Here is a 72,089-nt window from a genome sequence, read left to right as displayed (position 1 = left end):
CATCCTGAATTTCCTCAAAATGTATTTTCTTAGATCTGCTAATTCGAATTACAGGAGCTTGATTGCACATTTCTAAATTTTAATGTAATTTCGGCTATATTCCAAGCGCAATTATATCCTCCTTACTGCACTTAAAGTGAAATAAACTTTACATTCAATAACGTCTTTTCGATAATTGCAGTTGCAAGTCTTCATATTTTTCCCACATTGTGATTTCAAACATTACATGGCAGAACAGGAACACACTTGCAGATGTCAGCACGCTGCTCCGTCGCCGCTGAAATCTGATGTACTTCATGTAGCATTGGCACATAAATCCAGTCCATAATCACGACATTTCGAAGAAACGACAAAAAATACCAAAATCTGTTCATTCCGGATCAAATTGAAAAGTTGTTCCAACGCGCATTCATTCACAAGATGACTCGGAATTTCAATTTTAAGTAGATCAAAACGCCATTTTCTTTTGAAAGTTATGTCTTGCGCTTGACTAAGTTCAGATTTATCTGGACGGAGTTATGTACTCATTAATGCTGTTGTTGTGTAATGATGAATCTGCGCTACCAAGGTCGTGCAGTATTTCTATCCGAAAAACTCGTTCATATTTTCCCATACAAACGCAGTAACCTATAAATACTGTGCAGTAAAGTAACATTATGGAGAGTGTCAAATTCGTACGTGAGTGATCATGAAGTTAAGTGCGACACGCTACTACTTGTTCTGTGTAAAATAAACAAAGAACAAAATGACGCAAGTTACTGAATGTGATAAGGCAAATACTTATTGTGAAAGAAAGCATTCGAAGCAAAGCGAATCGATAACATCCTTGTTATAACATATAAAGACTTAATACGAGTTAGCGTTACCCACGTGTGACCTGTGCATGCCAACTTTGTCATGGCAATGCCTTAATAAAGTAATGACGATTTCATTAATGATCGATAGATATTGTCATCTGGAACGATCATTAACTCTTTTCCTGTTTCAAATACATTCAGTATAATTTTTACATGTGCATTCATAGTTTTTTTAATGATATAATTTAAGCTTTAAATAGAATCTTTGCTCTATTTTGTGTCTTGAAGGCACCGACATTGCATTGTGGTTGCAAGGAAGGTCAAGTCAAAATTGGAAGAGAATTAAGAGGTTATTTATAAAAATTGTTACAGTGGGATAGACAGGCAAGAATATAAGGTATAATGTATAACTAGCATTAGCAACAAAAGACAAAACAACGCTAACGCAATTTCAGATTTATAAATCTATTAATAATAACAACAGTTAGTAATAATACATGAATATTAAATTCTAATATCAAATTCTACACAAATACCTTACACTGCAGCAGTATTGCACATAATGGCTGTTAAATAAATTTAACAGTACAATATAGTATGCAATTCTAAAATAACAGCCGCAAATAAGCACCGAACTATGTAAATATGTATAAATAGATACTCACTTTCCAACAAGAACACTTACACCACAACAAAATTGCACGAAACTGTTGTCAAAGTTTAAAGTACCATATAGAATGCAATCCATAACAGCAACAGCATATAAACTATAAAAACATACATACTGTAAGAACATGCATACATAAAATATTCACTTTTCAGAAAGAAACCGATGGAAACAACAAAATTTCACAATTGGTTGTCAAAGTTAACAACACAATTTAGGATGCCTTCGTAGAGTAACAGCACACATTTATTCATAACGTCCATGCCTTTGTTTTCCTAGAGTAGATCACAAGACATAAAAAGATGGATTGAAAAGAATGTTGAAACACTTTGTTACAGCACGTGATTAAATATGTGGCTATCAGAAACACTCATAAAAACAGACAATTTTATTGGACATTCAAGAAAAGAAAGCAATCAGATACAGATCTTAAATTCATGCTCGAAGACAAGCCCAATTATGGAATTGTACGTGTTATGCAAAGTTCAAACATTTTGATTTAATACTACACATAGATCTAAATTGTGTGATTTCAGTGTACTGTGTGTGAGTAGTGGGGGGGGGGCTGTTTACAAACATCGGAAATCCCACAAAAAGAACGTGAGTGTGATTACGGACGAAAATCCCTGGGGCTTTTTACGGAAAAGATTTATACGGAAAAAAGGTTGGGTCTGTATACGGATAAGGGAAAAGTTGGGCTTATATAAGATATATATATAGTAATGGAACAGGTAAGGCGACGTCACGGTACTGGACATTGGCTGACCACAATCGGGCGAAACAGTGGAAAGAAAGCTAGAACGCTTTGCTGGGCGGGAACGAACTTCCGCGCGGGACTGACCGTTCATACAAAAAAAAAAAGCCACAAGCTACGCCTGGCAGGGCTGGACATATAACTGGATATACATAGATATAGATAAGCAAACAAACAAACACAAACACAAATACACACAAATATGGCAAAATAATAAGCTATCATTTCGAGGCAATAGTGTGACTCTGATAAGGGCCTTCGTCTTTTTTCTTTTTCGTCTTTTAATTTCTTCTTTTCGTCCCCAACTTATTTTTTTCTGTTCTATAGTCTTCTTCTTCTCATTCTTTTCTTCCTCCTGTTTCTCCTTTTCCTTCTCCCCATCTTACTTCGTTTTCTCGTTTTCTTCTTTTTCAATTTTTCATTCCGTCCTCTCATTTGTATTCCATCTTCCTCTTTTTCCTCCTTTTCCTGTTTTATCAGTTCGTTTAATATGCCTTTTCACTATTTCAATTATTGATCTCCATACACAACCTATGAGGACTATATGCCCCAAATTGCATCGAGACCAACATTTCCTCCACCATACCTAGGGTATCTACCACCTCCTGCATTTTGATCACTTCATCCAAACGGTTGCTTGCTATTTTGTATTCAATGTTGAACGGCGCAAATGACGAACGCTATGCTTTATATACTTCTAGCACGGACCTGAAGGAAAACATCACAATAACTTTCCTTATTATCTTCTATCAACACAGAAGGGAAGACAATAACCCCAATATCTACTATCAACACGTTCTCTCAACTCTACAGGCAAACCACGAATGTTCTCTTGTAAAGTATCCATGACCATGTCAGTCAGTATTTATACCCATGTTGGGGGGGGGGGGTCACTTCTAACTATCCTTATTTCTTTAAAAAAACTTCTAGAGTGAGTAATTTCTGGCCACTGCCGTTCCAGGAAATGTTCAAGAATGTCAATAAAATCTTCAATATAAATAGTCTAAAGCGGAATAAACCGAAGAACGCAAACTTGATCAAGAGATATCTGACGAGTTTGTTGACTTTTGTCACTTTCCTCTTGTGAATTTCTTGACACAAATTTCCTCAGTTACATATTAAGATTTTGCTCTGGCAAGTCTCTGCCAAACTTCATTGTAAATCGTTTCTTGCAGTTCTATTGGTAATCCTTGAATATTAATTTTTTAATGGAATTTAAATGACTCGGTTTTGTCCAACGTTTGACTCCTAGCTAATCTGGTTTCTTAAACGATATGGTATGCTACTTCAATTACTAGGGTACCACTAAAGGTAGGTGGCGACAGTGCGGAGACCATAGAGCATGTTTCAGGTAAGCCGAATCTTTCTGTTCCCACTGGTGAAGTGACACCGCAACTGAAGCACTTGACTGTATCCCCTTCGCCTAAGTAGATAATTAAGGCCTTTCGGGGGGTAGATTCTCCCAAATATTTAGATTATTTTCCTCGGAAGGTTTGGAAATGACTTTCAAAGTCGCAGTATTCAGGCAAACGCACACGGATCGAATATTCTTCTTTCACATGTTAATTTAGATGAGGGTACGGTTCAATCCACAGGAGTGTGCTCAGGGCTGGACACCATCCGTCGGGTGGTTGACGCATGGTTTCATGTGGAGGATGACATTGCCATTGACAATGAAAACGAATAAAGTTGACACGCAATGTTAGGTATGGTAGTAGTGGTAGTAGACATAGCAAAGTTTCAATGATGTGGTACTGAATCGCTGCGGTCACTGCGTACGCCATCCCTGCAATCGCAAGGTATCGCGTCACACTCAACTTGAGAATCACCGAAATTGAATGATGTCTGTTCAAAAGTATTCATCTTTCTCGCTTGGTGTTTGTATTCACAATGAACTATCGGTCATGGACGATGTCCCTTTTTATATGCTGGATAATATCGGCATGTCCGTATGGCAAAGTGAAGTGTATGGTAAGTCGCATTCGCTTCTGGTACACGATTTAATACACTGTTTCTAAATGCCGACTGACGATTTGGTGTGTGGCTAAACGTAGTCTTGTGAGGTTGGTAGGTGGTCACTTTAAGATCTCGATCCTCTCCAGACTGCAAGGCTTCGTTCAAGACCCCAAACTTCACCTGACGCGATAATTGATAGACAATCCTTTCACTTTACACTCCGTGTGCACTTCTTGTTGGCCCCGGTGTTCGTAGCCGTAATGTTTGTGACCACCACTAGCAAAACATAAAATCTTGTCTTCAGGGTGCCCATCCATCCAGGCTCCTAAACGGTCTCTTTCGATGTCAGGGTGTAGGTGACACAGGCGTTCCATGTAGATGCAACTGTCCGTGTCAAATTACAGCATACGATCTCCTAATTGGTGTAACGCTTCATACAATTTTAAGTGAGCATGGGCTGACACGTAGGCCGCAATGACGACATTTCCAAAGTCGTCGACCTTTACAAAGTCCAGTTCTTCCTCGTAATTTACCAGGATCAAACCTTCACGAAGGACGTCTACGTAATTCATGCATTTGGTTTTGTCTTGAATCATCTGGAAGTAACGGGACGGTTCTTTAAAATACTCTGTCTTGGGTAAAAACGGTCGTTGTGCCATTTTTACTTCACAAACAACTGAACATCACTTTAGCAAATGATCGCCTTCCTTCGTTTATCTCTACGTGATATAAAGTGATGCATTCTTTCTACCAGTATTTCTCTTCCAATTTATCATGGTCTTCGGAAGTGTGTCAGCAGGAAGGATAGCCACTGGCTTCTTGTTTCAGTTTCAAAAAGGCATCCACGTAGTCTGCTAAAATGCCTTTTTAAGTCTCATCGCCTTAGTAGAATTTTTATGTCATGGGAGAGTGTTAAATTTCGTACACTTCTAACAATCGGTATCTCAGGTCCAGAGCTTTAAACAATTCCACGCTGACCCACGATCCCGTCAAGTCACGTTCTTCCTGGATGTGCTGACAAGGTTGGTCTTAGTTGCACGTTTCGGCACAAGTACGGCACAAGGGGTCCAGCAACTTATAACTTTCTACTATGAGTTTAAACTCAGGATTGTACTTGCGTTTCCACATTTCCACCACTTGGTATCTTTGCTGTTCTAACTTCAAGCACCGTTGACTAGTGGCCGGGTACAAGTCTTCCATCGTACGTTGTAAAAGCTGAGTTTTAGTGTCATGTTGAAGGTAGCAGATTGGACATCGGTGAAATAAGCACCCGATAATCTCGCACACGATCTAAGGGTTTTCTAAGTCCCAGCCATCCATCGAATGCGTTCCGATGGTCTTTTCGCCTCCTTCTTTTCGGACGTGTTGGATTCGTTTGTCTTCCTTGTCACACAAGTAATGTAGCCAGCGTAGGGCTTTAACCGAGTATTGACATTTGACAAAATTGGTTGGTTGAGGGCTTATGACAGCCAGGGTGTTTTCGTGCATGAATCATTCGCGGTACACCAAGGAGCACGCTTGTGAATGGTGCAGGCTTATTTCAAATGATCGATCCCTCCATGTTCCATGAACAGTTCTCGAAATCGTCCACTCAACGCCGTAAAATGTTCACGTCGGATCGACAATGCTTTAACAATTCTTCCTGAAAGTCGAATGGGTCGGATTCGTGAGAGTGATATCAAGCGTAGAAAGCTTCTCGTTGTTCGGTGCGCATGTTGTTGGGGTCGTAGTAGTGAGCATCAGGCAAATAGGGTTGACTGACTTCGGTATTAGAAAGGTGCGGAAAAATAGCCTTTGACAATTTCTGTCATTCCAAACGTTCTAGTCATTCGGCTCAATGGCATGACCAAGTAACGAATCGAGTCTATAAACTGCACTTGTCCCACTTGCATGGAAATGATTCTGGCTTCATTCAAAGTGAATTTAGTACGTTTCGTAGTTTGTTTGGTATAGCATCTCAAAATAAATTGCCCTTCGTACCCCGAGAAATTGTGAGCCGTCACCGTGGCGTAGCGATGACAATTTCCGTAACGTTCGATGTCCTATTTGACTCTTAGAACTGCATTGAGTTTGCTCCATTTCTAACGTTATTTCAGTTATTGTAATTTATAGCTAACCTGACCAGATTAGCTTATGGTAATGCCCTGCATCTATAATGTTTTGCCCTTCTACATCATGCAGCTGAAAAATCCATTAAACCGTTTTCAGCCAATTTTGGCATAGTGCAAAGTGCAAAACTGATACCAGTCTGTCATTAAATATGACCTCCTTTAATAAACACTATGAATCCCTGCCAAGAAACCTTTATAACAGAATTTCACCCGATCTGAAGGGAGCATGATATCATAATCCGAAATTCACGTTTTGTATATAACATGCTGATTTAACTTCAAATATGACTTCCAGTTCTAAAAATAGAAAAACCTTATAATGACTTCCGTAAAACCACAAAAGATAGTTTGATCAAATTTTGGCAAACAACATTCTAGCATGAAGGTCTTTAAAGTTTTTATAATAGCTAGTATTTGCCATTAAATATGGTCACTTAATAAAATCTCAGATTACTTCTCAAGAAAAGGCTTAACAAAGATTTATACAAATGATGCCAATCCACCATCACCTATAGCTATAATTACTCTATATATATATATATATATATATATATATATATATATATATATATATATATATATATATATATGAATGACAGAAAGTGTCCTGGTATAAAGGATTTTCTGTAGTTACCATTTTGTGCTAATATGTGCCATCAAATATGGGTGAAGAATAAAAAAATAAAAAAAAACGCAAAATATTTTATTTTCATAACTTATGTAATCAACATCGTTGGTTAAAATTTCTACGAGAAAGCATTTACTAATACAAATTTACTGCCCACTGGCTCCTTTGGGTTATTATGCAGATGTCAGCAGGGTGGATCATCAATCTCAGGTATACTTGAGCCTCTTGTTTTCGTATATTCTTCTTGAGTGGTACTATATGTTTATTCCACAGTCAATCACAGGAGCATACTTCTTGTGGTCTTGTTTTTACCTGATTGGTTTACATGTTTCATGGGTGCTTTTTCTCATACACAGCAGTACTGAAACTTAATCGGAGCCTTCATCTTGAGGCATACTTAATATCACCAATATTAGTCTGAATAAGTGAACTATTTATCAAGCCACATGTCATACCTTATGTCATTGCTTAGTTCAGTGCGAGTGCAAACAACATTGACCCTGATCTGTGATTTATGTAATCAGGGTTTATATGTTATTCGTTCTATTGATAATCCTAACAAACTAGACAGACCTAGAATTGCCAGTGTGTTATATGATGGCAGATCTGTGTTCATGCAAATTGCAGTTGTGCTTGATTACATATTGTACTTCCAAAGTCTTAGACATTTATTTGATTGTAAGCTTTCTTAGACTTTAAATTAAAGCTGTACCTTAATAAATTAAACGTAAACTATTTATAACACAACGAGAGTTTGCAGAAAGAGATAAACAGCTGAGCTTTTTTTTTTTTTTTACACAAAAGATCTGAGACTTGATTAGGGCCATATAGTTGTGTTGCTGTTGTGGGTTTTAACGCCATTTTTCAGCACATGATAGGTTATGCATGACCGCCAGTATTAATGGTGGAGGAAGAACCCGGGAAGAACCACCGACCTACGAGAAGCTATTGGCAAGCTTTCTCACATACCCACATTGGCCGAATTCTAGACTCGAAGCCACGCAGACAGAGGTGAGATGACAGTGATCCGTAACGGAGAGCCCCACTCGGGGCCCCTATATTTGTGTTATAGTGGAGGGGTGAATAGCCATGTTTACTCATGAATAGGCACAGACAGTGTGACAGATGTAGGGGTGGGCAAGGGGAAATTTTAAAGTGTTAACATTTCTCTCCATGCAAAAGATGAACAGTTTGTACCACCTATTTGCAGGTAAGTTTGTGTATAAACTATGACTTAATTCATCAAAACTTTGCAACGGGTATTGATTTTTCTTATGTTGATACATGCTGAATTCGACCTGCACAAATTATACATCAAATATCTGCAGAACGTGCATATTTTTGACTGGTGATAAAAATAGAATTTGAAACCAATGCATTGCAAGTGAGTTAAACTGGAGAGTCCTAGTGCATATAAATTGTAGTAAATTTATAAACATCAGCAGTAAATATAAGATAATCTTCATGGGGGAAAATATTTATGAAATTTGAATTGTGATAAATGTTGAAAATCTAAATCATTTTTAAATGTATTTCTTTTCAGAATATAGTGCTTATTTGTGAAGCCTTCAGCAACCCACAGCAACAGAAATTAGGCACATAAATTATGTTACCCAGTCATAATACCTTAGGAGAACTACTACTACCTCACAACAAATCCAGCCCTCCCAGATAACACTTACAGCTAAAGAAGATTAAAGGTATCTGCCCACCTAGGTGGCATTTGGTCAGAGTAATCTTCCCTTGGCATACGGATTGGCGGCAATATCTCAGTTAATACTTCTGGTTATGCCAAGTCACATGCTTTTGAGAGAGAGGCCTTGAAAAATGCTTTACCAAGTTTCTGAAAGTTCTACTCTTACAAGTTGGAGGATTCTTCACTTCAAAAAGATAAGTATACTCCATCTAGTATTTCCAACTTTTCTTTCTTTCTACGACAACAAAGTTCTGCCATTACACTTTCATCACTCTCCAGTCATAATACACTTAATAGTATTTACGTACTTGCGTGGGTAGCCTATGCGATCTCACAGTCATGGCTCTAGTTGTAGTGCGCAAGTCTGTCATGGGCTGTAGAAAACTCTTAACGTATGAACAATTTCCACTATGACTGGGTACATATAGGTAAGATTTATATTCCAACACATCTTAGCGTCCTTGTGCCAAGCTTCATTGAATTTACCTGTACAGGCCATCATGGAGCCTTCCTACAGGTAGCATTGTTAATTTATATATATATATATATATATATATATATATATATATATATATATATATATATATATATATATATATATATATTTCATCACCTTCATTAGGTCATCTGCTATGTGCAACCATAGGCCAAGTAAATATATTTGCATGGTATAGCTCTGCACCGATATTGAGTTTTAAAAAAAAAAGTTCATGGCTGAAATGTTTATGTGCTCTGGTCTATTTGTCTTACAGATTAGACCTTGGCAAAAGCATGTGTAAACTTTGCAAATGCTTCTAACTGGTCTTTTGATATTGTGTAATTTGAGGAAGTCTATCATATGACAAATTGTAATCAATATCGCGATCTCAAACTCTTTATACAAAATGAATATATCGACATAATTTCAATTTTGTTACTAAATGTCAAGGGGAGTGTGCACGTTTTTTTAATAAAAAAAAAATCTTAAAATTTATATTACATATGTTTAAAAAACAGCCAATAATATAAGTTGTAAAATGCTCTTTAAAGAGCCTCTCCTTTCTACGCATGCCACTAATGTATGGAATTTCTAAGGAAAATTGTAGACACTTACATTAATATGTAAGAATGAGACAAACATAAATACAGTAATATTTTTTATATACAAAAATGATTTAGACATTAATCATCAACACAATCTAATTTTGAGGGAATAAAAATAATACGAATTATGAAGGAATGTACACCTTGTTACTAAATAGTACTAATTAATATTCCAATTTTGTGGACGTTCAGGCTAAGACATGGTATCTAGTTACTATAGTGCACTGAAATCTACAAAAGTACACTCAAAGATGCTAAAATATAGTCCAATAAAGTTACTTATTTACATTATCTATTGACTGTAATAAACGTTTTAATGATTATGAAAAAAAAAATAATTAAATGCACATATCGTAACAAAACTTTACAGCTGCAAATCGGACTCTGTGCAATTAACAGTCTCGTTTTAAAATTTCTTCACATATTAGGCTCATATAAAAGGTTTCACATTTTGTTAAATTAAAACATATTTTCACTGATAAATTAGCATTGTTATGCATTTTAAATGTGTTTTGCGGTAGCTTTGTGGTGGTTTGCAGTAATTGCATGGACTCCGATGCTAATCCGACTCAAAAAGAGATTTGTTTACGTTTTCTTTACAATCTGATGTTCCAAATCAAATGCTGCAAATACTGGGTCACAAATTCATTACAGTAAATATGTGTATTTCTGCATCCAGTAATCTTCTTTTCACAATGTAATGTTTAGTTGTGATTTAGAATTTCAACGCAAACGCTGGCACTGTGACTTGTAGGCCAACTCAAACCGGTACTGTACACGGTATCAAAGAATGTTACATCTCACGCATTGGACATTTCGTGTTGACAAATGCTTTGTCTTTTGTAAAATGTTCTGTTTATTTGGATGGACGCTTATTCTTTGAGTCATAGGTGGCAAAAATGTATAATATACTTTTACTACAACAAATGAAACCTGTCAGAATGAACGAATTATTCAATCTCCTTTCTATCTAAATAATTTCTATACTGACTAAAACTATGTGAATAAAAGAATCTCAAATGGGTAATGATTTAATATTAAATTTATCAAATAATGTCCAGCCAAGGCTCGCAAAAGCTGGGCATTATTCAACTTTTCTGGGGGTGGGGTGGGGGTGGTCTCACCTGTTTGGTCTTTGCAGACCAGTTATGGAGGCCCTCCTGCCCCACATGTTAACGGATGCTATATTGTATGTGTTGTTATAAAGTAAGACTTGTTTTATTATACAGGTTTGGGAAAGTGTTATTAATTTTTCAATAAATTTTTATAATTTTTATTTGTTGATTATATTTTCATGCATTTTATTTTTTCCCTCAATTTTTTAATATTTTTTTTCATTTGCAACATTCATCAGTGCCTAACAGGTATTATTCTACCATTCTCGCTTCTTCTATTTGCCGTCTTCTTTTTCTCTTCTCCTTTCTCTGATTCTCGAGTTTCTGTGTTTGTTGTTGCTGTTACTGATTTTTGTATATATTTTCCCATATTTTGCTCGCCTCTTGCAGTGCTCTCTTGTTTCTTCCTTTCTCCAGCGTTAATTGTTGCTTCTTTGTTTTCTTTTACTGTTTGTTCTTCTATTGTTTTTATTTTTGGTTTGGTTAGTGGATTTACTAGTTGTGCTGGTTCTGGGATCGTTGTTGGTTGTACTAAGAGCGTTGGTTCTGTTTTCCCTGTTGTTGTTAGTTCTATTTGTGATATATGTTGAGTCTTGTTTATTTGCTCATTTTGATGCATTTCTTTTGTCTGTCTCAGTACCAGTTTTTTTCTGGTAATTTTGGTGATGTTGTTGTGCGTGTTGTTGTTGCTTTTGTCCCTGTTGTTGCTGTTGATTTTTCTGCCTATGTTTTGGAGTTTTTTTTCTTGCTGCTGAAGTTGCCTGTTTCAGTTACCATCCCTTTGTTGGTTCTGTTGTTATTTTGTTTTTGTTGTTGTTGGTTCTTTTCATGTGATTCTCTAATGTCTGTTTGTGTCTGTTGATTTGTTGGGCATTTAAAGGGTATATGTCCTGTCTTCTCACATCTGTTGCATTTGGGGTCATAGATACATTCTTTATACCATGTTTTTGCTAGGAGTCCATAAATGAAAAAAAGCTCTTTGTTTCTTTCAGCTCGTTTCATAAATTCAATATTAATCGTTACCGATTTGAGATTCTGTTACGCGTGTGCATCGAAACCAAGAAATATACTTTTCGTATTGACAACGCTATGGCAACTTTGTATATTATGAACACAGTAGATAACTGCCAGAGAAAGTATGCACCTGCCGTTACGACTACCCAGGGTTTTGTACGTTACTTGTGTAATTTCAATTGAAAGGGTCTCATCACACCTAGATTTATGCGTAGTTTTCCCCGTACGCATGAGAGAGAGAGAGAGAGAGAGAGAGAGAGAGAGAGAGAGAGATTGTTTCATATAACAATACGGTTGGTATATCAAATTGTTTTATACAAAGACTTTAAAAGCCATGCTATTTTAAATGTATCTAGTATAAATATACAATATATGCATGGTATATACAACGAGATGTATACCTGTTTTGCATGCTTTTATTTTATGCTGCAAATATTCGACGTACGGAGTCCCAATAGCGACGTCAAATTCTTTTTTTCTCTCGGATTTATAATATACTATACAGCATCCCAATCATCCACCACCCATGGTCTGTAAATATCAATGTTCAGATCTTGAAGCAAGTTAGTGCATAACCAAGCTTATATAATTACAATCCATGACATGGTGTCTGCAGACATATTTGATCAACATACAATACAATTGGCTATTATTTGTGCCATTAGGTGTTGAGGTGATGTCAGGAAAGCTGCGCTGTTTTCAATATCGAATACATATTAGTCTAGATAACAAAACTGTAAAACCAACATTCTGACAATGAATTCATTTCTTCTTATGTAACATATATTGCTATATAGGAGAATCTTACCAATTGCCGCCCTCCCAATAATATTTGTCTTTGGAATGCATCGGTTAGCTGCCTCTATAATTGTGTATGTTATGTTATCATAATACATGTCAATATTTGGGCTTTCTAAGTTATCTGGATTTACTCTAGCTAGTAATAATTGGAATTGGTCCCAGTCTGCCGGTTGGTACCTCCATTTAGGTAGGGTTTCGTTTGGAATGTGTTGATTTTTTTGTTTTGAATATTGATTGTGATGGGGAAATGGTCACTTCCTAACGTATCTTCTTGATCCACCCTCCAGTTTGTGATTTGAGCCAATTTTTGGGGTAGTGATGGTTAGGTCTATGGATGAGATACTGCCATCCTCAGGGTTTAATCTAGTGTTCGACCCGTCGTTTAAGATGACCAGATTGATTACGTCTGGTTTTACGGCCGTATTATTCAGTTTGTTCTGCAGTTTTTAAAGATTTCTCTGCAGTTCCATTCCTGATGGTTATTTTATTAATTTTTGTACTATCCATTTTTGACGTCGTCTTTATCTATTAGTCTTGTGGTCCGATCAGCTAGTATGGTGAAAATGGTTTTGAGTGTTCTCATTATGCTATTGAGATCTTGTATTAGCGTTCCGGTTGTTAGGTTCATTACTTCCTGTATTAATTCTGTGTTGGGTGTGTGTTAGGTCTGGAAATGTTTGGTGTAACAGTTTTGTTTATATATGGAGTGTTATCAGGGTGGTCTTGGTTTGTTACAATGTGGGTTTGTAGTTTCTGGGTTTTTTTTGTTTGTTTCCTAGTTCGAGGGTATATTTTGTGGTGCAATGTTTTCCCTTCTGATTCGGTGTGGAGAGTTTTGGTGCTCATTTATTGTTTCAGAGGTAGGTTTTGGTGTGTTGCGGTTGTTTTTACAAATAATGTTTTTGGCAGAATGGTAGGTGAGGTGTTTTTCGTTCATAAAGTCCACTATTTATTCCTCTTTTATTGCAAATCTGCATTCTGCCGATTCAGTTGACTGATTCATTGAATCCTTGCCTAACCAAACTACATCTTTGCACATCAGTATTCTGCTGAAGATTAACCCTATATAAAATCTGGTCGAAAATTGATCATGTAATCTGAATGTGGAAATACAATTCTTTCTATAAAACTTTAATTATATTTGGAGGTGGAATATAAAGTAAATACCCCAAGTTGATTGTAAATTATTGTGAAGTTCACTCACAGAAGAACTCTAGCATGATGAATGAGATTGTTTCATATAACAATACTGTTGGTATATCAAATTGTTTTATACAAAAGCTTTAAAAGTCATCTTATTTTTAATGTATGTAATATAAATATACAATATATGCATAGTAAATACAATGAGATGTTTGCATGTTTCGCACGCTTTTATTTTATGCTGTAAATATTCGACTACGGAGTCACAATAGCGACGTCAAATTCCTTTTTTCGGATTTATAATATACTATACAGCATCCCGATCATCCATCCACCACCCATGGTCTGTAAGTATCAATGTTCAGATCTTCAAACAAGCTAGTGCGGAGCCAAACTTATATAATTACAATCCATGACATCGTGTCTGCAGACATATTTGATCAACATAAAATAAAACTGGCTATTATTTGTGCCATCAGGTGTGGAGGTGATGCGAGGAAAGCTGCGCTGTTTTTAGTATCGAATAATTATTAGCTTAGATAACCAACATTATGACAATGAATTCATTTCATCTTATGTAACATATATTGCTATATAGGAGAATCTTACGAATCGCCGCCCTCCCAATAACCATACAATTAACCTCTGTCATCAGGGCCCATAGCATTGATTTGGGTTCAGTTTTTATTGTTAATGGCTATATTATTTGTCATTTCCCACATACTGATTTTCAACATAATGCAAGCTTAAGCATATTAGATTTTTTTTTGGTAAAACCTAATGTTAATCACACCATCGCAATTGCCGTGACGTTGCTTTTTATTGTCTGCATTTATACAAGTAAATTTTGGCATCCATTGCGCTTTCAAGGAGGCGCAATAGTAATATCAACAATTATGTACAGGGCCCGGTGTGGCCGAGTGGTCTAAAGCGCTCTTCATTACGGATCACTGCCATCTCACCTCTGTCTGAGTGGGTTCGAGTCTTGGATTCGGCTAATGTGGGTATGTGAGAAAGCTTGCCAGTAGCTTCTCGTGAGTTGGTGGTTCTTTCCGGGGTTTTCCCGGATTCTTCCTCCACCATTAATACTGGCCGCCATGTATAGCCTATCTTGTGCTGAAAAATGGCGTTAAACCCTACAACAACAACAATTATGTACAAACCTTTGTTCTTCGATACTTATCGATTTTCGAACAACCTTAAAACAGGCTGCAAAACACACCTTTTCCCACTAATATAATGTTAGTCGCTAGGGGCTGCTAAGGCAAGAATTGTTATTGTAGCGCTATTGTATCTCGGTAATTATGAGAATGTGATTGTACCCAGTGCGTTGCCATGGGACATAAATCGGATTAGCGACACTTAAATTCTGTGTTTCTACATAGATATTGTGCTCGTTTTTGGTTCTGTCCTGCAAAGTCGTTAATCTAAAATATATTGTTCATCTCAAATGACAATCAAAATAATGACTAAAGAAAACAAATTTATTTTTGTAATTCATCTGAACTATAGTATAAAAAATATATATTTGAAGATGAACCCCATTTCTGCTCACAATCGAGAAATCCGCCACAGATTTTGTTTTGTGTTTTGAGGCATTTGTTAATTTTATGAATATTTTCATATCATGCAAGTTGGATTTTCCTGAACAGAGTATTTTATTTTCATGTTCAATGTTAGCTATCTATTAAATATTACATTAAACATTATTGCTGTGTTCAGTTGATAATAATAATAATAATAATAATAATAATGATAATAATAATAATAATGGTAATCTTAATAATAATAATAATAATAATAACAACGGTAATCTTAATATTACTACTACTACTAATTCTTATTCTTATTATCATTCTACTACTATTACAATGAATATTTAAAGAAAATCTTGAGTTGCTTTGTCTAAGTTCAATTATGTTACAAATTTCAAATTTCGTTTGTCTAAATCGTGTTCGATCAGTCCTATTTTTTGTCAAGTTCAGAATCAGTAGTAAGAACATAAAGAGCCAAACCACTCTAAGAAAATTGAAGCAGACTGACTTTGTGTGTGTGTGTGTGTGTAACACTATCTCGTCTGTGGATGAGAACATTAACAATAAAAATTTAAAAATGTTTACGCTTTCAAAAGCAGTACACTCTCAAAAGCTTTATAGATCTCAACATTTGTTTAAAAATGATAAAAATTATGTAGCAAAAATTGTTTCCATGCCCGAAAACGTGCGTCTGTTAAAGGTTGTTGTTCTCTTAAGTGTGAATACATGCATAAATTTAGCAAATATTGAACTATTCAGATCTTAAAGCATAGACAAGAATATGTGGAAAAAAGTGAGAAACTACCAACACGTGTTAAAATGATTGTACATTTTTGGCATAGTTGAGATTTTCCACCCCACATATCCTATGAACGACTGGTATTTACCTGATTTTTAATTCAAAATTGAAAGAAAATCAATAAAAGTTATATTTTCTGAAATTACCTATTTTAAAAGGCAACTAACTGAAGCGAAACATTTCCATAACTTGGAGTTGTTTTATCATTTATCTACGATATTCTTCTTCAGGGATTTAATAATCTGTTAGAAAGCTATTTATGATCTCGCTTCCTTTCCATGCGCTGAAACAAATATTTACTATCATCCCGCCCTATATTCGGTATGTAGCAAATCGAAATATGTTTGAAGTTCACGATAATTTTTTAATTATGACTGAAATTCACTATCAATTAAACATTAGATGCCAGTATTTTAAGCACAAATTGTAATACAATAACTCCACACCATCCACTCTTTGATGACTGCTACTCTAAGTATAAAAGTTACCAATTCTATCTGATTTAATTTTTCAAGATAATTATTTTACAATTAAATTTAGTCTAACAGTTGTTACAGGTACCAGTAGATTTCTGGCCATGCAAACTATGGTAATGAAATGTTCCATCGTAACTTTTGACCAATGTTGGTCAATGCAACATCAGGAAAAAAGCTCGTCATCTTTTAAAAAAAAAACAGAATTTTACTGAAGTAAAAGAAAACTATTTAAAGAAGGGCATATTTCTTTGTACATGTGCATTCATTTTGAGCAATTGTTTTAAATGCAAAAGGCATAAAAGCCTCAAAATGCATTCTGTTTGAAACTGATCATGGTACGACTTGTGTAGGATTCTAATCGTTTGAAATTTGTATATGGTACTAATAGTGTAGAAGTCAGAGTCTTTTAGTAATATATAATGTGTAAAACACCTTAAGTTTTCATAGATTGTGAAACACTCAAACAGTGAAAGTTATTTTCAAAGACAAAACTAGTTTTTAATGAATTTAATTACAGAATTTGCAAAGCAGTTGTTGATAGATGATGCTAGTTGATGATTTGAGTGAAGAACCCGTCGTCCTTACAGAAGTTAAACCATGACAGTTTCTTAAATGTGATTCAGTTGACTGGTTCATTGAATCCTTGCCTAACCAAACTACATCTTTGCACATCAGTATTCTACTGAAGATTAACCCTGTATAAAATCTGGTCGTAAATTGATCATGTAATCTGAATGTGGAAATACAATTTTTTCTATAAAACTTTAATTATATTTGGAGGTGGAATATCAAGTAAATACCCCAAGTTGATTGTAAATTATTGTGAAGTTCACTCTCAGAATAACTCAGGGCATGATGAATAAGGGGTCACCAGTTCTGAAGGAAACCTAGCTTTCATATTTTTTTTGTCCATTCACCCTAACAAGCAGTCACTTCCTTCATTTACAGCTGACATCCACCATCATGATTTAAATATCAAGAAAACGAAATATATACTAGAAACTTCCCCCGCCCTATTAATGAAAACTGTCATTTCTAATTCAAAATTAAAAAGGGTCAAGAACATGGGAGCAAGGGATTCGCTAACATAATAATGTTAACATGCTGCATAAGAGGTTACCAGTTTTGAAGAGAAACAGTCTCTCATTCTATGTTGTCCATCTACGTGAGCAACCAGATACTTCCTTTCTGAACAGATAACATCCAGCATGAATAACTCAAACATTTACGCCCAAAAATGAAAACGTTTGTAATTCAAAGAACGTGCAGGTTGACGGGGTAGTGGATATAGGGTTCATCTAGAATCTCAAATTCATAAAGTAATGACAGGCTTCATCTAAAGGATGATAATGGTTAAATTTGGAATTGAATTAAAAAAACATCTGACAAAAATATGTTCAAAAATTTTCCAGACAGGCAGAAAACAAATCATATTCTAGCACTGAATAAACTAATTATTTCATACCATCTACAAGGTAATTAATGAAGAAAATTAAGAATCGTGAGTTCCAAGAAGGTATTTTGATTTGAGCCTCCTATACAAACATTCCATGTAATCTACATTCATTTTATCACCAACTTGATAATGAAAAACCAATTTTGAAATTGATGTAAGCTTATTACTTTGAACTTGTTGTATTACAATACAATTTGTTGACAGATGTCTGATATTATGTTAGAATCCATAGTAATCATAAGGATGTATAAAAAGATCGGAACCAGCTCCGAAGCTTGTCCAACATAACGGACGATAAAGTTTTATGATTGGTGTTGAGTTCATCATATAATAATTTGTGGTTATTTTTTAAATAATTTCATCTATAATCATTTACAAATCAAAGTCTAGAATGATAAAACAAGCATGCATAGGCTTTTGTCTGATTTAGAATTTATTTAAGTTAACATGCCGGGTTTTAATAATGTCACAATAAAGAAATCTAAATGAAATGCTTGTGGTTCATTAGAATATTAGTTACATTTAATTCGCAAAAAATATATCTTGTACATAATATACCTAGCAATTAATCAATTTTTAGCTTTTTTACTTGAATAAATACAACCATTAAACAATACGATGAAAAACAAAGAGTACGCCAAAAACTGAATTCTTGTAAACAAAACATGCGCTAAACAGTCATTACATAGATGTCATCACAGTTGTTGGACTAGGAAATAAAGAGAAGAAAGTAAACCAACAAAAAGCTATTAATATTCCGTCTGAATGTAGAAAAGGAAACCAAATAGAGGTAGACATGTTGTCGAACTCAAATCTGAAAAAAGATAAAGTTATTACTGAATCGGTTTCATGTGCAATGAGAAATGGTCAGTGAGAAATCAAAAGTCAACATGCCGTGACGTTTATAAGTAATAAAACAATGTAACAATTGACAAGATGACAAAGCTTATGAAACATGGAATAAATTTGCATAAGAATTCACCCCACTTTAAAGATTGATGAGAAAATATTCTTGAAAATAAATGAGATTCGACATCGATTAGCACTAAAAATTCTTCACTGATAACTCAGTGTTTGTAGGAAAACATCAGTTCCTACCATTTTATTTGAAATTAGCCTCATCCTCCTTTTTTAATACAAAAAGTTGACTAAGACATCATCATTATCATACAATCACTTTGTTTTATCATTTGACAATATATACTTCCGTATTTGTGTCAATCCTCGAGACGTTGTTGTCTGTGCAGAAAAATATAAGTAATTCCTACAAACTCAGGAGACATATGGGTTTGAAAAGAACATAAACTTGCCAAATATTAAGATAGGACTTCTGATAGTGGAGAAAAAACTTTAATGGAATATGGTAGATGAAGAACTGTGGCCATACCTGAATGTAGGGATTTAAGATGTAATTATATTCGTTGAATGTTGGCTTGTATGTTCATTTCATTCACAACGTAAAATAAATGATGAATTAAATAAAAGCTGGTATGCTTGAAACCAAATGTAAAGCGGTCTGGGGTGTTACTTCCTGTATGTATATTAAGGTTGTGTATGATTTGGATATTCCATTAACAGTATGTACGCTACTTTTATGTTTGATTTGGTGGTGTTTATCTGTACGTTAGTAATCCTTCTGTCCATCCTTTTCAGGTCAATACAATAATTAATCCTCCAGCAATGATTTACTGTTTTGATTCGAATTCGTATACTTTGGTCTTTAATCTTTTGACAAATACCTTGTTCACTTCACGATGCCTTAACTACCTGAGATGGACAAATGCAATTTGTGTGGCGTGTTTTGTATCTATATGTAAACGTCATGACTACATTTTATGCCATTGCAGCAGATATTTGCTTCTCGACACATTTCTTTTAAAAACTATTTGGTCTTTTTAAAAGCAAAGCCTTGTTAGCACCATAAGGAAACACCGTTAGAGGCAGCAAGATAAAAATGTGATATGCTTAATGTATTAACGTGCAAATTATCCGATTGGATTTTGAGGCCATTCGAGGTAAAAGTTTCATTTTTTGTACAGAATTTTGAACTTTTGAGACTGATCGTTTTATTCAGACAAACTTTGTTAGCATGATTAAGCAAACGCAACTTGAGACAAGTGAAAATGGAACCAAACGTTGTTCACTGGACATTTATGTCAACTTTAGTATATAAAGGGAGATAACTTATATCAACGTAAATTCTACCCTAGTTTGTATATCCCCCTTGGAGCCTGTTTTTCTTTCTGATTTTGGATACCTCACTTGGATATTATTCCTACTGATGTAGAAAGTCCTTTTGTAAGAAAATCAGTTTTTTCTTCTACTGAGGTAACATTTTAGATGTTAATATAAATTCTTTAGTGACATGAAAAGCAAAGGGAATATAGGAAACTATTAATAAGAATTTTACAACCGTGAAGAAACAATAATACATTTTAAAATCAACCGAAATATCATTCCCAAACATCTTCTTTGATCTAATCTTATGTTACTGTTAAATCCACCTGCCATGTTGTCATTGTTATAGATTATATTATATTTGTTGCTATCTTGTTTTAGTTTAAAAAATAAACTCAAACTCTAGACTCGATAATCATAAAAACGCATGCTGAGATTCTATTCTCTGGATGTCATTTTGATTAGTGGAAAATGGAAAGTACCAATGGTGCTTAAATCATTGAAACTAAAATAAAAGGTTTTAAGTTTCTTCTCTAAATAAGACTTTAATTAATACAAAACGAACCATTCCACAAAATTATCCATCTTTGCATGACCTGTTTTGGGATTCTTTCCCAAACGCTAAGGTCACTATTTTAGATGTTCCTGGTTATTTCCACTTGAACATCTAGAGTAAATCTTGGGGAAACGAATATAGTACATGACATCTGGAATGTTCAACCAACATTTTTCCAGTTGGCTCCCACTTGACAAGTGGTGTTCTCATCCTGACAACAACAAAATTATTCAATGTTCATGACGTTAGTTCAAGAACGTCTGGTCAAATCTAATATAATCCTTATTACAATATATGACTTTAAATAAAAACAGACAGGTCCAGTAAAACAAAATCGCACTGTTGAAGGCACCAACACTGCCCTCAGAACTAGAGGAATATATATATATATATATATATATATATATATATATATATATATATATATATATATATAAAATAATAATAATAATACTCTGAAATATAATCTCCAACGACGAATTTGTTCTGTTGGAGATCCATTTACTTACCTTTCTAACTTTTGGGGTCCGTTTATCAGTCCACCCTAGTCCGTTCATTTAGTTTCTCCTTGCGATCAGCCTGTGCTAAAAGTGTAAAAAGTTCATGATAATCTGTCAAGCTGAAATGCATTGCGATCTAATATTTCTTGTTTACTTCGGTTTAAGTCACATGTTATGGTTATGGACAATCCTCCATTAATGTTTTGCTATTTAAAAAGATAATCGGATACTCTTCTTAATATGGAGTCAGTTAATTTATTTAACGACAAACTATTAAAGGTGGCTGTTAAAATAAAAGAATTTGAAGAAACAGTCACAAAATATTCTTATCAATAAATGGTACACGAGCTACAGTCCGGGAAACGATTACACAAACACGATTAGGACTGTGACTCACGATACAATCTGAATTTCCATAAAGAACAGAAGTTAAACTTGGCAAATCTGGTCACGGGTAGCATTGCCCTGAATCAAGTCATCAGCCAAGGTGTCGTCCTCTATTTGGCCCAGTGCTCTGATTTTGTGGATTTCATATGCCACAAACTCGTTGACTAACTCTGCAACAACCAAAGTATATCAAATGTTGGCATAACAACCTTTGCTGAATAAATTTTTAACACTTTTAGATATGGAGAAATCTTTAATAAATTTACCTTGGCTAAGCATACGGAATTCAATCCAATGTCATTAATGTCTGATTTATTTTAATCTGAAAAAGTAGTACATACATTCTGTTAAACAGTAATTTCTGCTAAAAGCCCGCATATTATGATGAATGCGACCTATGATTAATGAATTATATTAATCTGCATTAAGCAGTCACCATTCATCGGAGTTACTTCTTACACTTGGAATTCTCGTGTACTTTTTCAGTTGGTAGCTGCTAAACACATTAGCCATTGAACTATTTACGATTGAGCGCCTCGGGGTTTGTGACCTCTCTGTCAGAAGCGCTAGCCAACTCTGTGCCCATCACCGAAGCTACAATGGTTTTGGTTGACTCATTTTTAGGATCAGATGTAGCTGTTTGATGAAATGCATTTATTGTTGTGAGGCCATGTGTTGTTCTAAAGGCTAACTGAAAACAAACATTAGCCTACCTAAAACTCTATGTGTCAGTCTACAAACAGTAGCATGTTGATAATTCAAACATCAGTTACTCTAATCATTGACATTAACGAAAGGCTCAGTTTGTCCTGATTTTAAGTGCATCTTAAAACAAACATAAACTATACTTTAAAAGATCACAACATTGACAAGCGAAAAATTCCAGATGGAGAAAGGAGCAGGAATAGGGTTTCGCGCAAAGTTGGGGTGCGAAGAAGTGTGCTAAGCACCTATTAAGGTTTAGCTTCAATTATCAGAGTGCCAATTACCTAGCTTTTTGATTATATGGACTACTGCCGCAAGATACATATTGTAATACCTAACTCAGTAAACCAAAAGACTTGGCACTATTAAGAACTACATTCCTTTTCCAATAGTAATACTAATAATGATAATGTAAAAACATGAAACAAGGTCAGAAAAACACGAGGCAGTTAACCATGCTGTAATACCTTAATCATATTGTGAAAGGAGTTTTGCATGCACAAACATGGTCCAATCAAAGTGTGAAGCTTATTTGATGTTAAACGTTGAGATGTGAGATAATTAACCTACGAGACGTTGGCATATTTGATCACGTCTTTTTGTATCTGTCACTGAAAACATCTACCACGTGTGAAAAACGTCTTCCATTCATGAACGTATGCCACCCATCCACCATTGTTTAGATCGGCATCTGCATCTCTTAAAAACGTGTAACCTGTGTTGTATACTAAATATGAGTATAAAACCTTGCTTGGATCATCGTAATGTCACGGTTTTGTCATGAGTATTCATGAATTCCTCAAGGAATTCATTTAAAGACATCAACAATTCTACAAGCCTTGGGACATCAACATTAGGTGGAAAGAAGTTCGCATAATAGCAGTGTATGTACCCGATTCATTTCCATTTTGGGCCATGCGTGTGTTGTGCTGAAATTTCTCATTGAGTAGTTTAGGAAATACATTATTTTACTTTCCATAATTTTGGAATATCAAAGCCCGAATAACAGTGTTAGTCCATAAATTAGTGACTTCAACCATCCGGTGGAGTTTTGTTACCGAAACAGCGGATATACAGGATAGTGATGGAATCGCGCTCTTCTTGTCTGACTTTCGTTGAACAATAAGTTAGAACTCATTATTGTAAGTTCTTAGTTATGTAGACTTTATTTTACCTTGATGTGCAAAATCATTTGCATTTGATAGGGTTTATTTCTAACCATATTACGACTCAATGCATCATGAGTATGTTGTACTCTCGTTTGATTCGCATCGAAATTCACTTGCCTGTTTCGTTGAGTTCTACGTAAGCATAGGTATGAATATAGAAATAAGATTAAAAGTAAAAACGCACACCAAGGACATTGGGAGGACAACTTAATCATGTTTCAATTTTGTGTTCAGAGGGATTTTTCCATGCAGTTTGAACAGTTGACTTGGTTACCGCCATGTCTAGCCCTGAGAAGGACAAACGCTTATTGGCTAACTAAGGTCACGTGACGTGAATAGGGGTCTGTAAATGTAAGTGCAGATAGTGCACTGGCAGATATCTGTCAGAGCGGCAAAGTATGAACATCTAAGTAGAAAAGAAATTTGGCCATGTATTCTAAAACCATGAATTATACATTTTTACATAACCGATACTAACTTTGGCACCTTAAAATTCCAAACCTAATCAAATTGTTATGAGAAATTTTAAATAGTATTTATTATATCATTGCTAATGTGTGTGTGATTAGGATTTTTAACGGAGCTTTAACAATTTTAAAGTCATTTCGCTACGATGTCTGCAGTGTGGCACTTATGGTGATGTCTGGCACTGGGGTATCGTGCTGCAGACATGTAGCATGATGTCCCACCCAGACACTAGGCCGACCAGTCCTAACACTAACCTCTTAATTCTGATCGCCTAACGAGGCATCTGTTAGTATCATTTTTGTGCGTCTTTGGTATGACTCCGCCGGGGTTCGAACCCACGACTTCCCGCTTCCGAAGTGGACGCTCTAACCACTAGGCCACCGGAGCGGTCTTTATTACTAGTGAGTTTAAATTGTTTATAATTATTATATAATTCTTTATAAAGCCTCCGCTATCTCCCACCACACTGCTCAAGTACACTAGTACTAAAAAAATTCATTGAGATCGGGCTACTATGTCAGAACGTGTTACAGCCAGCCGAATAAATTTAGCTGTTAATATACGCATAAATTTAACAATATAATTAATTTCATGATAATATGGTGTATTACAACGATGTCGTTTGGCATTTAGACACACAAGACTGTTCTATATTATCAGAAGTAGATATTGTTGTGACAAACACTGTTGATGTAAAGTCACTATGCGATATTGAAAGGCATGTTCTATCTCACCTTTATTATTTGTAAAAAGTATTTTGAAGTCTTGAACTCTGGTCATTTTGATATATAACACACGGGGTTGTTAGAACCTTTTGGTAGCGCACGGTGGGATGGTAAAAATATATTTGCCGTCCAGGATTTGAACCTAAAGTGACCAGCATAAATTTGGACCGCAAGTGTGTTGGACAGTGATACTTGTAAACTATTGTATATGCGTGTAAAATTTGAAACAAATGGCTGATTTTCCTGATCCTGAAGTTGTATTTAGAGCTGTCATAGATATGTCTGAGGCTGGTCAAGGTCCTGGCGACGGAACGGAAGATTCTCGTGAATAAATAGCTATAGAAAGAGAAGGGCATGAACATGTAATAAACAATATAAAACAAAACTTTAATGACGTTGAGAGATTTTATTTTCATTCACGTCCATCAATGCATCTGACACCTTATAGCGGGAGCGACGACTGAGATGAGTACATTTCCCAATTTGAGAACTGTGCAAGGCTCTGACGGTCGCGTGATCGTGACAACATTCTGGCCGTTTAGGGCAAGCCTTAGGGGTGCTGCACAAACTTTCTATCATATTCAGCTCTTGTTGGGAAACTTGGGCAGAGGTTCGGAAGCAACCGTCAACGAAACCATATGACTTTCAAGATTCGAAGAAATAAAACATCAACCTGGTGAGTCCATAGCCGTACTTTGGGACAGTTTTCGTCAGATGGCACTAAAGACTTATTCCAGCTTGGGCGCAGTTGCACAAGAAGCATTTGCACTGAACCAATTATGCAAAACAATTTCATTCGAAATGAAGTGTAGATACATGGATAGGGAATGTAAAACTGTTGCAGAAGCCGTTGATGTGATTGAAAGAAATGAAGTAGTAATTGGAGTTAGTAATACAAAAAAAGAGAAATGTTAGCGGTGTAGTTGGGCTATATGACCAGTCGTAAAAAACAAGTTCGAACAAAAATGGATGCGATGACCCTACTCTTGAAGATACCCTGAAACAAGTTATGCAAAAGTTATACAAAATTAAAAAGAACAATAACTCTAGGTGTCAGACGGAGCCTCAAACTCAACACTTTAAAAGCAAATCTTGCTTTACCTGCAATTCTCCAGTCACCGATTCCGTAAGTGCCCAATTTACCAAAGTGTAGAAGTCAGATGGAAGCTAGAAATTATACATACAAAGGTGCGAACACTCCATCAGCTCATTAGGCCAGAGGCTGATGGAAGGACAATGGACATTATGCAGCCTGAAGTATTCTAGGTGTCGAGGCAAAGTTTCTTGTTGACAATTACTCCACTTCTACTCTTTTGTCGCACTCTATGTTTTAAAAGATACCTTATGAAGTTCAGGCAGTAAATGATCAACATCTACAAGTTTATGGACAAGTTCTGCTGAATATTGTGTTTGTTAGTGTTCCATAAGCACAGACTGTGATAGTGTGTGACATTATGCCCAAAGGTATCCTTGGACATGATTTTATGCTTCACTTTGCCAGTAAAATTGACTACAATAGCTTGACCATTCATACAAATTATGCTGTTATACAATATTGGATTGGGGGAGAGGTTTCAGTGTCACGTTCAGTTGTTGCAAAATGTACCATTACTACACCTGTTAACTCCTACATGCGGATACCAGTCATGATACCAGGAATCCAACAAATTTTGAACATTGGACTTGCTGAATCAGACAGAGGGCTTTCGAAAAAGAACATTTATATATTGTTCAGGGTGTTATTGACATAAGAAAGGAATACAAAGTGTCTTTGATCGTCAACGAAAATGACAGGGATGTTAGTGTTAGCCTTGGAGCTAATCATTAAGTATCAGGATGTTTTCTTCAAATCAAGAGATGATCTAAGGAGCACTGACAGAGCGTGGCACTGCATCAATACCCTTCATGCCGCCCCTATTAGCCAACCACCAAGAAGACAACCAGTTGTGAAACGAGAAGTCGACGAGCAACAGATACAGACAATTCTGGAACAGAACATTATTGAGCCATCAAATAGCCCCATGGCTACTCCTGTAGTTTTGGTTACCAAGAAAGATGGATCCAAAGGCCTCTGCGTAAACTATAGAAAACTGAATGATGTAACTGTCAAAGATGCTTATCCATTTACCAAATATTGATGAATGCCTAGACGCCTTAAGTGGATCAAAATGGTTTCATTGTATGGATCTCAACTCAGGATTCTGGCAGATTGGCTTAGACCCATACTATAAAGCGAAAACAGCATTTGCAACAGGCCTTGGCCATAACAGTTTACTGTAATGCCATTTGGACTTGCTGGAAGCCCTTCAACATGTGAAATATTAATAGAAGATATATTATGGGCATTGCAGTGGAAGGAATACTTGATATACATGGACAACATTCTAGCACCAACGATTTTCTTTTCTCAGAGTTTAGACCTCTTTGAACACCTTTTCAAGAGACTGTTGGAGTCAAATCTGAAGCTGAATCCATCGAAATGTATCTTCTTCCAACTCAGTGCAAAAGTTTGGGCCATATCGTTTCGGAAGATGGCGTGCATACTGACCCAGGTATAATTTCAGCTGTTCAGGAGTGTCCTCAACCAAAGCATCTCAAGCAAGGTCGCAGCTTCTTAGGTTTATGCTCTTATTACAGACGGTTTATGAAGAAGTTTGATGATACTGCTAGACATCTGCATACGTTGTATGCAAAAAGTGTCAAGTTTGCTTTGACGGAAGAATGCCAGGCATCCTTTGATACATTGAAACTAGTCCTAACCACTATTCCAATTCATGGTTATCCATATACTGGGTTTCGCTTCATTTTAGATACTGATGCTAGTAAATGTGCAGTTGGATCTATATTTTCCCATGGGCAAGATGGACACGAAAGGTTGATAGCTGTCACGAGCAAAGCATTGAATAAGCATGAAGTTTCATACTGTGTGACCAGAAAGGAATTGCTTACTGTAGTCTCTGGTCTTCGTAACTATCATCATTATCTTCATGGGCAACATGTCCTCATACGCACGGATAATTCTGCAATCAGTTCGATACAAGATCTGAAATCTGCAACAGGGCAAGTTGCAAGATTGCTGCAAGAACTGGACGTTTACAATCTTCTTGTCACTCATAGATCTGGTAAGAAACACTCTAACGCTGATGTATTATCTGACAAAATCTCTGATGATGATTTTGAACTCTAAAATTAAAAAGATGATTCACCACTACTGTCTCAGATATCCGGTACTCCCTCCGACGTTGCTCAGGTCTCTCCGCACGAAAATAGCCAGGAGAAAAGTTTAGATGTGAATTATTTCTCTGTGCAAGAGAAAGATTTAGAATTCGTGAGGGTCATAACCCGATTTCAGAAGGCACATAAAGAGGTTGGTCTAAAACCTACTCAGCGTGTTATGTAGGATGGTCCAGCGACGAACTACATTAAGATCAGCTGCAGGATCCCAATATTGCCCCAATCATGGTTCCAGTTGAAAAAGGTTCTGGCAGACCTGAGTGGTCAAACATCAAGGGCAGTCCAGCAGAGCTGAAGACGTTGTGGCGCAGTTGGGATAGGCTACACCTGAATGATAGTATGCTGTACTGTAAATGGATAAGTGAAGATAGCAAGACCACCCAATATCAGCTTGTTGTTCCAACCAACACAAGGGCAGATGTACTCAGATACTTTCACAACGTTCCATCGGCTGGCCATCTGTATGCAGATAAGGCCCTTGAGAAAATCAAACAGCTTTTACTTGCCAAGTATGAGAATGGAGATACCGCTGCACAACCGGCCATAGCTGTGTGGCAAGGAAAACAACGAAGATATCACGTAGAACACCACTAGGCCAAAATTTAGCCGGAGAGACAATGGAGCGAGTAGCAATGGATATTTTAGGTCCATTACCTAAGAGTAAAAATGGATACCAGTATATTCTTGTCACGTGTGACCTGTTTTTTATAAAATGGACAGAGTCTTATTAATTGCAAGATCTGGAAGCTCAAACTATTACAAAGGCGTGTGTTAACTGCTATGTTAGTTGATTTGACACACCACTTCAGGTACACTCTGATGACAGGTACACTCTGATGAGGATACTAACTTCCAGTCAAAGATATTTATAAAAAGAATGTGTGATCTTCGTTACATCAAGAAGACAAAGCCCGTCTATTGCAGTATAGAGGAAAGAAGATACCAGTTTGGTTCTACCCACTGAAGTAGACATATGACATATTGAGTATCAGGAACCATGAGCGTGGCAAAATTATTTAAGTTTTCTCGACGGGTATTAAGAGGAAAAAATAGCAAATAGTGAGGGCAGCAAACGAAATTCCAAAAGTAGGAGACAATTACAGGCCGGGGATATTTTATCTCTTTGACTCTGAATAATCACCGCTGAAAGGTAGCGCTAGCAATGATTGTTCAGTTTGGGATAGGTCTGGCCAACCTGTGCACCAAATCACTGGATCCCTGTCCTCCCTGTTTGTAAAAAAGCACAACGAGAGGGACCTTCATGGTGAAGTGTCTAATTGCTTGAGTTAATGTTGTAATGAGGTCCTACAGATGGGATATGATGGGCTGCAATACAACTGAGCTGATGCAGAAAAAGAATATTATAACTCTTCGCATGGGAAAACACAGTTTTGATCGTTCTCCTATTCAAATTAGAAACTGTGGTGGGAAGAAGCAGCATCATTTTAATAACAATAATGTTTCGCGGCAGATAGAGAAGAATGCGGTTACCAGAGAAAAACAAACATATCTTTCTTGTTATATTACGTATACAACGGTTTCCTTTTTCCAAATAATGAGATCTGAAAATGCAGAGCATTGAACTGTTTTTTTAGCATATTGATGGACCTTGTCAGATAATAAAATGGTTTCAAAATTTTAGAATGTTCTCTAAAGCAGATGCAAAGTGTTGGGTGTGTCCAGCGGAATTCTCTAGGACGCGGGAATAGAAGAATTATCTCGCTACTGCCCCTCTCCCCCCTTTAAGGCTACGTGTTATCTGCGTCTAGTGCACAGATAAGGAAAAGTTGTTTCGCAGATAGTGGACTTGAAGCAGCATATCATGCAGTTACATCCTAAAGTTGCAGATGATGTACCTTCGGACTTCGTTGGGAAACGGAATGGTTTTTGGATGGCCATTCACCCAACAGACTACAACCAGATTGTTGGTGCTTCCCACAAGGAGAACAGCGCAGCTGTGCTGTTTAAGCTAGAGTAAGGATATTAACTTGGGTGGGAAAGTGCCCAAATACTTCGAGCAAACGGATTGAGTAGCAGAGTGGACGAGATGTTCTATAAAGCACTGGAACTTGGCGACCCCTTGGAGCCTCTTCTTTATCTATTCGGAAGGTACACAAACAAAATACATCTACCTTATCGGGACTAGTTAATCTCAAAATGGGCTTGTACCAGACACTCAAGATGATATCGATGGCATATCGATGGCATGATGGCGCCTCCCTACTCACCATCAAGGCCAGAAATTAAAAGGGAACTTGCTATCCATCATATCAAGATAGATACTCCAAATTCAGTGGTGGAAGTCGTTGATAAAATCAACCAACCACATTTTGTATAAGGTTGAAAGAGACGCATGTAACCTGGTGAGGAAGATGATGGCGGTTACTTCTCGTTCATTCCCAGAGGAAGGCGGGAGTCAGGAAACGTCAGAAGATATAAAGCATGAGATCATCGCTCTCCTTGGGGTCTCCAGGTGGAGTTTAAGTACCATATTGTGATTTACGCCACCAACCATTGGGCTAGGCTGTAAGAGGAAAAGGTCATCAGAACTATGTACAATATCAGCAAAGAAGACAAAGGCCCGAAAACCCTCTGAAGACCCTTCATCCGCTAATCCATCAGCTTATGTCTCTCCATGTCCCATGACACCTGTCACGGTACCAACTAGTCAAGTCCTGTTAGATGCTGCTGCCGCAGGACTTGCGATTTCAGCAACACCAGCTCCCTAGTCACCTGAACCAAGAAGCTGCACGCCTCTGCATGACGAAAATGTCTTAGAGCTGTCTATAAAATAGGTTAAACCAGTCATGCCAGGCAAACCCTATACAGCATCACCTCCACCTAGATTGGCATGCAAACCAAGGGCAGACAACCTATTGGAATGGGGCTGTTTGCCCTTATTCCCACCAGCCAGACGGGAGTGGCAGGAGGATACATTCACCCAGATACCAACTGGATCAAAGACGTTGCCTTGACCACCCAAGCATTGGAAGAGGATGAACCCCGATCTGAAGTTACTACAGTGAGAATACGCTTCCATGATTTTGGACAATTCCATTGACAAGCCATTATCATCATCTCTATATAGTGTCTTACTGGACAAATTTAATGTGTTGGCCCTCCCAGGTACGACGGTCTCAATATCGACTGAGGAACAACTTATTTACACGAAGGCAAGTTACTATGAGTATGAGACTTTAAGATCCATTGCTATTGGGAGTACATCTATAGAAGACTAAACAGTAGAACACATACTGGAAATGTATGAAGTTGCAGCTGAAAGGAGGGAAACCTCTACTGCCTTTTTTTGATCAAATTAATCCTAAAGACAGGAGTCAGCCAAAGACTTCAGAATTAGCTCACAGACATCAACAATAAATAGAGTATATGAACCCGGAGGTTCACCATTTAATATGTGGAGGGTGTAACTCAGCAATTTAAAAGACTTGGCACTATTACTTTTCCAATAGTAATACTAATAAATAGATAGTGTAAAAACAAGAAACAAAGTCAGATAAACATAAGGCAGTTAACTATGTTGGAATACCTTAATGGTATTGTGAATGGAGTTTTGCATGCACAAACATTGTCCAGTGTGTGCAGATTATTTGATGTTAAACGTTGAGATGTGAGATGATGTTTGACCTACGAGACTTGGGCATATTTGATCATGTCATCTTTATCTGTCACTGACAACATATACCACGTGTGAATTATTTCTTCCATTCCCGAACGTATGCCACCCACCCACCATTGTTTAGATCGCCATGCATCTCTTATAAATGTGTAGTATGTGTTTTATACTCAATGTGAGTATAAAACCTTCCTCAGTTCCTCGTAATGTCATGCTGTTATCATGAGTATTCATGAATTCATCAAGGAATTCATCGAAAGACATCAATAGTTCTACAAGCCCCAGAACATCAACATTAAGTGGAAAGAAGTTCGCATAATAGCGGTAATTGTGCCCTATTCGTTTCCATGTTGGACCATACGTGTGTCGTGCTGAAATTTCTCATGAATAGTTTAGGAAATAAATTATCTTACCTTCCATGATTTCGGAATATCAAAGCCAAAAATATGATGTTAGTCCATAAATTAGTGACTTCAACCATCTGGTGGAGTTTTGTTACCGAAACACCGGAGATGCAGGAAAGTGATGGAATATATGTGCCCGGACGAAGAATGACATTTTTCTTGTCCGTCTTTTATTGCACAATAAGTTAGAACCAATGTTACTTTTTATTGTTGTAAGTTGTTGGTTATGCAGAACTTGTTATTTTACCTTAATGTACAAAATAGTATACATTTGACAGGGTCTCATAATCGTATTATGACCGTTTCATTCAGTTCCATTTAATCATAATGCTGTCTCAAGTTTGTGTTCAGGTAGATTTTTTCATGCAGTTTGAACAGTTGACTTCGTTGCCATGGCTAGCCCTGAGAAGGACAAACACTTATTGGCAACTAAGGTCACATGACGGGAATAGGTGTCTGTAAATAAGAGTGCAAACAGTGCACCTGCAGATATCTGTCAGCTGCAAAGTATGAACATCTAATTAGAAAAGAATTTCGGCCATGTATTCTAAAACCATCAATTATATATTTTTACAAAACCGCTACTAACTTTGGCACTTTAAAATCCCAAAACTGAATCAAATTGTTATGAGAAATTTTTAATATATTTATGACATGATTTCTATTGAGTTTAAATGCTTTATAATTGTTATATAATTATTTATATAGCCGCTGCTATCTCCCTCCACACTACTCATTTACACTAGTACACGCTAATAAATCAGAATGTGTTAATTCAATCTAATAAATTTAGCTTTTAATTTACTCATGAATTTGATAATATAATTAATTTCACCTTAACATGGTGTATTACTACGCTGTCTTTTGGCATTAATCACAGAAGACTGCTCTATATTATCAGAAGTTGATATTGTTTTGACAAACACTGTTGATGTAAAGTCACTCTGCGATATTGAAAGACATGTTCTATCTCACCATTATAATTTATAACAAAGAATTTTTAAGTCTTGAACCCTGGTCATTTCAATAAATAACATACGGGGTGTTACAATATTACTTCAGATGTTAATATTAGAGTTGATTGCTAGCTCTGTATGGCAGTGTTCATGTTATTGTGAATAAAGAATTTACAGACATCGCATAATCATGTTAAATTTAAACCTTAGTATATTATTCACTATGCTAGAAACGTTAACTGCAGTGTAGGTTCCCACAGGAGCCACCCTTCCCTTTGCGATCGTTATCGCAGTCTGCGTCTGAACTGAGCATGCTGCAAATATACCATGATTAGGGAATTTCGCCAAAACTATTTTAACATGTGAATCAATATCCAATCAGTTATGGAGTTTATCCACAATAAAGATTTAAATATGCAAATAGAATAGTAAATGCTGAGGTTAAAATGAATCGCTCATTATACCATACCCTCATTCTTTTCTTGTTTCCTGTCAAATCTTGACTTCGAAAACCTTGTGAAAATAAGTCTTAATTCTTAACAAATTTTGCTGCTATTTCCCACACCGTTACTAATCCCATTGCACATTATATAGATGTACTAAATTAGTGTTTAATCCAAGTCGTGCATATCCCTCGAAGTTTATTAAAATAAAGCTCATTAATTTGGAAGATTCGGGTTGTAAGATCTATTACGAAAATTAATATATAGACGTGAATTGTAAGGTATCCCCTTAGTTGTACAAGGTAATTACAAATAATGACACCACATTCAAGTTGATAGTATGAATTCTGATTTAAAATTCGTTTTTTGGATAATATTGTAAAAATTGATGAGAGAGAGAGAGAGATTATCATTATCATACAATCAGTTTGTTTTATCCTTTGACATTATGTTTCCGTATTTTTGAAATCCTTGAGATGTTGTAATCGTGCAGAAAAAATATAATTAATGCAAATTCTAACTCACCTTTTGAATTTTTGGGGTCTGTTTATTAGTCTACCCTAGGCAGTTCATTTAGTTTTTCCTTGCAAACAGCCTGAGCTAAAAGTGTAAAAGGTTAACAATAATCTGTCAAGCTGAAATGCATTTCGATCTAATAATTCTTGTTTACCTCTGTTTAAGTCACATATTTAGGTTATAGAAAATCCCCCATTAATGTTTTGCAATTTATATATATGCTCGGATAATATGTTTAATATGGTGTTAGTTAATGCATTTACAATCAAAGTATTAAAAGCGGCTGTTAAAATAAAAGAACTTTAAGAAACAGTCACAAAATATTCTTATCAATAAATGGTACACTAGCTACAGTCTGGGAAACGATTACACAAACACGATTAGGACTGTGACTCACGATATAATCTGAATTTCCATAAAGAACAGAAGTTAAACTTGGCAAATCTGGTCACGGGTAGCATTTCCATGAATCAAGTCATCAGCCAAGGTGTCGTCCTCTATTTGGCCCAGTGCTCTGATTTTGTGAATTTCATGTCACAAATTCCTTGACTACCTCTGCAACAACCAAAGTATATCAAATGTTGGCATACAGTTATGGAGTAGTGTATAAATACTAAAGATTTAGATACGCAAAGAGAATAATAAATGCTGAGATCAAAATGAATCTCTCAGTATATCTACAGTCCCTCATTTCCTTGCTCCCTGTCAAATCTTGACTTCCAACACCTGGTGAAAATAAGTCTTAATTCTTCCCACCGATACTAATCCCATTGCACATGCTATGGATGTACGAAATTAGTGTTTAATCCAAGTCCATATAGCATAATCTTTAGTAAAATAAAGCTCATAAACTTAGAAGATTAAGATGTAATACGGAAATTAATATATAGACGTGAAGTGTAAGGTTTCCCCTTAGTTGTACAAGGTATCTTATAAATAATACCACCACATTCAAGCTGAAAGTATGAGTTCTGATTTACCCATCGTGTTTTGTATAATATTGCGAATATTAACGAGAGAGAGAGAGAGAGAGAGAGAGAGGGAGAGAGAAACGTTTGTCTGGGAGCGCAGATAGAATTAATACAGGGACATTTTTTGTTATAATCAATCCCTATGTTAGTCTGTTGTTGGATTCGTCTTGTACCTTAATGTTTGGAGTCGGTCTTCGGGCATTTTTATGTTTGAAACAAATCGTTTTATGAGAATCTTATTATAAGTTTAAGAATACCCCTTTTACCCAAGCATTAAATAGACCACACTATACGTGTGCTTCGAAACCAAGAAATATACCTTTTATTGACAACGCTAAGGCAACTTTGTATATTATGAACACTGTAGATAACTGCCTGTGAAAGTATGCACCTGCCGTTATGAATACTACGGGTTTTGTACAATTTAAGTTGAAAGAGCTCATCCCACCGAAATTATCTTTCTGTCTCACTCCACATTTCTGCGTAATTTTCCAGTAATGTATGAGAGAGAGAGAGAGAGAGAGAGAGAGAGAGAGAGAGAGAGAGACTGTGCTTGTGCGTGTGTGCGCATGTGTGTATGGAACATTGAAGGATTGCAATGAAATTGTTTAACATGTCAAATTCATTTAAAGAGCGGGTCTTAGTAATTTTGTATCGTAATTTTCTTTCGTATCGTTATTTTCTTTCGTAGCTAATAATCAAGAATTGGAAATTCATGATTGATCTGTAGAAGTTATAGCATACAGTTGAAGCAATGTTATGTATGGGTATTAATGGAGAATAAGCGGATCACAACTTGATATAACATATGGCTGGTATATGAATTTGCTTGATACCAAAATTTAAAAGCTTTGCTATTTTTAATATATGTGGTATAAGCATAGAATATACGCATAGTATCTAGGCCGTATCATTGATGCACCACTAGATGTATACATTGTTTATATTCCTTAGGTCGCTGTAGATGTTCGACGTACGGAGTCTCATTCGATTTCCTTTCTTCCAGCTTATACAAAAATGAAACATCATCTGCACACCCACCCACCACCCCTGGTCTATGAAGATCATTGTTGAGCGCTTGAAAAAAGTAAATGCTAAGCCAATTTTAAATAATTACAATCCCAGACATGATACCTGGAGACACGTTTGATCAACATAAAATACAATTGGCTTTTATTTGTGCCATCAGGCGTGGAGGTGTGTTGAGGAAGGCTGTGCTGTTTTTCATAGCGAATAAAGAAATGTCTAGATAAGATAAAACTGTGAAATCAATATTTTGACAATGAGATCATATTTGTTTCATTTAACAAATACTGGCATGTTGGAGACTCGTCCGGTTCACCCATCGCGCTCAGTTCTCCAGCCCGCCCCTTTTAACCTGCCACATCTGCCATGGTGGAGGGTCCCTTCCATTGAATTGCATTGATTTGGGTTCATTTTATCTTATTAATCGCAATCGGTATATTATCTCATCCCAGTGTTGTTGATGTTGATGTTTTTGTTTATTTTTTGTTTGTTTATTAAGCTCTGCGTTGACGTTGCTTTGCATTATGTCCATTTTCTGCGAACAAATTTCGTTATAAATTGCGTCCTTCCACGGAACGGCAATACTAGTAATGCTAACATGTATGCTTAAACCATTGTTTTTCGGCACTTAACGATTTTCAAGTGTCCCTAAGCCAGCCTTCGAAACAGCCCATTTTCTGCTAATATCACAGTAGTCGTTACTTGTTGTTAGCGCAAGTGTTGTAAGGGAGCTCGATTGTTTCTCATGAATTATGAGAATGCGATTGTACCACGTGCGTTGCCATGGGAAACGTATTGGATTAGCGACACGTAAATTCCGTTCTTCGAGATAGGTCTTTGGCATGTTTTGACTCTGTCCTGAAAGTTTGTTTACTTAAAATGTGTTGTTGATCTGTATCGGTACCTAAATAACGACGAAAGAAAAGAAATTTATTTTTAGAATTCATCTGAACTAAAGTAACAAAAATATATGATCGATCATGAAACCCATTTCTACTTGCAAGCGCCAAAGACGCTCCAGATTTTAAAAAAATGTTTTGAGGCATTCGTTTATTTTATGAATATTTTCATACCATACAAGTTGGATTTTTTCTAAATAGATTGTTTTATCTTCATTTTAAATGTTAGTTCGGCAAATATCAATCAACTATTACGTTAGACATTCTTGTTTGTTCATTTATAATAATAATAATAATAATAATAATAATAATAATAATTTGTTCACTGTGTGGAATCTTTATCGGATATGAAGAGAGAAATACACGTTAAAACAATCCGAGAAGTTTATTATCATCAATATTTGATGTCGTGTGATAGCGAGAACATTTGCATGGAAAACTGACTAATGAAAAACCGTGTTGACTGCCAGTAGTTGGCAGTGTGTCATTGCGAAGCTACTCCCGTACACAGATGGCAGACACTGAGTCACACAGTTTACGGAAGTACTTGTCTGAGCTGCAACATCGTTCCTCTGAATTTCTCGCGTAAAAAGACCACTCAGATCAGCGTGAATTCTACCCTAGTTTGTTTATCTCCCATGAAAATGTTTCTTCCTGATATTGCATACATCACTTGGATATTATTCCCACTGATAACAGAAAGTCCTTTTTAAAGAAAATCAGTTTCTTTCTGAGGTAACATTTTAGAAGTTAATATAAATTCTTTAGTGACATGAAAAGAAAAGGGAATTTAGGAAAATGTTATAAAGAATTTTACAGCAGGGGAATAACAATATTAAATTTTAAAATGAACCGAAATATCATTCGCAAATATTTTCTTTCATCTGATCATATGTTGCTGTTAAATCCTGCTGGAATGCTGACAGTATTATGCAAGATATTATATTTGCTGCTATCTTGGTTTAGATTAAAAATAAACTTAAACTCTAGACTCGATAATCATAAAAACACATGCTGAGATTCTAGTCCCAGGATGTCATTTTGATTAGTGGAAAATGGAAAGTACCAATGGTGCTTAAATCATTGAAACTAAAATGAAAGTTTTTAATTTTCTTTTCTAGCTATGACATTAATTAACCCAAAACGAAGCATTCCACAAAATTGGCCATCTTTGCGTGACCTGTTTTGGAATTCTTGCCCAAACGCCGAGTTCACTATTTTAGATGTTCTTGATTATTTCCACTGTAACATCTGGTATTAATCTTGGAAAAACGAATATAGTACCTTACATCTGGAATGTTCAACCAACATTTTTCTTATTGGCTCCCATTTGACAAGTAGTGTTCTCAGCCTGACAACAATAGGAACCAATGTTCTTAACGTTAGTTCAAGAACATCTGGCCCAGTTTAATATATTCCTTATTACAGTATATGACTTTAAATAGAAACAGACAGGTCCAGTAAAACAAAATCGCACTGTTGAAGGCAGCAACACTGCCCTCAGAACTAGAGCAATAAATTATGCTTGATAATCTGAAACAAAATCTCTAACAGCAAATTTGTTCTGCTGAAGGTCCATTTACTCACCTTTTTAATTTTTAGGGTCTGTTTATTAGTCTACCCTAGGCAGTTAATTTAGTTTTTCCTTGCAAACAGCCTGAGCTAAAAGTGTAAAAGGTTCACGATAATCTGTCAAGCTGAAATGCATTTCGATCTAATAATTCTTGTTTACTTCTGATTAAGTCACATATTTAGGTTATAGAAAATCCCCCATTAATGTTTTGCAATATATATATATATATATATATATATATATATATATATATATATATATATATATATATATATATATATATATATATATATATATATGCTCGGATAATATGTTTAATCTGGTGTTAGTTAATGCATTTACAATCATCAAAGTAAAAAAAGCGGCTGTTAAAATAAAAGAACTTGAAGAAACAGAAACAAAATATTCTTATCAATAAACGGTACACGAGCTACAGTCTGGGAAACGATTACACAAACACGATTAGGACTGTGACTCACGATACAATCTGAATTTCCATAAAGAACAGAAGTTAAACTTGGCAAATCTGGTCACGGGTAGCATTTCCATGAATCAAGTCATCGGCCAAGTTGTCGTCCTCTATTTGGCCCAGTGCTCTGATTTTGTGAATTTCATGTCACAAATTCCTTGACTACCTCTGCAACAACCAAAGTATATCAAATGTTGGCATACAGTTATGGAGTAGTGTATAAATACTAAAGATTTAGATACGCAAAGAGAATAATAAATGCTGAGATCAAAATGAATCTCACAGTATATCTACTCTCCCTCATTTCCTTGCTTCCTGTCAAATCTTGACTTCCAACACAGGGTGAAAACAAGTCTTCCCACCGATACTAATCCCATTGCACATGCTATGGATGTACGAAATTAGTGTTTAATCCAAGTCCATATAGCATAATCTTTAGTAAAATAAAGCTAATAAACTTAGAAGATTTAAATGTATTACGGAAATTGATATATAGACGTGAAGTGTAAGGTATCCCCTTAGTTGTACAAGGTATATTATAAATAATACCACTACATTCAAGCTGAAAGTATGAGTTCTGATTTACATATCGTGTTTTGTATAATATTGCGAATATTAACGAGAGAGAGAGAGAGAGAGAGAGAGAGAGAGAGAGAGAGAGAGAAACATTAGTGTGGGAGCTAAGAAAGAATTAATACAGGGACATGTTTTGTTATAAGCAATCCCTGTGTTAGTCTGTTGTTCGATTCGTCTTGTACCTTAATGTTTGGAATCTGTCTTCGGGCATTTTTATGTTTGAAACAAATCATTTTATGAGAACCTTATTAAAGATTTAATAATACCCCTTTCACCCAAGCATTAAATAGACCACACTATATCTGTGCTTCGAAACCAAGAAATATACCTTTTAGTATTAGTATTGACAACGCTATGGCAACTTTGTATATTATGAACACTGTAGATAACTGCCTGTGAAAGTATGCACCTGCCGTTACGACTACACAGGGTTTTGTACAATTTAAGTTGAAAAAGCTCAACCCACGGAAATTTACTTTCTGTCTCACTCCAGATTTCTGCGTATTTTTCCACTAATGTATGAGAGAGAGAGAGAGAGAGAGAGAGAGAGAGAGACTGTGCTTGTGCGTGTGTGTGCATGTGCGTATGGAACGTAGAAGGATTGCAATGAAATTTTTTAACATGTTAAATTCATTTAAAGAGCGGGTCTGATTAATTTTGTATCAATATTTTCTTTCGTCGCTAATGATCTAGAATTGGAAATTCATGATCGATCTGTAGAATTTTTACCATACAGTTGAAGCAATGTTATGTATACGTATTAATGAAGAATGAGCGGATCACAACTTGATATAACATATGGTTGGTATATGAATTTGCTTGATACCAGAATTTAAAGCTTTGCTATTTTTAATATATGTGGTATAAGCATAGAATATACGCATAGGATCGAGGCCGTATCATTGATGCACCACTAGATGTATACATTGTTTATAATGCTTAGGTCGCTGTAGATATTCGAGGTACGGAGTCCCAATAGCGACTTCGATTTCCTTTCTTCCAGCTTATACAAAAATGATACATCATCTGCACCCACCCCCACCAGCTCTGGTCTATGAAGATCATTGTTGAGCGCTTGAAAAAAGTAACTGCTAAGCCAATTTTAAATAATTACAATCCCAGACATGATATCTGGAGACACGTTTGATCAACATAATATACAATTGGCTTTTATTTGTGCCATCAGGCGTGGAGGTGAGTTGAGGAATGATGCGCTGTTTTTAATAGCGAATACAGAAATATCTAGATAACATAAAACTGTGAAATCAATATTTTGACAATGAGATCATATTTGTTTCATTTAACAAATACTGGCATGTTGGAGACACTTCCCGTTCAAACATCGCGCTCAGTTCTCCAGTCCGCCCCTTAAACCTGCCACATCTGCCATGGTGGAGGGGTCCCTTTCAATTGAATTGCATTGATTTGGGTTCATTTTATCTTGTTAATCGCAATCGCTATATTTTCAGCTCCCAGTGTTGTTGATGTTGATGTTTTTGTTTATTTGTTTGTTTATTAAACTCTACATTGACGTTGCTTTGCATTATGTGCATTTTTTTGCGAATAAATTTCGTTATAAATTGTGTCTTTCCAAGGAACGGCTATAATAATAATGCTAACATTTATGTTTAAACCATTGTTTACGGGACTTAACGATTTTCAAGTGCCCCTAAAGCAGCCTTCGAAACAGCCCATTTTCTGCTAATATCAAAGTAGTCGTTACTTGTTATTAGCGCAAGTGTTGTAAGGGAGCTCGATTGTTTCTCATGAATTATGAGAATGCGATTGTACCACGTGCGTTGCCATGGGAAACGTATTGGATTAGCGACACGTAAATTCCGTTCTTCGAGATAGGTCTTTGGCAGGTTTTGGCTCTGTCCTGAAAATAAATTTACCTAAAATTTGTTTGTTGATCTGTATCGGTACCGAAATAATGACGAAAGGAAACCAATTTATTTTTAGAATTCATCTGAACTAAAGTAACAAAAATATATGATCGATGATGAAACCCATTTCTAATTGCAAGCGCTAAAGACGCTCCAGATTTTAGAAAAATGTTTTGTGTTGATTTTCTGAATATATCCATACCATACAAGTTGGATTTTTCTAAATAGATTGTTTTGTCTTCATTTTAAATGTTAGCTCGGCGACTATCAATTAAGTATTATGTTAGACATTCTTGTTTGTTCATTTATAATAATAATAATAAGAATAATAATAATAATGTTTTCACTGTGTGGAAACTTTATCGGATATTAAGAGAGAAATAAACGTTAAAACAATCCGAGAAGTTTATTATCATCAATATAGATGTCGTGTCATAGCGAGAACATTTGCATGGAAAAGTGACTAATGAAAAACCGTATTGACTGCCAGTAGTTGGCAGTGTGTCATTGCGAAGACTCTCTCGAACACAGGTGGCTGACACAGAACCACACAGTTTACGAAAGTACTTGTCTGAGCTGCAACATCGTTCCTCAGAATTGTTCGCGTAATGACACCACAAATATACAAGTCCAGCTTGGTGTACTAAGTAAATATCGCATAAACTTTGTCATTTAAATTATGGATTAGCTAAACAAGTTTTTTTTTTTTATTTTATGAAATGAGAAAATATAATTTAATAAAATGCAACCATAGTAAAATATAACAGCAGAGAACAGGGAAAGTTTGACATTTTATTCATAATTGTCACTGTGCCATAAATTACAGTAAAAACATAATGCAAAATGTTCATGTACAAAGTAGAAACGTACAATTTCTGATTAAATGGCATGTTTACGCTTTCAAAAGCAGTACACTTTCAGAAGCTTTATAGATCTCATAATTTTGTAAAAAATAAGATAAAATTATGTAGCAAAAATTGTTTCCAAGCCCGAAAACGTGCGTCTGTTAAAACTTGTTGCTCTATTAAGTTTGAATACATACATAACTTTAGTAAATATTGAAGTATTCAGATCTTAAAGCATAGAAAAGAATATATAGAAAAAAGTGAGAAACTATCAACGTTTCTTAAATGATTTCATATGTTTGGCATATATAAGATTTTCTTCACATTTCCTATATATGGATGGTATTTACCTGGATTTTGAATTTAACATTGCAAGAAAATCAATAAAAATTATTTTTGCTATTGATTACCCCGCCCTATTAATGAAAACTGTTATTTCTAATTCAAAATTAAAATGGGTCAAGATGCTGCATAAGAGGTTACCAGTTACTAAAAAACGGAACAGCTGCTTCAGGCCGGTTAAGCGATAGCGGCCATCTTGTTAATGCAGAATGAACGGATCACAACTTGATATAACATATGGCTGGTATATGAATTTGCTTGATACCAGAATTTAAAACCTTTGCTATTTTTAATTTTTGTGGTATAAGCATAGAATATACGCATAGTATATACGCCGTACCATTGATATACCACGAGATGTATGCATTGTTTATATTGCTTAGGTCGCTATAGATAATTGAGTCTCATTAGTGACTTCGATTTCCTTTTTTATAGTTTATACAGAAAAAGATACATCATCTGCACCACCCCCACCCCCACCACCCCTGGTCTATGAAGATCAATGTTCAGCTCTTGAAGAAAGTAAATGCTACGCCAATTTTAAATAATTACAATCCCAGACATGATACCTGGAGACACATTTGATCAACATAAAATACAATTGGCTTTTATTTGTGCCATCAGGCGTGGCGGTGAGTTCAGGGAGGCTGCACTGTTTTTAATACCGAATAAAGAAATGTCTGAATAACATAAAAGTGTGAAACCAATATTTTGACAATGAGATCATATTTGTTTCATTAACAAATACTGGCATGTTGGAGACTCTTCCCGTTTACCCATCGCGCTCAATTCTCCCGCCCGCGCCTTAAACCTGCCACATCTGCCATGATGGAGGGGTCCCTTTCAATTGAATTGCATTGATTTGGGTTCATTTTATCTTATTAATCGCAATCGTTATATTGTCACCTCCCACTGTTGTTGATGTTGATGTTTTTGTTTATTTTTTGTTTGTTTATTAAACTCTGCCTTGACGTTGCTTTGCATTATGTGCATTTTTTTGCGAATAAATTTCGTTATCCATTGCGTCCTTCCAAGGAACGGCTATAATAGTAATGCTAACATTTATGTTTAAACGATTGTTTTTCGGTACTTACCGATTTTCGAATGCCCCTGAAGCAGCCTTCGAAACATCCCATTTTCTGCTAATATCACAGTAGTCGTTACTTGTTTTTAGCGCAAGTACTGTAAGGGAGCTCGATTGTTTCTCATCAATTATGGGAATGCGATTGTACCACGTGCGTTGCCATGGGACACGTATTGGATTAGCGACACGTAAATTCCGTTCTTCGAGATAGCTCTTTGGCACGTTTTGGCTCTGTCCTGAAAATTTGTTTACCTAAAATGTGTTGTTGATCTCTATCGGTAACTAAATAATGACGAAAGAAAAGAAATTTATTTTTAGAATTCATCTGAACTAAAGTAACAAAAATATATGATCGATGATGAAACCCATTTCTACTTGCAAGCGCCAAAGACGCTCCAGATTTTTAAAATCTGTTTTTAGGCATGTGTTGATTTTATGAATATTTTCATACCACACAAGTTGGATTTTTCTAAATAGATTGTTTTATCTTCATTTTAAATGTTAGTTCGGCGACTATCAATTATCTATTACGTTCGACATTCTTGTTTTAATAATAATAATAATAATAATAATAATAATAACAATAATATTGATAATTTGTTCACTGTGTGGAAACTTTATCGGATATGAAGAAAGGAATAAACGTTCAAACAATCCGAGAAGTTTATTATCATCAATATTGATGTCGTGTCATAGCTAGAAGATTTGCATGGAAAACTGACTAATGAAAGACCGTGTTGACTGCCAGTAGTTGGCAGTGTGTCATTGCGAAGCTACTCCCGTACACAGGTGGCTGACACCGAGTCACACAGTTTACGGAAGTACTTGTCTGAGCTGCAACATCGTTCCTCAGAATTTCTCGCGTAAAAAGACCACTCAGATCAGCGTAAATTCTACCCTAGTTTGTTTATCTCCCATGGAAACTTTTCTTCCTGATATTGCATACATCACTTGGATATTATTCCCACTGATACAGAAAGTCCTTTTTAAAGAAAATCAGTTTCTTTCTGAGGTAACATTTTAGAAGTTAATATAAATTCTTTAGTGACATGAAAAGAAAAGGGAATTTAGGAAAATGTTATAAAGAATTTTACAGCAGGGGAATAACAATATTAAATTTTAAAATGAACCGAAATATCATTCGCAAATATTTTCTTTCATCTGATCATATGTTGCTGTTAAATCCTGCTGGAATGCTGACAGTATTATGCAAGATATTATATTTGCTGCTATCTTGGTTTAGATTAAAAAATAAATTTAAACTCTAGACTCGATAATCATAAAAACACATGCTGAGATTCTAGTCCCAGGATATCATTTTGATTAGTGGAAAATGGAAAGTACCAATGGTGCTTAAATCATTGAAACTAAAATGAAAGTTTTTAATTTTCTTCTCTAGCTAAGACCTTAATTAACCCAAAACGAAGCATTCCACAAAATTGGCCATCTTTGCGTGACCTGTTTTGGAATTCTTGCCCAAACGCCGAGTTCACTATTTTAGATGTTCTTGATTATTTCCACTGTAACATCTGGTATTAATCTTGGAAAAACGAATATAGTACCTTACATCTGGAATGTTCAACCAACATTTTTCTTATTGGCTCCCATTTGACAAGTAGTGTTGTCAGCCTGACAACAACAATAGGAACCAATGTTCTTAACGTTAGTTCAAGAACATCTGGCCCAGTTTAATATATTCCTTATTACAGTATATGACTTTAAATAGAAACAGACAGGTCCAGTAAAACAAAATCGCACTGTTGAAGGCACCAATGCTGCCCTCAGAACTAGAGCAATAAATTATGCTTGATAATCTGAAATAAAATCTCCAACAGCAAATTTGTTCTGCTGAAGGTCCATTTACTCACCTTTTTAATTTCTGGGGTCTGTTTATTAGTCTACCCTAGGCAGTTCATTTAGTTTTTCCTTGCAAACAGCCTGAGCTAAAAGTGTTAAAGGTTCACGATAATCTGTCAAGCTGAAATGCATTCCGATCTAATAATTCTTGTTTACTTCTGTGTAAGTCACATATTTAGGTTATAGAAAATCCCCCATTAATGTTTTGCAATATATATATATATATATATATATATATATATATATATATATATATATATATATATATGCTCGGATAATATGTTTAATCTGGTGTTAGTTAATGTATTTACAATCAAAGTATTAAAAGCGGCTGTTAAAATAAAAGAACTTGAAGAAACAGAAACAAAATATTCTTATCAATAAACGGTACACGAGCTACAGTCTGGGAAACGATTACACAAACACGATTAGGACTGTGACTCACGATACAATCTGAATTTCCATAAAGAACAGAAGTTAAACTTGGCAAATCTGGTCACGGGTAGCATTTCCATGAATCAAGTCATCGGCCAAGTTGTCGTCCTCTATTTGGCCCAGTGCTCTAATTTTGTGCATTTGATGTCACAAATTCCTTGACTACCTCTGCAACAACCAAAGTATATTGTAAGGACCTTTTTGGTCCCTAAGGGTGCTACATATTTTTGTACACAGGAACTGATAGTGTTATGAAAGAAAAGATCAAAAGCTTGCGGTTGGGGCGATGGAAGAGGGGTTATATCATCAACATAAAATCGAGAACAATTTGACAATGTTTAATGAATTGTGTAAACAAGTAAATATATAAGAACTATAGTTATTGTGTACAACCAGATTATGTAATTCTAATATAACAAACTGGAAGGGGGGGGGGGGAGGGGACTGGCAGGTGTGGTGGGAGACAACTATTACAATCTATTTTTGTTGGAATAAATATATTATTCTTGTTTGTTCGATATTGTAAAACGTGCTATTTATAAAGATCCAAAATGTACTAACTTGACACTTTGCTGTTTCTTTTTGTCACTTTTTATTTTGGCGCCGATTGTACTAGTCAGTTGTCTGACCAACAGTGACAGCGCTCCCCTATTTATAACCTTCCCCCAGACACCACATGACACAATTCAACCAATCGATGTATGCACGGCAACCCACGCAACCAATCAGTGTCTTGTATGGTGTGCCGTGTATTGCATTGTAAACAATACAGTTTTGCATGGTATACCATGTCAACATTACAAGTACATAAATTACATAACAAGAAGTATTTCAATACTGTATGACTTCTCTATGAAATGAATAAGAACATTTTATGAGATCAAGCTTATGTGAAATTAAACTTTATGATGAATGATAACTTAAGTCTTGAATAATTGAATCGATTCATGTAGACGCGGGTTCTGCACTTGATGCAGACGACCGGTACTGTCGCATCAAAACATGAAATGCATACATCAGTACAACTGTATTGCAATGAGGTTATCACTAAAACATACAAATTACCTTCTTACAGTACCCTACTATCATTAGAGAGAATAATTGCGAATGCGAAAGTATAGAATCTCTAAATACCAAACACCGATGCTGATCCAAAATGGCGGACATCGTGATAGAAGGATATACACGGACTTTTCTAGTCATGATTTTGCAGGTATTTTACATAGATTACAAATAGTAATAGCATAAGAACATACCATTTGTAGCAGATAAGCTAAACAGTACACTCTAAAAACTTTATGACAGACTTTCAAAGACGTTTTACCAAAAGAACCTCCACCTCGAAAATAGGTTAGACATATTAAGATCGGTTGCCAGGATTGGCTGCTAGTTTGACAGTCGCTAGACATTAGAGATAAATATAAATGCTATGCTTTGTAAGTGAACATTCTAATTCATATTCATATTCACCATATTTATAAAAACAAACTTAATAGAAACAAAGACTGAAAATATTATCCAAGTCATTGTGACTCTAGCCATGGTCATTACAATATCAAATGCTGGCATACAGTTATGGAATAGTGTATAAATACTAAAGATTTAGATACGCAAAGAGAATAATAAATGTTGAGATCAAAATGAATCTCTGAGTATATCTCCTCTCCCTCATTTCCTTGCTTCCTGTCAAATCTTGACTTCCAACACATGGTGAAAACAAGTCTTCCCACCGATACTAATCCCATTGCACATGCTATGGATGTACGAAATTAGTGTTTAATCCAAGTCCATGTAGCATAATCTTTAGTAAAATAAAGCTCATAAACTTAGAAGATTAAGATGTATTACGGAAATTAATATATAGACGTGAAGTGTAAGGTATCCCCTAAGTTGTACGAGGTATATTATAAATAATACCACCACATTCAAGCTGAAAGCTTGAGTTCTGATTTACATATCGTGTTTTGTATAATATTACGAATATTAACGCGAGAGAGAGAGAGAGAGAGAGAGAGAGAGAGAGAGAAACGTTTGTGTGGGAGCTAAGAAAGAATTAATACAGGGACATGTTTTGTTATAAGCAATCCCTGTGTTAGTCTGTTGTTCGATTCGTCTTGTACCTTAATGTTTGGAATCTGTCTTCGGGCATTTTTATGTTTGAAACAAATCGTTTTATGAGAACCTTATTAAAGATTTAATAATACCCCTTTCACCCAAGCATTAAATAGACCACACTATATCTGTGCTTCGAAACCAAGAAATATACCTTTTAGTATTAGTATTGACAACGCTATGGCAACTTTGTATATTATGAACACTGTAGATAACTGCCTGTGAAAGTATGCACCTGCCGTTACGACTACACAGGGTTTTGTACAATTTAAGTTGAAAAAGCTCAACCCACGGAAATTTACTTTCTGTCTCACTCCAGATTTCTGCGTATTTTTCCACTAATGTATGAGAGAGAGAGAGAGAGAGAGAGAGAGAGAGAGAGAGAGAGAGAGAGAGAGACTGTGCTTGTGCGTGTGTGTGCATGTGTGTATGGAACGTAGCAGGATTGCAATGAAATTTTTTAACATGTTAAATTCATTTAAAGAGCGGGTCTGATTAATTTTGTATCAATATTTTCTTTCGTCGCTAATGATCAAGAATTGGAAATTCATGATCGATCTGTAGAATTTTTACCATACAGTTGAAGCAATGTTATGTATACGTATTAATGAAGAATGAGCGGATCACAACTTGATATAACATATGGTTGGTATATGAATTTGCTTGATACCAGAATTTAAAGCTTTGCTATTTTTAATATATGTGGTATAAGCATAGAATATACGCATAGGATCTAGGCCGTATCATTGATGCACCACTAGATGTATACATTGTTTATATTCCTTAGGTCGCTGTAGATATTCGAGGTACGGAGTCCCAATAGCGACTTCGATTTCCTTTCTTCCAGCTTATACAAAAATGATACATCATCTGCACCCACCCCCACCAGCTCTGGTCTATGAAGATCATTGTTGAGCGCTTGAAAAAAGTAAATGCTAAGCCAGTTTTAAATAATTACAATCCCAGACATGATATCTGGAGACACGTTTGATCAACATAATATACAATTGGCTTTTATTTGTGCCATCAGGTGTGGAGGTGAGTTGAGGAATGATGCGCTGTTTTCAATAGCGAATACAGAAATATCTAGATAACATAAAACTGTGAAATCAATATTTTGACAATGAGATCATATTTGTTTCATTTAACAAATACTGGCATGTTGGAGACACTTCCCGTTCAAACATCGCGCTCAATTCTCCAGTCCGCCCCTTTAACCTGCCACATCTGCCATGGTGGAGGGGTCCCTTTCAATTGAATTGCATTGATTTGGGTTCATTTTATCTTATTAATCGCAATCGCTATATTTTCAGCTCCCAGTGTTGTTGATGTTGATGTTTTTGTTTATTTGTTTGTTTGTTTATTAAACTCTATATTGACGTTGCTTTGCATTATGTGCATTTTTTTGCGGATAAATTTCATTATAAATTGTGTCTTTCCAAGGAACGGCTATAATAATAATGCTAACATTTATGTTTAAACCATTGTTTACGGGACTTAACGATTTTCAAGTGCCCCTAAAGCAGCCTTCGAAACAGCCCATTTTCTGCTAATATCACAGTAGTCGTTACTTGTTGTTAGCGCAAGTGTTGTAAGGGAGCTCGATTGTTTCTCATGAATTATGAGAATGCGATTGTACCACGTGCGTTGCCATGGGAAACGTATTGGATTAGCGACACGTAAATTCCGTTCTTCGAGATAGGTCTTTGGCAGGTTTTGGCTCTGTCCTGAAAATAAATTTACCTTAAATATGTTTGTTGATCCGTTTACCCATCGCGCTCAATTCTCCCGCCCGCGCCTTAAACCTGCCACATCTGCCATGATGGAGGGGTCCCTTTCAATTGAATTGCATTGATTTGGGTTCATTTTATCTTATTAATCGCAATCGTTATATTGTCACCTCCCACTGTTGTTGATGTTGATGTTTTTGTTTATTTTTTGTTTGTTTATTAAACTCTGCCTTGACGTTGCTTTGCATTATGTGCATTTTTTTGCGAATAAATTTCGTTATCCATTGCGTCCTTCCAAGGAACGGCTATAATAGTAATGCTAACATTTATGTTTAAACGATTGTTTTTCGGTACTTACCGATTTTCGAATGCCCCTGAAGCAGCCTTCGAAACATCCCATTTTCTGCTAATATCACAGTAGTCGTTACTTGTTTTTAGCGCAAGTACTGTAAGGGAGCTCGATTGTTTCTCATCAATTATGGGAATGCGATTGTACCACGTGCGTTGCCATGGGACACGTATTGGATTAGCGACACGTAAATTCCGTTCTTCGAGATAGCTCTTTGGCACGTTTTGGCTCTGTCCTGAAAATTTGTTTACCTAAAATGTGTTGTTGATCTCTATCGGTAACTAAATAATGACGAAAGAAAAGAAATTTATTTTTAGAATTCATCTGAACTAAAGTAACAAAAATATATGATCGATGATGAAACCCATTTCTACTTGCAAGCGCCAAAGACGCTCCAGATTTTTAAAATCTGTTTTTAGGCATGTGTTGATTTTATGAATATTTTCATACCACACAAGTTGGATTTTTCTAAATAGATTGTTTTATCTTCATTTTAAATGTTAGTTCGGCGACTATCAATTATCTATTACGTTCGACATTCTTGTTTTAATAATAATAATAATAATAATAATAATAATAACAATAATATTGATAATTTGTTCACTGTGTGGAAACTTTATCGGATATGAAGAAAGGAATAAACGTTCAAACAATCCGAGAAGTTTATTATCATCAATATTGATGTCGTGTCATAGCTAGAAGATTTGCATGGAAAACTGACTAATGAAAGACCGTGTTGACTGCCAGTAGTTGGCAGTGTGTCATTGCGAAGCTACTCCCGTACACAGGTGGCTGACACCGAGTCACACAGTTTACGGAAGTACTTGTCTGAGCTGCAACATCGTTCCTCAGAATTTCTCGCGTAAAAAGACCACTCAGATCAGCGTAAATTCTACCCTAGTTTGTTTATCTCCCATGGAAACTTTTCTTCCTGATATTGCATACATCACTTGGATATTATTCCCACTGATACAGAAAGTCCTTTTTAAAGAAAATCAATTTCTTTCTGAGGTAACATTTTAGAAGTTAATATAAATTCTTTAGTGACATGAAAAGAAAAGGGAATTTAGGAAAATGTTATAAAGAATTTTACAGCAGGGGAATAACAATATTAAATTTTAAAATGAACCGAAATATCATTCGCAAATATTTTCTTTCATCTGATCATATGTTGCTGTTAAATCCTGCTGGAATGCTGACAGTATTATGCAAGATATTATATTTGCTGCTATCTTGGTTTAGATTAAAAAATAAATTTAAACTCTAGACTCGATAATCATAAAAACACATGCTGAGATTCTAGTCCCAGGATATCATTTTGATTAGTGGAAAATGGAAAGTACCAATGGTGCTTAAATCATTGAAACTAAAATGAAAGTTTTTAATTTTCTTCTCTAGCTAAGACCTTAATTAACCCAAAACGAAGCATTCCACAAAATTGGCCATCTTTGCGTGACCTGTTTTGGAATTCTTGCCCAAACGCCGAGTTCACTATTTTAGATGTTCTTGATTATTTCCACTGTAACATCTGGTATTAATCTTGGAAAAACGAATATAGTACCTTACATCTGGAATGTTCAACCAACATTTTTCTTATTGGCTCCCATTTGACAAGTAGTGTTGTCAGCCTGACAACAACAATAGGAACCAATGTTCTTAACGTTAGTTCAAGAACATCTGGCCCAGTTTAATATATTCCTTATTACAGTATATGACTTTAAATAGAAACAGACAGGTCCAGTAAAACAAAATCGCACTGTTGAAGGCACCAATGCTGCCCTCAGAACTAGAGCAATAAATTATGCTTGATAATCTGAAATAAAATCTCCAACAGCAAATTTGTTCTGCTGAAGGTCCATTTACTCACCTTTTTAATTTCTGGGGTCTGTTTATTAGTCTACCCTAGGCAGTTCATTTAGTTTTTCCTTGCAAACAGCCTGAGCTAAAAGTGTAAAAGGTTCACGATAATCTGTCAAGCTGAAATGCATTCCGATCTAATAATTCTTGTTTACTTCTGTGTAAGTCACATATTTAGGTTATAGAAAATCCCCCATTAATGTTTTGCAATATATATATATATATATATATATATATATATATATATATATATATATATATATATATATATATATATATATATATATATATATGCTCGGATAATATGTTTAATCTGGTGTTAGTTAATGTATTTACAATCAAAGTATTAAAAGCGGCTGTTAAAATAAAAGAACTTGAAGAAACAGAAACAAAATATTCTTATCAATAAACGGTACACGAGCTACAGTCTGGGAAACGATTACACAAACACGATTAGGACTGTGACTCACGATACAATCTGAATTTCCATAAAGAACAGAAGTTAAACTTGGCAAATCTGGTCACGGGTAGCATTTCCATGAATCAAGTCATCGGCCAAGTTGTCGTCCTCTATTTGGCCCAGTGCTCTAATTTTGTGCATTTGATGTCACAAATTCCTTGACTACCTCTGCAACAACCAAAGTATATTGTAAGGCCCTTTTTGGTCCCTAAGGGTGCTACATATTTTTGTACACAGGAACTGATAGTGTTATGAAAGAAAAGATCAAAAGCTTGCGGTTGGGGCGATGGAAGAGGGGTTATATCATCAACATAAAATCGAGAACAATTTGACAATGTTTAATGAATTGTGTAAACAAGTAAATATATAAGAACTATAGTTATTGTGTACAACCAGATTATGTAATTCTAATATAACAAACTGGAAGGGGGGGGGGGAGGGGACTGGCAGGTGTGGTGGGAGACAACTATTACAATCTATTTTTGTTGGAATAAATATATTATTCTTGTTTGTTCGATATTGTAAAACGTGCTATTTATAAAGATCCAAAATGTACTAACTTGACACTTTGCTGTTTCTTTTTGTCACTTTTTATTTTGGCGCCGATTGTACTAGTCAGTTGTCTGACCAACAGTGACAGCGCTCCCCTATTTATAACCTTCCCCCAGACACCACATGACACAATTCAACCAATCGATGTATGCACGGCAACCCACGCAACCAATCAGTGTCTTGTATGGTGTGCCGTGTATTGCATTGTAAACAATACAGTTTTGCATGGTATACCATGTCAACATTACAAGTACATAAATTACATAACAAGAAGTATTTCAATACTGTATGACTTCTCTATGAAATGAATAAGAACATTTTATGAGATCAAGCTTATGTGAAATTAAACTTTATGATGAATGATAACTTAAGTCTTGAATAATTGAATCGATTCATGTAGACGCGGGTTCTGCACTTGATGCAGACGACCGGTACTGTCGCATCAAAACATGAAATGCATACATCAGTACAACTGTATTGCAATGAGGTTATCACTAAAACATACAAATTACCTTCTTACAGTACCCTACTATCATTAGAGAGAATAATTGCGAATGCGAAAGTATAGAATCTCTAAATACCAAACACCGATGCTGATCCAAAATGGCGGACATCGTGATAGAAGGATATACACGGACTTTTCTAGTCATGATTTTGCAGGTATTTTACATAGATTACAAATAGTAATAGCATAAGAACATACCATTTGTAGCAGATAAGCTAAACAGTACACTCTAAAAACTTTATGACAGACTTTCAAAGACGTTTTACCAAAAGAACCTCCACCTCGAAAATAGGTTAGACATATTAAGATCGGTTGCCAGGATTGGCTGCTAGTTTGACAGTCGCTAGACATTAGAGATAAATATAAATGCTATGCTTTGTAAGTGAACATTCTAATTCATATTCATATTCACCATATTTATAAAAACAAACTTAATAGAAACAAAGACTGAAAATATTATCCAAGTCATTGTGACTCTAGCCATGGTCATTACAATATCAAATGCTGGCATACAGTTATGGAATAGTGTATAAATACTAAAGATTTAGATACGCAAAGAGAATAATAAATGTTGAGATCAAAATGAATCTCTGAGTATATCTCCTCTCCCTCATTTCCTTGCTTCCTGTCAAATCTTGACTTCCAACACATGGTGAAAACAAGTCTTCCCACCGATACTAATCCCATTGCACATGCTATGGATGTACGAAATTAGTGTTTAATCCAAGTCCATGTAGCATAATCTTTAGTAAAATAAAGCTCATAAACTTAGAAGATTAAGATGTATTACGGAAATTAATATATAGACGTGAAGTGTAAGGTATCCCCTAAGTTGTACGAGGTATATTATAAATAATACCACCACATTCAAGCTGAAAGCTTGAGTTCTGATTTACATATCGTGTTTTGTATAATATTACGAATATTAACGCGAGAGAGAGAGAGAGAGAGAGAGAGAGAGAGAGAGAGAGAGAGAGAGAGAAACGTTTGTGTGGGAGCTAAGAAAGAATTAATACAGGGACATGTTTTGTTATAAGCAATCCCTGTGTTAGTCTGTTGTTCGATTCGTCTTGTACCTTAATGTTTGGAATCTGTCTTCGGGCATTTTTATGTTTGAAACAAATCGTTTTATGAGAACCTTATTAAAGATTTAATAATACCCCTTTCACCCAAGCATTAAATAGACCACACTATATCTGTGCTTCGAAACCAAGAAATATACCTTTTAGTATTAGTATTGACAACGCTATGGCAACTTTGTATATTATGAACACTGTAGATAACTGCCTGTGAAAGTATGCACCTGCCGTTACGACTACACAGGGTTTTGTACAATTTAAGTTGAAAAAGCTCAACCCACGGAAATTTACTTTCTGTCTCACTCCAGATTTCTGCGTATTTTTCCACTAATGTATGAGAGAGAGAGAGAGAGAGAGAGAGACTGTGCTTGTGCGTGTGTGTGCATGTGTGTATGGAACGTAGCAGGATTGCAATGAAATTTTTTAACATGTTAAATTCATTTAAAGAGCGGGTCTGATTAATTTTGTATCAATATTTTCTTTCGTCGCTAATGATCAAGAATTGGAAATTCATGATCGATCTGTAGAATTTTTACCATACAGTTGAAGCAATGTTATGTATACGTATTAATGAAGAATGAGCGGATCACAACTTGATATAACATATGGTTGGTATATGAATTTGCTTGATACCAGAATTTAAAGCTTTGCTATTTTTAATATATGTGGTATAAGCATAGAATATACGCATAGGATCTAGGCCGTATCATTGATGCACCACTAGATGTATACATTGTTTATATTCCTTAGGTCGCTGTAGATATTCGAGGTACGGAGTCCCAATAGCGACTTCGATTTCCTTTCTTCCAGCTTATACAAAAATGATACATCATCTGCACCCACCCCCACCAGCTCTGGTCTATGAAGATCATTGTTGAGCGCTTGAAAAAAGTAAATGCTAAGCCAGTTTTAAATAATTACAATCCCAGACATGATATCTGGAGACACGTTTGATCAACATAATATACAATTGGCTTTTATTTGTGCCATCAGGTGTGGAGGTGAGTTGAGGAATGATGCGCTGTTTTCAATAGCGAATACAGAAATATCTAGATAACATAAAACTGTGAAATCAATATTTTGACAATGAGATCATATTTGTTTCATTTAACAAATACTGGCATGTTGGAGACACTTCCCGTTCAAACATCGCGCTCAATTCTCCAGTCCGCCCCTTTAACCTGCCACATCTGTCATGGTGGAGGGGTCCCTTTCAATTGAATTGCATTGATTTGGGTTCATTTTATCTTATTAATCGCAATCGCTATATTTTCAGCTCCCAGTGTTGTTGATGTTGATGTTTTTGTTTATTTGTTTGTTTGTTTATTAAACTCTATATTGACGTTGCTTTGCATTATGTGCATTTTTTTGCGGATAAATTTCATTATAAATTGTGTCTTTCCAAGGAACGGCTATAATAATAATGCTAACATTTATGTTTAAACCATTGTTTACGGGACTTAACGATTTTCAAGTGCCCCTAAAGCAGCCTTCGAAACAGCCCATTTTCTGCTAATATCACAGTAGTCGTTACTTGTTGTTAGCGCAAGTGTTGTAAGGGAGCTCGATTGTTTCTCATGAATTATGAGAATGCGATTGTACCACGTGCGTTGCCATGGGAAACGTATTGGATTAGCAACACGTAAATTCCGTTCTTCGAGATAGGTCTTTGGCAGGTTTTGGCTCTGTCCTGAAAATAAATTTACCTTAAATATGTTTGTTGATCCGTTTACCCATCGCGCTCAATTCTCCCGCCCGCGCCTTAAACCTGCCACATCTGCCATGATGGAGGGGTCCCTTTCAATTGAATTGCATTGATTTGGGTTCATTTTATCTTATTAATCGCAATCGTTATATTGTCACCTCCCACTGTTGTTGATGTTGATGTTTTTGTTTATTTTTTGTTTGTTTATTAAACTCTGCCTTGACGTTGCTTTGCATTATGTGCATTTTTTTGCGAATAAATTTCGTTATCCATTGCGTCCTTCCAAGGAACGGCTATAATAGTAATGCTAACATTTATGTTTAAACGATTGTTTTTCGGTACTTACCGATTTTCGAATGCCCCTGAAGCAGCCTTCGAAACATCCCATTTTCTGCTAATATCACAGTAGTCGTTACTTGTTTTTAGCGCAAGTACTGTAAGGGAGCTCGATTGTTTCTCATCAATTATGGGAATGCGATTGTACCACGTGCGTTGCCATGGGACACGTATTGGATTAGCGACACGTAAATTCCGTTCTTCGAGATAGCTCTTTGGCACGTTTTGGCTCTGTCCTGAAAATTTGTTTACCTAAAATGTGTTGTTGATCTCTATCGGTAACTAAATAATGACGAAAGAAAAGAAATTTATTTTTAGAATTCATCTGAACTAAAGTAACAAAAATATATGATCGATGATGAAACCCATTTCTACTTGCAAGCGCCAAAGACGCTCCAGATTTTTAAAATCTGTTTTTAGGCATGTGTTGATTTTATGAATATTTTCATACCACACAAGTTGGATTTTTCTAAATAGATTGTTTTATCTTCATTTTAAATGTTAGTTCGGCGACTATCAATTATCTATTACGTTCGACATTCTTGTTTTAATAATAATAATAATAATAATAATAATAATAATAACAATAATATTGATAATTTGTTCACTGTGTGGAAACTTTATCGGATATGAAGAAAGGAATAAACGTTCAAACAATCCGAGAAGTTTATTATCATCAATATTGATGTCGTGTCATAGCTAGAAGATTTGCATGGAAAACTGACTAATGAAAGACCGTGTTGACTGCCAGTAGTTGGCAGTGTGTCATTGCGAAGCTACTCCCGTACACAGGTGGCTGACACCGAGTCACACAGTTTACGGAAGTACTTGTCTGAGCTGCAACATCGTTCCTCAGAATTTCTCGCGTAAAAAGACCACTCAGATCAGCGTAAATTCTACCCTAGTTTGTTTATCTCCCATGGAAACTTTTCTTCCTGATATTGCATACATCACTTGGATATTATTCCCACTGATACAGAAAGTCCTTTTTAAAGAAAATCAGTTTCTTTCTGAGGTAACATTTTAGAAGTTAATATAAATTCTTTAGTGACATGAAAAGAAAAGGGAATTTAGGAAAATGTTATAAAGAATTTTACAGCAGGGGAATAACAATATTAAATTTTAAAATGAACCGAAATATCATTCGCAAATATTTTCTTTCATCTGATCATATGTTGCTGTTAAATCCTGCTGGAATGCTGACAGTATTATGCAAGATATTATATTTGCTGCTATCTTGGTTTAGATTAAAAAATAAATTTAAACTCTAGACTCGATAATCATAAAAACACATGCTGAGATTCTAGTCCCAGGATATCATTTTGATTAGTGGAAAATGGAAAGTACCAATGGTGCTTAAATCATTGAAACTAAAATGAAAGTTTTTAATTTTCTTCTCTAGCTAAGACCTTAATTAACCCAAAACGAAGCATTCCACAAAATTGGCCATCTTTGCGTGACCTGTTTTGGAATTCTTGCCCAAACGCCGAGTTCACTATTTTAGATGTTCTTGATTATTTCCACTGTAACATCTGGTATTAATCTTGGAAAAACGAATATAGTACCTTACATCTGGAATGTTCAACCAACATTTTTCTTATTGGCTCCCATTTGACAAGTAGTGTTGTCAGCCTGACAACAACAATAGGAACCAATGTTCTTAACGTTAGTTCAAGAACATCTGGCCCAGTTTAATATATTCCTTATTACAGTATATGACTTTAAATAGAAACAGACAGGTCCAGTAAAACAAAATCGCACTGTTGAAGGCACCAATGCTGCCCTCAGAACTAGAGCAATAAATTATGCTTGATAATCTGAAATAAAATCTCCAACAGCAAATTTGTTCTGCTGAAGGTCCATTTACTCACCTTTTTAATTTCTGGGGTCTGTTTATTAGTCTACCCTAGGCAGTTCATTTAGTTTTTCCTTGCAAACAGCCTGAGCTAAAAGTGTAAAAGGTTCACGATAATCTGTCAAGCTGAAATGCATTCCGATCTAATAATTCTTGTTTACTTCTGTGTAAGTCACATATTTAGGTTATAGAAAATCCCCCATTAATGTTTTGCAATATATATATATATATATATATATATATGCTCGGATAATATGTTTAATCTGGTGTTAGTTAATGTATTTACAATCAAAGTATTAAAAGCGGCTGTTAAAATAAAAGAACTTGAAGAAACAGAAACAAAATATTCTTATCAATAAACGGTACACGAGCTACAGTCTGGGAAACGATTACACAAACACGATTAGGACTGTGACTCACGATACAATCTGAATTTCCATAAAGAACAGAAGTTAAACTTGGCAAATCTGGTCACGGGTAGCATTTCCATGAATCAAGTCATCGGCCAAGTTGTCGTCCTCTATTTGGCCCAGTGCTCTAATTTTGTGCATTTGATGTCACAAATTCCTTGACTACCTCTGCAACAACCAAAGTATATTGTAAGGCCCTTTTTGGTCCCTAAGGGTGCTACATATTTTTGTACACAGGAACTGATAGTGTTATGAAAGAAAAGATCAAAAGCTTGCGGTTGGGGCGATGGAAGAGGGGTTATATCATCAACATAAAATCGAGAACAATTTGACAATGTTTAATGAATTGTGTAAACAAGTAAATATATAAGAACTATAGTTATTGTGTACAACCAGATTATGTAATTCTAATATAACAAACTGGAAGGGGGGGGGGGGAGGGGACTGGCAGGTGTGGTGGGAGACAACTATTACAATCTATTTTTGTTGGAATAAATATATTATTCTTGTTTGTTCGATATTGTAAAACGTGCTATTTATAAAGATCCAAAATGTACTAACTTGACACTTTGCTGTTTCTTTTTGTCACTTTTTATTTTGGCGCCGATTGTACTAGTCAGTTGTCTGACCAACAGTGACAGCGCTCCCCTATTTATAACCTTCCCCCAGACACCACATGACACAATTCAACCAATCGATGTATGCACGGCAACCCACGCAACCAATCAGTGTCTTGTATGGTGTGCCGTGTATTGCATTGTAAACAATACAGTTTTGCATGGTATACCATGTCAACATTACAAGTACATAAATTACATAACAAGAAGTATTTCAATACTGTATGACTTCTCTATGAAATGAATAAGAACATTTTATGAGATCAAGCTTATGTGAAATTAAACTTTATGATGAATGATAACTTAAGTCTTGAATAATTGAATCGATTCATGTAGACGCGGGTTCTGCACTTGATGCAGACGACCGGTACTGTCGCATCAAAACATGAAATGCATACATCAGTACAACTGTATTGCAATGAGGTTATCACTAAAACATACAAATTACCTTCTTACAGTACCCTACTATCATTAGAGAGAATAATTGCGAATGCGAAAGTATAGAATCTCTAAATACCAAACACCGATGCTGATCCAAAATGGCGGACATCGTGATAGAAGGATATACACGGACTTTTCTAGTCATGATTTTGCAGGTATTTTACATAGATTACAAATAGTAATAGCATAAGAACATACCATTTGTAGCAGATAAGCTAAACAGTACACTCTAAAAACTTTATGACAGACTTTCAAAGACGTTTTACCAAAAGAACCTCCACCTCGAAAATAGGTTAGACATATTAAGATCGGTTGCCAGGATTGGCTGCTAGTTTGACAGTCGCTAGACATTAGAGATAAATATAAATGCTATGCTTTGTAAGTGAACATTCTAATTCATATTCATATTCACCATATTTATAAAAACAAACTTAATAGAAACAAAGACTGAAAATATTATCCAAGTCATTGTGACTCTAGCCATGGTCATTACAATATCAAATGCTGGCATACAGTTATGGAATAGTGTATAAATACTAAAGATTTAGATACGCAAAGAGAATAATAAATGTTGAGATCAAAATGAATCTCTGAGTATATCTCCTCTCCCTCATTTCCTTGCTTCCTGTCAAATCTTGACTTCCAACACATGGTGAAAACAAGTCTTCCCACCGATACTAATCCCATTGCACATGCTATGGATGTACGAAATTAGTGTTTAATCCAAGTCCATGTAGCATAATCTTTAGTAAAATAAAGCTCATAAACTTAGGAGATTAAGATGTATTACGGAAATTAATATATAGACGTGAAGTGTAAGGTATCCCCTAAGTTGTACGAGGTATATTATAAATAATACCACCACATTCAAGCTGAAAGCTTGAGTTCTGATTTACATATCGTGTTTTGTATAATATTACGAATATTAACGAGAGAGAGAGAGAGAGAGAGAGGGAGAGAGAGAGAGAGAGAGAGAGAGAGAAACGTTTGTGTGGGAGCTAAGAAAGAATTAATACAGGGACATGTTTTGTTATAAGCAATCCCTGTGTTAGTCTGTTGTTCGATTCGTCTTGTACCTTAATGTTTGGAATCTGTCTTCGGGCATTTTTATGTTTGAAACAAATCATTTTATGAGAACCTTATTAAAGATTTAATAATACCCCTTTCACCCAAGCATTAAATAGACCACACTATATCTGTGCTTAGAAACCAAGAAATATACCTTTTAGTATTAGTATTGACAACGCTATGGCAACTTTGTATATTATGAACACTGTAGATAACTGCCTGTGAAAGTATGCACCTGCCGTTACGACTACACAGGGTTTTGTACAATTTAAGTTGAAAAAGCTCAACCCACGGAAATTTACTTTCTGTCTCACTCCAGATTTCTGCGTATTTTTCCACTAATGTATGAGAGAGAGAGAGAGAGAGAGAGAGAGAGAGAGAGAGAGAGAGAGAGACTGTGCTTGTGCGTGTGTGTACATGTGTGTATGGAACGTAGCAGGATTGCAATGAAATTTTTTAACATGTTAAATTCATTTAAAGAGCGGGTCTGATTAATTTTGTATCAATATTTTCTTTCGTCGCTAATGATCAAGAATTGGAAATTCATGATCGATCTGTAGAATTTTTACCATACAGTTGAAGCAATGTTATGTATACGTATTAATGAAGAATGAGCGGATCACAACTTGATATAACATATGGTTGGTATATGAATTTGCTTGATACCAGAATTTAAAGCTTTGCTATTTTTAATATATGTGGTATAAGCATACGCATAGGATCGAGGCCGTATCATTGATGCACCACTAGAAGTAGTGAAAGGGGGCGCTTTACGGACAATGGGAATTAGCATTAAAAACACCCTTGGGTCACTTTACGGACAAGGGAAATTTAACATGGAGAAAAATCGTGGGTCACTTTACGGACAAGGGGAATTTAACATGGCAATAAATCGTGGGTCACTTTACGGACAAGGGAATTTAACATGGCAATAAATCGTGGGTCACTTTACGGACAAGGGAATTGAACATGGCAATAAATCGTGGGTCACTTTACGGACAAGGGGAATTGAACATGGGATTTTTTTTTAAAATTTTTTTTTAAAAAATTAAAAAAGGGGTAGGCAATTCAAAGACTATCTCTTTTCGAGAAATATGGCTGGCCCTGAAAAGGGCCTTTGGGTTTTCTTCTTCTAATTTCTTCTTTTCCTCCACCAAGTTCTTATTTTATCTCCTACACTCTTCTTCTCTTTCTTTTTTTTCTTCTCCTCTTCTTTCTTCTTCTCTTCCTCCTCTTCTTTCTTCCTCTTTTCATTTTCTTCTTCTTTTTCAATTTTTTCATTCCATTCTCTCATCCTTATCCTTTCCTCTTCATCCTCCTTTTCCTCCTTTATTTCTTTCAACAGATCACTAATGATTACCTTCATTTTTCGTAAATTGTTTATCTCCATCTTCACTCTATGGGGACTATATGAGTAGTGATCCTCGTTTAGGTTAACCAACATTTGCTCAAACATTCCTAAATTGTCCATGACGTTTTGCAATTTTTCCATTTTGTTAAGGTGGTTTGACGCCATCTTCTTTGTATTCTTTGCAGAATGGTTTGAACAACGAATACTGTGGGTTCTTATACGAAAAGCGCGAACGTGAAGGAAAACATCCCCCTAAAACATAAAATGGATCTTACCTAGATGATGACCCAACATCGCGCGGACGTGAAGGAAAACATCCCCTACTTTTTCATTTCATATAATGTAACCCAAACTATACTCTCCACATTTGCTAAGAAACAATAAAGAAACCCATAATCTACTATTCGCACAAACATACCTTTACTCTTACAAACACAAACACACCAACACATACCCTCACACATTAAAAAGAGTTAGTGTTTATATTCACACTACTCTACCTACATACATTGGCAAATTGATCGTTATTTCTTTTCTAGAGTATTGGGTAGCCCTGAAAAGGGCTGTTTTGTTTGGAACTTCATGGACACCTGGTTAATGGTGGCACCTTCCAGGCCTGGCGCCACATACACATCTTATCCCCCAGTTACTTTTTACCTTTTGGGGGGAGAGAGCAGAGGCAGGATATGTCGCTTCAGAATCCCAATTTTCGCTCTCTGGGATTTTGAAATTTCTTCTCTCCTTTTCCTCCTCCTCTTCTTTGTTTCTTCTTTCCTCTTTATATCTTCTTTCTTCTTCTTCTTTATATCTTCTCTCCTCCTCTCTTATCCTTCCCTCCTCGACAATGGCTTCCGCGGCCAGTTCATTTAATATGCGCCTGGCATATTCCAGATGCACATGAAGCTCCAACAGTTTCTCAAGTCTCGTGTTCATTTTTTTTGGTGTTGATCAATCAACAAGGGTAGCTGGACTGCCGAACGAGTTTCAATTTATACTGAAAGCGCGGACGTGAAGGAAAACATCCCCCTAATAACATAAAATTCATCTTACCTAGATCACGACCAAAAAAAAAAACAACAACGCGCCGACCTAAAAGAAACACTCGCTCACTTTTTTATGCTACCCATCACTATTATAAAATTTTTTATGAATCACTTCAATAGACTATTTACATATGCAAAGCAATCCAATCTAACCCCAAATCTACACCTCAAACAGCCCAGAAAAAACAAACATCATTTTAATCTACTATCCACACCAACCTACTTTATCACTTACAAACACAAACACACAAACACATACCCTCACAATATCTTAATAAAGAGTTAGTGTTTATTTTCACACTACTCTACCTACACACATTGGCAAATCGATCGTTATTTCTTTTCTAGAGTATTGGGTAGCCCTGAAAAGGGCTGTTTTTTGTTGTTTTTTTTGCTATGGCATTCTTTTTTAGTTTCTAAGAATGCGATGTCCTCTGAGGATAGACTTTCTGGCAATAGGTCTGCTTCTTCGGAAAGAGAAGAAGAATTCTTTGGTGTCGATACGACAATCGACAAAGCCTCTGTCAGCTTCAGGTTGCTGCTGTTGCTGCTGTTGCTGTTGCTGTTGCTGTCTCTGAAGTCTGTACTTTTCTGTCCATTCTTCTTTCTCCTTGTTCATTTCTTCTCTGAAGAGCTCTTCTATCAGGTCTTCAGTGATTTTTAACATTCTCACATTCTCTATTTCTTCTGGCTTCGGTATCAGACTGTGTCTGACCCTATGCAAATTCACGTAGGCTTCGTTGAGCTTAGCTAGTTTGGAGCACATCTTCTTAGGAGGATGAGTCGACAATGGATGGCTAGACTGGGAACAACCCGGTTCTTAAAGTGAAAGCGCGGACGTGAAGGAAAACATCCCCCACACGGTTTTCGAGCCGCAACGTTCATGAGAGGGATAGTAAGAAATGAAAGAGCATCAATCCAACATTCTTCTAGCTAAACAAAAGACAAAGGCATTTTTTCTAAACACAACAATTTTTATTCAAAAATCACTTAACACTAAACAACAACATTTTTAACAATAATCCAACACTATAACATCAAACAATTTTTTTCAAATCACAAACATTTTTTTCTTCAAATACAATCTACTTTAAACAAGGCTGACAACGTTGTGAATGAAATTGTGATTTCCACTGTTGGAAATCATTAGGCCATTGATGGACACTACGTTTCCTAGCTTGAGACAAAAGATAAGCATAATGGTCACAAAACCATCGATCTACTTTCACATCGTTTCTAGCAGAAGAACTAGGATCGAAATGAGTCACTAAATGTTCTAAGGAATAGCCCAGGCTGCGATGATGCAGAAAATACACGCAATATTGTCCACACACCAAGGAATCTGTGCCTTGTAATTTCACATTATTGAATCGGGTGGTTTGAGCATTTCTTCTCATAAAGTCGATGATATCGTCTTCCAAAGGGGGCAATCCGTACGAATCAAAATATTCCACACATCCTTCTTGAGGAAAGTAAACGGCTACCCAGTGGGTTCCTGGGAGATGACTATCGTCCGTGTTGATCACGTAAGCTTGATGGTCTTTAGGTTTGCGATGAGGGAGTTCATCTTTAGCACAGACGACGGGATTCCAAGAAGCAGTGTACGAACTGTGGTTCAAAAGGTAATAAAGTTCCCAGGTATCCATTGTTTTGTGTTTGTTTTCTTCTTCTTCACAGGTAATAATACGTCGTCAATTCGATCCTGACTTTTTGCTTGAAAATGTCTGACGAATAAACGGTTATTCGTTCTGTTTCCTCACTCTGATTCAGGAGAGCTTCGATACGATGGATCTCTTGAGTGGTTAATGCTGGACAAGAATGTTCACGCAAGTCTTTATACCACTGGTGCAACACGTCTTTGTTCGAGATGAGACTCCAAGCTTCGTCCAGATACTCGTCCAATTTTTCTTCTTGACTCAACATCAGGCATTTATCGTGTTGAATTTGACTGGGATGATCGTTTTGACATCCATAACAATTTTTCTTGATCAATTCCGTCATTTTGTCCACCAAGTGTTTGGCAAAACAGGAGACTAAATGGGCTTCTTGTTCTGGCCATCGCGACTTCATCAAAACTTCTTCGTCTTTGTCTTGAGATTCTTCTCCTTCCACGGTCTCCTCACATTTCATCTCCGAAGTTTCTTCACTAGGTAAAGAGGGATAACAGTCTTCCATGACTTCTAATAATCTAGAATGACTTCTCTCAAACTGTTGATTTCTATGGTATTATCGAATTCTGCATACAGGATGACGTTCACTGTCTTGTCCAGTGGCTTTGCAAACTGAAGTTCCACACGAATCTGGCCTGATTTTATAGGGTGGAAATGTCCCTCGTCGCTGCCTTGGTCTGGAGTGAAATCAAAACCCCACAAAGTATAGCCTTCTGCATATTCTTTGTAATCAATGCCGTGACTGGTGTTGGTTCCTAACTGACCGGTGGCTTCGTACAGGGACAAGTACGATCTCAAGTAATTCTTCGCATCACCAAAGTCAGGTTCGAAAGGTCGGGTACACAAGGTCTTGCCATCACGACTGACTTCGATTTTCTTTACGTCGAAGTGTTGAAAATAGAAAGGATTTTCAGCGAAGGCTCCGTTGAAGGCTGCATTCGAGACCATACCAAGGATTAAACGTTTGGGTAACTGTCCTTGAAACAGATGATCTTCGGTTATGGATTGCAGTCCAGCAGAAATGGTGAACGTTTTCACTTCCACACGTCGTATGGGATACTTGGCGGTCGTTCTGCTCAACGTCTGACTGATGTCATTTCCCACTTTAGGTAACACTTCCACGCGTCGTACGTAGAGTCTGGCCACTTCGATTTGGCTTTTAGGATTGCCAGTCTTAGTAGCATCACCATTAGGCAACAAATGGAAAGCGGCACTGCTCCGATTCAGTCTCAGGCGAACATTGACACCGTTCAGCAAATATTTCTCTTGCAACCACATGTCCAAATGCAAACGATCCATCAGTTCTAAACTCTTTTTGCCTGTGATTCTGCTTCGTCTTGCCACAAAGCCGTCATTGTCTTCTGCGTCAGCTATCTTAAACTTGTCCGCTTCGTCATCTGCCCACAGCACACAGGCATTGAGATGACTTGTCTTGGCATCTGGTCCGTACGTCAAGAGATTTTCCAGGTAGGCACGGTAAGGGTAAGTATCCATGCTGCTGCTAACCAGTTTGTTATTCAAGTACAAGTCCACTGAGCTGAACAAGGAATGCATGAAATTGTTGACGGGAGCTATAACCTCAGCGGGATCTACTCCACCATTATCCTGATCTAGAACGTGGACTTTCAAGTACAAGTAACTGCTATTCAGATCGATGTAATCTTCGGGCTGTCCTTTGATTTCAAACTCGATGGGAGCTGAGGCTGTCAATGAGGAGACGGGATGAAATTCCACCCATTGGGATTCTTGCATCGTCATCATGGTGGGGGGCATGGCAAACAGATCCAGTTCCGTCTTGGAACAGGCGCAAGACTCTCGGTGCATCATTTTTTGTTGTTGCTGTGTCTCAATAATCGAAAACGTCTAAGTCTCGAACGGTTCTTCTTTTCTTGGCCTTTCTCGCTTGAAGTCTGGTGAAAGGGTGTTTTCTTTGTCGTCGTCTCTTTCTGCCTTGTCCTTGCTGAATGCCTGATTCGGTAGCCTGCAGGGCATTTATAGGTGTGTCTCGTCGGCCTAAAATGTCTTTGCCTGTTTGCAGCAAGACATTTTTGCCTGCCCTCATGAAGGCTTCTTTAGGGTTTTGTTTGTCGATGATGACATTTTGGAGAAATTCTTTGCCTTGTGTCAGTGCCGCATCTTTCAAGGCGTGCAATCCTCGTGTCACCATCGGTTTCAAGACTGGAGCCACCGAACGCAAGGCCGATTTTAACATGTCTCCTAAACCGTGTCCTCGCTGTCGAGCCACCCCTCGGTACACTGGATACATGACTTACTTACTTACGAGTCGTGAGAGAACCGTTTTCGAAAATGGAGTTTCACCGTGACTTTTCCTTTGGTGAATGGAATATCTTGTCCCAAATCTCCTTTTATAGTAATGTTGACCGTGTCCAAATACGACTTGCTGACCGGCAAATAGTGAGGATGGACAAATTCGCGGTGGACGTGGTAAGTGTTTCCACCTTCCTCGTCAGCGTTTGCGGCAGAATCCACTTTGAAAGGAATGACACGCAGTAACGGCACGGAGGTGTGTCCCACCACGTTGTATTCCACCACATCGGAATACACGAACATCAAATTCTGTCCTTGGTTCAGTTCTACCGGGGTATGAAAATACTGGCCAAAAGACTCGTTGTCGTAAATGATGGATAATTCGGGGGGGGGGGGGGTTTGTTGTTCTACTTTCTTCCTCAGCTCCATGTTACCGCCCAACATGTCAAACAATTCATTACAAAAATAGAAACCCATGATTTTATCCTCAGGAAATTTTATCAGGAAGCGACGAGCTGTTTTGTGGTATTCCAGGGTGACAGTTTTGTTCCTGACATTCTTAAAAGCTTCCCCAAACACGCCATTAAACCTGGTGGCTATGGTGTTGACCAAATGTTGACCACTAAAATAATAACCTTGGGGAATGAACAAGTGATAGGTGGTGTACTTTAGATTTTTTGTGCTAGGGGTTTTATGCTTATATTTGCTATTGTCATCCATCCACTTTTGCAGTTGTTCGTCATAAACTTCCACATCAAATTTATTTTGATTGGCAACGACATTGAGGACTTGGGTCGGGTGAATCATTTCTACTAAAGCCACTTCCCAATGGGCTTCGTGATCTAAGGGGATGGCTTGAGGTAATTTGGCCGTGTAACAGCACAACGTGTTGTTGGGAAACACCTCCATGGAACTGTCACTGGGTAAGGTTAAGTAAAATTGGTTTTGGTGACTCATAATTCCAGAGTTCTGTGGCTGTCCGAGGGAATATTACTGGACGTCAGAGGTGTGTCTCCGCCCAAAATGGGGTTCTGGTTGTGGTTGTTGGAGTGGTGACTGGCACTGGCACTGGACACAACGTTCCCGTTCGAGGAGAATTTCAGGGACGGATTGGGAAGCAGGTAACCGATGCAACTGCTCAATAAAATGGTCCACAATTGTTTGTCTCCTTGTTGCAAACTCAAATTGGCGATGGCTGCCCCGATGACACAATACACCACGAAGATTTGGCAGAAAAAGACGATTTGCGTTTTAGGCACACGTTCTCCGCACCACACCCACAAGGGTTGTTTTTGTAAATCTTGCACAGAAGAACTAGGGGAAGAAGGACTGGTCGACGTAGCTGCGTCTGCTGTGTGAAAGGGCATGATGGTCACTTCTTCTTTTTATAGTCGATGACTTGCGAAGCGTCGATCCAAGAATCGAAACTGGGTGGATATCCTTTCCAACGTACTTTGACTTCTTTGACACGTCGTTTGCCCACTTTACGGGTTCTGCGTTCGAGAATGCTTTCGATGTCGTACACGTCGTCTTCTTTTTTGGTGACACGTTGTAACTCGGGCAAATAAAACGTTCCTTTGAGTACTTCTCCGTTCATGTCTTCCAATTTATAGACGGCAGGATGACGGCCATGCACTCGTCCAGTGACGCGAAACAATTCGGTCGTCCAGTTAGGTAAGTAACCTTTGTCAAAAGTGCGTTTGGTTTTGCCAATGCGCACCCAATCTCCTACGGCCAACTCTCCACTTTTCTTGGGGACAGCCCTCGTCGGGGACGTACCAAACAGGCGCTCAAACACCAGCACTTCGTTGTCGGGAGTCACGTCTTGCGGGGCACGTCCGATGCTTCGATGGTAAGATTGGTTGTACGCTTGCACCAGGTGCGGTAAGATGTCGATGTACTTCAGAGTGTGGTGATGCGTAAAATATTTCCACATGCGTTCTTTCAAAGTGCGTTGAAAACGTTCCACGATGCTGGCTTTGGTTTCGGGATTCTCGGTGGTAAAAAAATGAATGTCACGTTTCTTTAATTCTTTTTGGAAAGCTTGGTTCAGAAATTCGGTGCCTTTGTCCGTTTGCCATCGAAGAGGGCGACGACCGCTTTGTTTCAACACCCGTTGCAGGGCTCGCACTAACTCGCTGCTCGATTTGGAAGTCAAAGGCACGACCCAGGCAAATTTGGAAAAGACGTCGATGACACAAAACAAATATTTGTAACCACGATTGTAGCTGGCCAAATGAGAGACATCGGCTAAATCGGCTTGCCATTGATGATCGATGCCTTCCACTCGGGTGCGACTTCTGGCAAACTTGCGTCGAATGGGTTTGTGTAAAGTGTAGGTAGCTTGTTCTTGTAACCATCGTTGCACTTGAGGTAAACGGAGACTTTTCAGTCGCGTTTTGGCAGCACGATACAATTTTTGAACTCCTGCGTAACCTGCAGGATGGGAGGGATCGTAGTAAATGCTAGCTAAGACTTTTTCCATTTTTTGTGTTGATTGGCGTCTTAATAAGGCACCCACTCTTGGAAGAGGCTACTCTTTTTCTCTTGGGGTATTTTCTTGGATTGCAAGGCTTTGCGTGTGAGACCGGCAATAGGTGTCGAAGAGGAGGAGGATGTCTGAGCGGGGGATATCGGTTCTTGTTTCACTTCTGTCTTCACTTCTGTCTTCACCTTCTTTTTCTCTTGTGAGGAAGAAGGGGTGGCCATCATCTTTTTAATCCATCCAATTCTGGAGGTAGGTGGTGTTGTTAACTTGCGTACTTTTTCTGGTGGAGTTTGAAACCCTTCTTCTTCTTCTTCTTTTCCTTTTTCTGTCTTGGTCACGGGTACTGGTGGTACTGGTACTGGTACTGGTGATGGTGCTGGACTTTTCATCAAGGTCTTAAAATCTTTCAAAGTGGGTAGAGCTGTTTCGTCTAAAGCTTTCTGGTGAAAGAGTTGCAGTCTTTGCAAGAGTTGACCGTACTTTTGCGATTTTTCTGTTTCGGACAAATCTTGGCGATCCAGCAAGGATTGTAATTCGTGTTGTAACTGGGACATCTCGTTCAAATTGGGATTGGGAGGTAAATGCGGGGTGCGTTGTTCTTGCCACCGATGGTATTCCATCCATCGTTTGTAAGGCACTAAAGCTAGTTTTCGTCCTTCCATGGGGTTGTCAGGGGTGAATTCTGAGATCTTGGGACTTCCGAAGGCCTTTTTATCTTGCTCCCACCAGTCCTCCCAACATGGTTCCCAAGACCCCTTTCAGTATGGGGCCTAACAAGAGAGGTAAAATGCCTCCACGTTGGACCAACATCTTCTTTTTTTGACGAATGGGAATTTTCTTTTGAACCATTTTCCGAAGAACGTGACGATGTTTGCCTAAGCATTGTTTCTGGTGTTTGGACAAAGGGATCGTGCCTTTCAAAACGTTCAAACAACATTCGCACACGGTATCGATGACCTCTTTGGAGGCCGTTTGAATGAGTTTTTTTCGTAGGGGTGGAGAAGCTTTGGACAGGACAGATAACAGGTCCCCATGTTTGGCTAAACGTGGTGGTAGTCCTTTCCTTTTCTTTCCTTGGGGTTTTCTGGAGGGTGACATCTTTGAGTCTTTAGGAGCACCTAAAAACACTGATACCTTACTCGGTCACAGGCCTTTTTTATACTGGAACGCGTCGCCACTGATTGTCTTTACGTTTTATCAGTTTGAGGACAGGCATGACACGTCGTGCAGGGGTACGTAACGGACTAAATCGAGCCAGTTCTTGCTTGGACAAATCCAGTAAACTTTGTAACATGCCCGATCTTTCTTGAACTTTGATTTTGGGAGAAGGTACTTTGTGAGCAGCAGCCACTGCTGCTAAATTGGAAGGTCCTGCCACTGGGGAAGTTCTTTTGGGGGTCATCAACGGAGAAGTTCTTGGTGTGATCAACGTCTCCAAGTACTCTTCAGTTCCTGGTGACATCAACGGAGAAGTGGACAAACGTGAGGCTGCCGGAGACGTTGTGGCAGGTCGTGGCTTGCGAGTGTAAGGTTGCGTCCTGGCTGAAGTGCCTCTCTTGCGACTAGTTTTCTTCTGTGGACTTTTCTTTTTTTGAGGACTTTTTCTCTGTTTCTTTTTCTTGGGGCTTCTTTTCTTTTTCCGGGGTGATGGTGGTGGTGTCTGGTAAGAGGAGGGTCCCGCCACTGGAGAAGTTCTTCTTGGGGACTTGGTCTTTTTCTTTTTCTTCTTGGGGCTTCGTTGGACTTTTGTCTTGGGGATAACTTTGGGGGCATTAGGATCCCATCTTAAGAGTGAGCGAATGATGACCCCTCCTAGAGTACCGCTCCCTCCAGGTTTCAAAATGATTTGTTTTTTGGTTTGAGTGTCGATGCGGGGATCGGCCAGTTGGACCAAAGCGACTTTGTTTCGATCGAAAAAGCGTTGGGTTTGATGAGGAATCTGAATGATTCCTTGGAGTAATTGACGTGCCGTCACCGTGAACCATCGTAAGACTTCTTTGAGACTAGCTTCTAAGACACGGGCTCGTGTTTGTGGATCTTTTTCTCGACTGATGCCATACAAGGCACGAATCAATTTGACGGGAAGATGAGACTGAAGGGACGTCATGTTCACACTGTGTGAGACAGACGAAAAAGGGTCTGAGGTTTTTATAGATTTTTTCATGGGGAGTGAAATGAAGTCGAGGACGGAGACGTGTACAGGACAGGCCCTCCGTCTTGGCACCAGTGGTGAAACAAGTGGGTACGAAATCGCAAATCCTCGGGGGTCGTAGGTTTCAAATCGACGAGTAAATAGGCGTGTGGAGTTTGAGTGGCATCGTCGT

The sequence above is a fragment of the Sinohyriopsis cumingii genome, unplaced genomic scaffold (genome assembly GCF_028554795.1).
Source record: "Sinohyriopsis cumingii isolate HCF-2022 unplaced genomic scaffold, ASM2855479v2 utg000913l, whole genome shotgun sequence".
NCBI classification, from domain to species: domain Eukaryota; kingdom Metazoa; phylum Mollusca; class Bivalvia; order Unionida; family Unionidae; genus Sinohyriopsis; species Sinohyriopsis cumingii.
Note: the sequence above shows the minus strand (reverse complement) of the source record.